Here is a 58806-nt window from a genome sequence, read left to right on the forward strand (position 1 = left end):
AATATCTTCAAAATTTATTTGATTTTTGTGAAGATTTAAAAATATTTGAGAATATATTTGCTACATTAAAAAGGATTTGACAAATATTATCTTTTGATATTTATATTGATATAGTTAAATAATGTAATTATTTAACAATATCAAATAAAATATCTTAAGATATATTTTTACCAAATTATCTTTAATCATAAAGATTTATCAATTATCAATGTCCTTTTAATAGAAAAAATAGAGAAAACCGTAAGATCCAATTTTTTTGCATCTTTCCTCTTCTTGGTTTAGCCTAATTCTTCACTTTTTCATGCTATGCTTGGATTAACTTCTTGTGATCTTGATTATTGGCTATGACACTTTAACCAATTTATTTTCACACCTCAATGAGCTCAACTTAGCTACAACTCCACTAACACACATCAAAATATTCAAAGAACATTTACGCAACTAAAAAGTTACTTTTAACATGTTTTTGTATCTCATGTTGAATACCCCCAATTATAACAAATTCTAATTGAGATATTCTATTCAAGTACAAAACCCAATTAAGAATCCCATATTACAAGCTAAATGAGGGTATAAATATACACTCATTAGAAGTACTGAAGGAATTAAAAAGAGAATATTAGTACAAAGCATGTATCATGGTAGTGGAAAGACATGAGCATAGCTTGTAGGGGAAGGACAACATGAAAATTGGTTTATAACACAATAGAATGTAAAGTGGGAAAAGAAAGTAAGACAAAATTTTGAAAAGACAAATGGATACAACAAATTCTAAGGTTCTTTAGGTTATTTTCCATATCAAATTGCAAAATTAAAATCACCAGTCAGTTGAGGGAATGGAGAGATTAAAGATGGGTGTAAAAATAAAGTGTGGAAGGTAGTATGGGTGGCAATAATTTGGGCATTATGGAACCATAGAAAGTCGTTAGCTTTTAGACAAGGTAAACTCGATACATAACAAAATTTTAGTTTGGCTTAGCTAAATGGATGGTGATACGTTGTCATTGAAGCTAACAAATTAATACTACGTTTCAAGGCAACTTCAGTATTGCCAAGTCATGAGTAGTCAAGAGAGTAGATAGGGTTAAAGTAACCCTGAGTCGTCTCCCAACGAATACAAAATTGCTTTTCAATATTTGAATCTTATGAATGCAATGCAATGCTCAAGAATAAAAGTGAGAAGTTATGCTAATGGAATTAATGTCTGAAGAACAAAGAGGAAACTTATAAACAATTATGCTAATTCCATTGTTTTTCCAAGATAGATTCATCATCGGTTATCCATAAATCATGGTTCAATTGATTATTGTTCAAGTTTCAAATTAATTAAATTACATTCTTAATTAATTTGAGGGCGATCATGCAATTAACCAAAGTAGATTCTCAAATGCAAGACCTTTCTAGATTATTCACAATGAATTCAACCAAAGTAAATTCTCAATCAAATCCTATTGTGTTTAATCATGTCTGTTCTTAAATCTCCTAACCAAATTAAAAGCTAATTAATCAAATTAAATTCTCAATTAATTATAGTTGAAATTATTACCACCAGTCAAAGTACATTCTCAATTGATAGTAAAAAACGTTTAATCGTTCCTAAATTTAATCAAAGTAGATTCTCAATCAAACCTAGAAACTCTTGAACTAATATCATTAATATGCATGTAGATTCAAACACCTTATGATGAAATAATCATTACTTTTAATATAATTGAGAGATGAAAGACATAGAAGAAGAATAACTCAAATTAATAATCAAAAGAAACAATTGCGTTAATTCAACTTAACCTGAGAATCCATAATGAAATTATAGTGGAATAGCCCTCCATGAATGGAGTAGAATACATGATGAAATAAAAGTGAGAGGAGTAATGGATGATGACTTCCAGTGAAGGAGTCTGAGAATGAATGAGTTGTGATTTCTGCCTCCCTTGGGTCTCTTTACATAGGGCTTGATTGAGCTTGGACTTTGAATATTCTGTTGATAAGATTTTTTATTTTATATCTAATATCTTCCAAATATTCAACAGATTTAATCAGTTTTTGAAAATATTTGATAATATCTTTCCTAAATTCAAAAAGATTTGGCAAATATTATCTTTTGATAGTTATTGATAAAGTTAAATAAGGTAATTATTTAAAATTATCTTTTAAAATATCAAACACATTTAAAATATCTAACACATTTAAACTTGCCCAAAATTACATTTCAACCTTTTTTATTTTATTCAAAATTACACAGAAGTCTAGAACTTTCATCTAATTGCACTTTACTCATCTTTTTTTTTTCAAAATTGCATAGGAAGTCTGCGTTGACCCGATTGGATCAGCTTTGATAATTTAATTTCATGCTTTAAATGAATAAAATTCTAATTTCAACTGAACATCCAAAATAATTTATACAACTAAGAATCACATTTTAAGTATCTTTAATTCTCAAACCCAATAAATTCAATTGTCACAAATTCACTTTAAATCAATATTTAAGCACAAGAATCATATAAAAAATTTGAGTTTTAAAACATAAATGTGAACATAAATATACACTCATCACCTAACTATGGACCAAACACTATCAACTGTAATATTCTCGATCTCATATTGGAATCGGTATCCCATTGAATGTTTAAAATTTGTGTGAACTACAAACCAGGGAAGGTAAATGAAGTTATGAAGAAATCCATTGCTGGTGCTGGGATATAAGAAGAAACTTTGGTAAAAGTTTTAAGGAGCTGTCAATTTGTTAGAAAGATCTGTAGCTTAGCTTACGAGGTAGATATAGCAGCAGGTATAAATACGTAACAACAAAGAAACGAGGGGCTTTTACAAAAGGATATTTGCAAAAACACGAACTAACTAAAGCAATTCATAAACTTAACTATCTGTTGCACCTGAATCAAAAAAAGGAAACATTGCAAGTTGTTTTGGATTTGGCAATTGTTAAAACCATGTGCAAGATGTGTTTGTTTAAAAGTTGTATCGTAGAACCCTGGAAATTTTCGGTCTTATCCTCTCGGGTCTTGTATGTTTGATATCTTTTTTGTTGGTTAGATGGTTTGGTAGGGTATATAGTGTTTCTTTTTAATTTTAATTGTCTATATTTATAGTGTTGAGTTTGTTGTATCTAAATATTGTTTAAAAAGAGTTAAGATACCCAATACTCTACTAAATATATTTTTCTCTGATGATAAAAAAAAATCCACCTTATTCTTTTATGTTATGATATGATAGAGCAATAAAACTTAATATTTTATACAGAGGAGTTTAGAGTAAAGAATTGCATAAAATTATACTTTTTGATAAAACACAGAATAAAATTCTAAGTTATGTTTATAAAATTTTAAATATTTATTTACTTGAATGTTATCTTAAAATAAATCAGGTTTTATAATACTAATAATTTTTATTATCATCTTGTAATTATTTTATAATATAGAAATTTGCCAGCTTTTAAACAAATATAATATATATTATGTCCTATAATAAATCATAAAAATAATTTTTAATATTAATTTTTAATTATTTGCAGTATAATAGTTTGGTAGTTCTTGTAATAAATATTATGTATCTCAGTTAATTTTACAAAAGGTAATTTCAAATATATTTTTTATAATTAGTTATACCATTCAAATTTTATTGGTTTTCAAAAATATTATATACATTTTTGTGTTTCATAATAAATTAAACTTAATTACTAATTCTAGCTACAATTAATAAATTTATTATATTAATTAAAAAGTATATACACTTATTGATATAATTTTTTTCATAATATATTATATTATATAATTTATTATTCAATGTTAGAGAAAACAATTACTTAAAAATTTAATTCTAAATCAATTAAAAAAATAGCCGTCTAATTTATATTTATATACTTACGAATTTTATTTATTTAAAATTATCTTAAAATAAATTAGGTTTTAGAATATTAATTACTCTTATCATCTTGTTATTTTCAAATATTCAAATTGGGAAATTCTTTAAGAAAATAATTATATATGCTTTTATATCCATTCATAAATTATAGAAAATAATTGCTAATATTAGTTGTGTAATTATTTATAATATACCTGTTCGGTAGTTTTTTAGAAAATATGTTTTATATCCAGTAATAAATTATAAAAAAATAATTGTTGATATGAATTTTTTAATTATTTATGGTATTTAGTTGTTTTCTAAATATATTAAATAAATTATAGAAAATAGTCACTAATATTAATAAATATATTATATACTTAATGAATAAACACATATTATAAATAGAGGTAGATTATGCAAAAACTTTAAACTCCGCACCGGACAAGATCCAGAGTTTTTCACAAATAGAAGAATGGCTCGTTCACTTCTCTCATTGATTTTTCTGACACTTATCGTTGCAGTCATGTTTATTATCCCATTTTCATCTGGTATGAATAAAAATAGCTTTGAAAACTTGAATTTATTTGTATAATAGTTTGAATTTGATTTTAAATTATTCTTTATAATTATAAGTATTGATAATAATGCAGGTGTCAGCAGCACAACTGTTTGTCTAGAACGATGCCTTGAATCTCAATACTGTGCTCTCCGTTGCAAGAGTTTAGGTTATAAAACATCGGTCTGCGATGGTATATGTTGTTGTTTCAAGTAACCAATGCATTCTTTCTATGGATTCAATACCAAATAATATTTCCTTCAGTGTTAATAAATTGTGAGAAGAAATTAAGTTTTCTGGATTTTACATTTTACTATGTTCTCTTTACCGGTAAATTAAAGTAGATTCTAAAATATAAGTGGATAGTTCTTAAATCATCTCCTACATTTTACTCCATTATGTTCTGTAAGGACTTAAATCTATAAAAAAAGTTAAGGGTATTTTCCTGGTGCACTTAAATATATATATATATATATATATATATATATATATAAAAGTTTGAATTCCTTTACAATTTAAAAAATGTTCTTATCTTTAAATTTATTAATGTCTTTTTCTAATAATTTCAATTCTTGAATAATTAAAAAATATATATTTATTTATACTATAAAAAATGCATGCCTAAATAAAGATAACTCTTAGTCTTTAATCAATGAAAAATAATAGAATGAGATTGATGACCTTTGTCATTTAACAACTTTAATTTGAGTCAGTTATCTCAGCTATTCCATTATTTCACTCATCCTTTTTCACCAAAATTTGTTTGTAAAGCGATTAAGAAATTGCAAACAAATTTCCTTTGGGGTTGGGAGTTAGAGGATGGAAAGATACCTTAGATTAAATGGGAAAATTTACATAGATCAAAAGAAGGTGGTTTGGGAATTAAAGGCATTGAAAATTTAATATAGCTTTACTTGCCAAATAAAAATCGAGATTAGGAGTGAAAAATAAGAGGTTACAGAAGAGATTTTAAATGTGAAGTTGATAACGTGGTTGTTGACGCGATTAAATTAATATTACTAAACTATAACAACTTCTGTATTGCTAAGGTAGTGGTCAACAAAATAAAAAGGATAAATTTAACCTTAAGTCATTTCCCAACGAATATAGAATTGATTCTTAACAAATTAGTTCTTATAAAAACTATACAAAAGGGTTAGTAAAATAATAAAGTGCGCACGGAGGGAGGAACACTGTAGTGGCTGGCGGTGTCTGTGGCAACGATCGGTGTTGCCGATGAAATTTTGGTCGTCCAGAGGAAGGCACGACGACATTGGTCATGCGGAGGGCAGAGTTTCCGCTAATGAAGGGGGAGAAGAGACCTTTGTTTCTGAAAAAGAAAAAAAAAGAAACCCTAGAGGGCTTGGGCCTAGCCTAGAAAATATCAAGTGCACCTCTAAATTTCATCTCGGCACCCATTCACTAACACGTCAGCATAAATATATCTATAAAATAACATGTCTTCTGCCAAATCATCAAACCCTTAACACCGTTTGTTTCTATTTAATGGAAGGGACTAATTTGACTGAAAATTTTAAAAGTGACGATCCATTTCAAAAACTTTTAAAACGAGAGACTAAATTGAGATTTGTCAATGAAACTAGGAACAAAATTGGCTATTAAACCATTCTTTTACCTCTTATATCAAGTAAAAAGCTAATTAACCAAAGTACATTCTTGATTACGGACAGTCAGAGTCTTTTTCGGTAAGTCCTTCGGTAAGAACCAAGTAAAATTAAGTTATATTTGTATTTGTTATCCAACTACAAAGACCTGCATAACATGTTCACAACACAAACAGACCTGCATAAGATTTTCAAACCATAGACAGACGTCCATAATATGCATCCCAAAATGATCCAATCATTGATGAAGTAAACAACAATATAATAACATCATTTGTATTGTTCAAATTTAAGAATATTTGTATTTATAAATGAAACATGAAAACATAAAACATAAAACAATATGTTCATCTAGACCAACAATGTATATGTTTGAAAAAATGAGCAATGTAATGTAGTAGAATCATAATGTTCTAACATCTAAATGTTCTAACAATTATGTTCAATAACAAAATAAAACTAATAATCTACATAGTCATCATCAGAATTATCTTCATCATCCTCCTGCTTTGTAGATGGCTGGACTTGTGTGGGCTGGACTGATGTGGGTTGGGCTGATGTGGGCTGGACTGATGTGGACTACTGAGGGATGGCGGGTGACGAGGAGGGTCGTGGCTGGGTCGGAGGGATGGTGGAATGAATGTGAGAAGCTTCAGGCAGCGCTCTCATGACCAAGGACTTAAAGTTTGTAAACTCGTTTCTCAATTCATTGTATTCTTCTCTCAAATCCCGATTTTCCTGGTCATGTTGTTGTAGTAGCTGTTTCAAGCGCTCAAAGGCCTCATCAGTAGTGGTGGTGGTTGAAGAAGAAGGTTAGTGCTTCAGAGTACCTTCTCTTACTGTTGTGTAGTTTGCAGCAAGCTATCATGCACCATACACTCGCCCCTTTTTCTTCCCACCAACGACATCAACCCAACACTATATCCTACGAAATTCGTTGTCTTCATTACTCACTTCATCCGATGTAGGAGCTGACCCATGTTTGGATCTAACCTATGAAAGTCTCATAGAAAATTTTTCATGTTCAAACATTAAAAATGAAGGAATGATACAATAACATAAATAAAAATTACTAGCTAGTAGTAGTTGTGTTATTTTCTTCCATGAGTCTTTCGAGACCTTTCATCAACGAATTCAGTAGTTCCCTTCTGAACATGAGTTTGTGCAAAGACTTCATCAACATGGACTGCCCGTCCTAAAGCTTGTGCTTGTAACATAATTTAGAGTCTTTTAAAAAAAATTCACAAAAGGATGATTTTTTAAGTGCAGCGGAAATAGTTGACTACGTGAAAAGTAAAGTCGACTTAGAAAATTAAAAGTGCAGGGATAGAGAATTCAAACGCAGGTTTTTATACTGGTTCGGCCAAACTGCCTACATCCAGTGTCCTTCCAATCCTAGGAAGCAAATGCACTATAATGATCAAGGTTTTTACAACAAGGCTTTTATAGCGACCTCCACGTCAAAATATAAAACACCTCTCTAACCCTCTAATCAAAATATAAGCATGTACAAACAAAGAACAACAACTAGATGTCCCCTCTCCTGTAGTCTTTAATCACTTTGAACAATCCTCAAAGTCTAGAACGCCACATGTTCTCTTCCTGTAGTCACAACAAGGCAGCCACAATCTTCACAAGATTGAGAGAAGAAATTGATCATGTATCAGACACCTCAAGTGCAGGTTGATCAATCAGTCAATGCAAACAAATTCTTGCTCGTCAAGCAATCACCAAAGAATGAACACCTCAGTCTTTCTTGATGGATTGTTGGAGCTTTAGCACGTTCTACCAGAGATCAATAATCTGAAACAATTCAATCAAAACGTTAGATTCACAAAAATCTCTGTAGAAATCAAATTTGCGTCTATATATAGTTTTCCATAAAACTGACGCTCCTAAGTCGACTATGCTACTAATAGAGTCGATTATACTCAGACAGTTATAACAGTTAGTAGCAGTCAAACCAACTTAATTGATTTCTCATTTAATACAGTTGACTCACAATCAATGCTTTGTCAAAGATATAAAATATAGCCGTTAGACATCACAAGCATTAACAGAATTTCAAAACATAACTAACTAAGTCGAGTAGCTTGCGCATACAGTCGACTTTGTAATACTTCAATGTAGTTTTGAAAAACTTTCTTTCCAAAAATACTCACAACACACTTTGAAAAAGTTTGTGCAAAGCCACGAGTTTTAATCGACTTACTTCATAATGAAGTCGACTTAAAACTGTTGTTTTGCCACATATTATAAGTTCGACAAAAGTGCATGTGGTTTTCCTTTTCTAAAACATATGTCATGCATTCACAGATAAGATCTCATGTAAAACACAGTGAATTGCAGTAATGATAGAATCAACACAAACATGTTCTCAAATAATTATAAACATGAAAGCTATAAACATGTAACTCATTTAACAACACAAAACAACACATGTTGTTAGGTTTAATGTCTCAATAGGTCCCTATTTTCGTCCCAAATTTGAAATAGGTTCCTGTTATTTTTTAAGTCTTAATTAGATCCTTATTTTTGTTAATTTGATGCAAATAAATCCTTTCCGTCAATTTCAGAAAACGGCATTAAGGAGTGTGTGACATGGCCTGTGTGAATGCAATTTTTTAATACTCAGAAATAATGAATGAAGTAAATATAGTATAATCCATGCTGAAATTAATTAAACAGAGGGAAAATATGGCAAAAATTAATGTTTTTTTTGCTGAAACATGCATCATCTGTGCAAGTGGGAAATCAAAATCAAATTGGGGGATTTTTCTATTCTAGGGCTCGTGTGAAGTCAGAGTTGGGAAAGAGTGGATGTTGTTCGAGTGGATGCGCGAGTGTTGGTGGGTGAATTACCGGTGCATGTGCGTGTGGAAAAGGTTGAAGCACGAGGTGAGGTGTGGGACCTTGTGTCCTTCGAAGTGCGACGCTGAAGTAGGTGTTGACTGGAGTGGAGTTCTACTATTAAGTTTGCTTGTCTGAGTTCTGCTATTAAGTTTGCTGCTGTGGATTCATGTGCTAAATTTTGAATAACAGTTTTATAAGTTTGCTAAAAGACTAATACAATACAAAAACAGATATGATGTGAGTTCAGATATTAAGTTCTGCTAATTAAGTTCTGTTAATAAGTTCTTTATACCAAAAATTTTAAAAGGAAAATGTTATGTTGACAACCAATATTTGCCAACAATTTGACAACGCCAGGTGGCGTCTTTGCATTGGCCAAATTTAATAAAAAGAAAATAGAGAGAGGTTATCAGACTAAGGTTATCAGAAAGGAATATAAGTTGTGGAATTTGTTGACCAAAAAACCATACAAGTGAATTTAAGGGTCATTACTGGTTGGGAGGTTATGTTTGGTGACCCCAAGAAGTGGGGAAGAAGCCATTCTTACTGAGGGGACCAAGTTGGACAAGTGCAGAGCTAATCTGTAGAAAAAACATTGTGGTAATCGTTTACAGTGGCCTCGTAAACGATTACACGAGAGAAATCACTATTTTGTACATAAAGTTGAACTAAAGTAGTCAGTTGTGGTGTCTTGGGTGATCATTGGCAAAAACTGTTAATTTAAAACACAAGTCCACTTGTATTTACTTGGTGTTGGTGTTTGACTGATGGTAGAGGGTGGTAGGTGATGGGAGGTGACCCCAAGAAGTGGGGAAGAAGCCATTCTTACTGAAGGAACCAAGTTGGAGAAGTGCATGACTAATCTACAGAAAAAACATTGTGATAATCGTTTACAGTGGCCTGGTAAACGATTACACGAAAGAAATCACTGTTTTGTACAGAAAGTTGAACTAAAGTAGTCAGTTGTGGTGTCATGGGTGATCATTGGCAAAAATTGTTACTTTCAGGCACAAGTCCACTTGTATTTACTTGGTGTTGGTGTTTCAGTGGTGGTAGAGAGTGGTAAGTGATAGGAGGTGACCCCAAGAAATGGAGAAGAAGCCATTCTTACTGAAGGGACCAAGTTGGACAAGTGCAGAGCTAATCTGCAGAAAAAACACTGTGATAATCGTTTACAGTGTCCTTGTAATCGATTACAGTGTCAAAAAAGGTGTAAACTTGATTTCCAAGGCATAATTTGAAAGGTCTTTGAGTCTAGATTCCAACAAAACAAGAATCAACTAATTTGGAGTTCGGTGAAGAAAGTTATGAGCAAAAGAACAAGCAAAGGTCAGAGTTGGCAAGAATATATGAAACGCCAACTTGAAAGAATAAATTGTACCAACTATTGGCAAATTGCAAGTTGAAACTCAGCCCTAAACCATCATTAGTACACTTATTAAATATTTACATTGCTTCCAGCTTGCAAAATGTGATGATGGACAATAACAGATGAAGTGTAAAATTACAATAAGAAGAAAAAGGAAAATAGATCATCATTTCATTCATTTTTGCTAGTACAATACATTGTTAATCCCCTTTTCATCACAAACTAAGTTTAACATCACCTACTGCATCCTATCACAAAGAAAATGCACAATAGATTATGGATTTGTCATCCATATTGAAATTACAATAATATTAACCACACAAATACAACAAACACCCTCTGTCAACAACTTCATCCATTTTTCCACAACCTTAACAGAATTTTTCAAATCAATCACCATATTCGCTACCCCACCCATTTCTTTTGTCTTTGACAAACACTCATGATTTCCTTCCCACTTCAGATTCGTATAGCATCTTTCATTACCATCATCACAGCACCATTTGAAGAAATTGCAACCACTGCTTTCATACCCGTTCTGTAAAAAAAAAATAAAACCCAATGAATACGTTTTTGAAGTAAAACAAACAACAACTCATCCACGTTTCAGTTACCTTATACTTAGGGCACCCCCAAAATTGTTTCCCTCTGTTCTTAGCCGTTACAGCTGTTCTGACCACTGTTTTCTCTCCACACAGACAAAGGGGTGACGCACCACAAAAAACGACCTTGGGCTCTCCATTCCGCCAGCCATTGGAAGTCGAAGAACAAGTTGAATGTGAATTCTGCATTTGATTCTTCATTGCGCATCCACTCGAACAACATCCACTCTTTCCCAACTCTGACTTCACACGAGCCCTAGAATAGAAAAATCCCCCAATTTGATTTTGATTTCCCACTTGCACAGATGATGCATGTTTCAGCAAAATAACATTAAGTTTTTCCATATTTGCCCTCTGTTTAATTAATTTCACCATGGATTATACTATATTTACTTCATTCTTTATTTCTGAGTATTAAAAAATTGCATTCACACAGGCCACGTCACACACTCCTTAACGTCGTTTTCTGAAATTGACGGAAAGGATTTATTTGCATCAAATTAACAAAAATAAGGATCTAATTAAGACTTCAAAAATAACAGGGACCTATTTCAAATTTGGGACGAAAATAGGGACTATTGAGACATTAAACCCATGTTGTTATTAATTATGTTGTCATCATAAAAAACCAGAAGTTCTTTGAGATTGTAAGGTTTGGCTACACTAGTGCTCCCCTTATCAACAATCTCAACACATACGTTAATATGAAAGAAACATAAAAGTAATGAAGGTTTACCGTACGAATGACATGCTCATGAATCGTGATCGACCCACCGGTATGTAGGGTGCCACCCTTTTCAGAAGCTCTGTTCTTTTGGGCTATAGCACACTTATTGCGAAACTTGTTGAATTCCAATGAGTGAGTAAAGAGTTCCAAGCGTGTTCGCCCACCCACTAAGGTCGCTCCCCTACCAAGCGGGCATCCCTAAACATCTCTGACAGTTGATGACATGCTTTATTGTGAAAATTTCTTTATATAACAGTTTCCTGTTCAGGTTTCCACTGCACCTTCATCTGTTACAATAAACATAAAAAAAACAATGAACAAACTAAAATAAGAATGATAATTAGTTTAATGGGTTGCTCACCTTAAAACGCTGCCATAATGACTCTTTGCCGTCTACAATATTGCTTCCCAAGTAGGCTATGGACTCAAATATTGTTGCTTAATTGATCGTGTGATAGCCTGTGAAGCAACCCTAGATGGAACAAACCTACATATAAAGAAATAAAAAGTTAATCGCATTAAGGCAAACTTAAAACATCAAAATAATTAAAAAAGGGATTAAAGTCTTACCCTCGACCATAAGGCTCAATCCATGGTCGATCATGGAGAGGCAGGTCAACAATATCACCAGCTGAATCTGGATCAGTAGATGTTGTGGCAGTCTCAGAAGCTGGTATAAAAGATGAAGAAGGTCTAGAAGTAGGGTCAAGGGGAGGAGTAGAGGTAATAACCAAAAGGGGAGGAAAAGTGTCTACTGTAGGGGGAGGATGAGGGTCTACTGTAGTAGGAGTAGGAAGGTGTACTGGAGGGGTAGAAGGAATGTCTCCTACAACTACAAAGAGGGGGGAGGGGGTCTGCTACATGTGATGGTCCCACAAACGATGGACTAAGGGCAACAGTGGTAGGTAGTGTAGCAAACACCCTAAGTACATATTGTGGTGTTTATCGTTGCCTCTTTTTAGGCCTTGCTACCCCCTTTCCTTTTTTAGGATGTGATGAACCTTCTCTTGTCATTACTGCATTGAAATTGTTACAAATAAAATAAAACAATAAAAAGGACTAAGGAAGGATAAGTACAAATTACAGTGAATGTAAAATAATTGCATACAACTTTTAATATGGTATTTTGCATAACTCAATTGGAATGTTTTTTAAATGGTAGTTAAATTTGCTACAATAGATGTTCAAGATTCAATCATTGTCATCATCATCTTCATCTTCTTGTTCTTCATCATCTTCATCTTTTTGTTCTTCATCATCATCAATTTCTTCTTCATCATCATCATTTTCTTCTTCTTCTTCTTCTTTTTCTTCTTGTCCTCCTTGTATTGGTGTTTCTAATTCATCTCCATAACCATCAGAGTCGTGCAATGTAGTTATACGTTCAACTTCAATAATTTCTTGTGCTTGTGACATCCTAAGGGACTGTGTATTGAATTTGGGGAAGACAACTTATTATTACTGAAGTTCTCTTTTATAGAGTACTTCAACATATTTTGTACATTATAAGTGTTTATAGTACTTTTACCCTTCTCATTCCATTGAGAATGTGTATAATGCCATAGGATTTTACATTACTACTTAACTTAATCAACATACAATATACATGAACATACAATATATACATGAACATATAACATATACATGAACATACAGTAAACATTTATTGTGATCAATAAGTCACACACTTGCACAACAAAAACATGGATATATATAATACATACACCAACAATGTGGAATTCACAACATAATAACAAACATTATAAAATCACCAATTTCTCACCCTTTAAGCAAACATTTTTAGGTTCTTTGGTGTGGGTGGAGTGGTTGTTGCATTTGGTGTGGCTTGAAATTGGTGGTTTGAAACTTAATTTTTCTCAACGCTGGGTCTAACTCTAAATTGATCATTCCAGCAACTTTGTTTAGTGATTTGAAATGTGTTCAAACTCTAAAATGACTTAAAACTAGGCTGTTACAGAAAATCACCTTGTAACTTCCAATTTTGGCTCAAAAATCAAGGTTTACTATACTATCCTGCACTTAGACCAATATGTCACGAATTGAACCTTGTTAGCAGTTTTAAAACAATTTTATACTTGTTTAAACTGTCACACAGACTAGAAATGCTACCATTCAAAATCTGAACTTAATTTTCAACTCTTGCACCAAAAAAATGGATTAGAATTGGTGGTTTGAAACTGAATTTTTCTCAACACTAGCTCTAACTCAAAATTGATCACTCCAGCTACTTTATTTAGTGATTTTAAATATGTTCAAACTCTAAGATGACTTAAAACCATACTGTTACAGAAAATCACCTTGCAACTTTCAATTTTGGCTAAAAAATGGTTTACTATACTATTCTGCACTTAAACCAATATGTCACTAATTGAACCTTGCTAGCAGTTTTAAAACCTGATTTTAGACTTGTTTAAATTGTCACACAGAATAGAAATGCTACATCATTGAAAATCTGCACTTAATTTTCAACTTTTACACTAGAAAAATGGCTTGAAATTGGTGGTTCAAAACTCAATTTTGCTCAACACTGGCTCTAACTCAAAATTGATCACTCCAGCAACTTTTTTTAGTGATTTTAAATGTGTTCAAAATCTAAAATGACTCACAACCAGACTGTTACAAAAAATCACCTTGCAACTTACAATTTTGGCTAAAAAATCATGGTTTACTATATTATTTTGCACTTAGACCAATTTTTCGTGCTACAGTGATTTTGTGATATTTGACAATTTGAACAAGTTCAATTTTATGTCTTAAAACTGTTACAACAATTCAATTGAATTCAGATTGACTTGTGTGCAATTTAGTATATTGAAACCCCCATTTTGAGTGATTTTGGGAACTTGCAAAGTGAATTTGAGGTGCAGTTCCTTTTTTAGCAGAAATTGAGTTTAAACAAGTGTATTTTGATGATTTGAAACTGTTCAAATGGTTAGTAAAGTGTTAGAATCATTTATGCCCAAAATCACTTCTAAAATCATCCATTTTGTGGATATTTTGGGAAGTAGCAATGTCATTTTTGGTGCTGCAATGATTTTGTGATGTTCGACAATTTTAACAAGTCCAATTTAAAGTCTTAAAACTGTTATAACAATTCAATTGAAGTCAGATTGACTTGTGTGTAAATTAATATTGTGAAACCCCCATTTTGAGTGATTTTGGGAACTTCCAAAATGAATTTGAGGTGAAGTTCTTTTTTTAGCAGAAATTGAGTTTAAACAAGTGTATTTTGATGATTCAAAAAGTATATAGACTTCTTTATATAATTTTTTTCATAATATATTATATTATATAATTTATTATTCAATGAAAAATCAATTACTGAAAAATATAATTCTAAAGTCTAATTTATATTTATATACTTACAAATTTTAATTTATTTAAAATTATCTTAAAATAAATTAGGTTTTAGAATATTAATTACTCTTATCATGTTATTTTCAAATATTCAAATTGGGAAGTTCTTTAAAAAAATAATTATATATGCTTTTATATCCATTAATAAATTATAGAAAATAATTGCTAATATTAATTTTGTATTTATTTATAATATGTTGGTAGATTTTTTCGAAAATATTTTATAATACTTATATATTCATTAATAAATAAAAAAAAATTGTTGATATGAATTTTTTAGTTATTTATGGTACGCATGTAGTTGTTTTCTAAATTTATTAAATAAATTATAGAAAATAGTTATTACATTTAATACATATATTATAGAAAATAGTTAATACGTATTTAATACATATATTATATAAATAGAGGTAGATTATGCAGAAACTTTAAACTCCGGACCAGACACAACATCCAGAGTTTTTCACAAATAGAATAATGGCTCGTTCACTTCTATCATTGATTTTTCTGACACTTATCGTTGCAGTCATGTTTATTATCCCATTTTCATCTGGTATGAATAAAAATAGCTTTGAAAACTTGAATTTATTTGTATAATAGTTTGAATTTGATTTTAAATTATTCTTTATAATTATAAGTATTGATAATAATGCAGGTGTCAGCAGCACAACTGATTGTCTAGAACGATGCCTTGAATCTCAATACTGTGCTCTCCGTTGCAAGAGTTTAGGTTATAAAACATCGGTCTGCGATGGTATATGTTGTTGTTTCAAGTAACCAATGCATTCTTTCTATGGATGCAAATAGTGAAAATATTGCTAAATAATGTTTCCTTCGGTGTTAAAGAATTGAGAGAAGAAATTAAGTTTTCTGCATTTTACATTTACTATATATGTTCTCTTTACCGGTAAATTAAAGTAGATTCTAAGGACTTATATCTATAAAAAAAAGTTAAGTTAAATATATACAAGTTAGAATTCCTTTACAATTTAAAAAATATTCTTATCTTTAAATCTATTAATGTTTTTTTCTAATAATTTCGATTCTTTAATAATTAAAAATAAATATTTATTTATACTATAAAAAATGCCTAAATAAAGATAACTCTTAGTCTTTAATCAATGAAAAATAATAGAATTATTTGTATTAGAATTTGTATTTAGTACTGTTGGATAACTATCCTACATTTTAATAACAAATAAATAATAAAGAGTTGGTAATTGAGTAAACCAATTTAATGCAACCCTTTTAAGGAGTATTAGAAAACAAGAAAGGAAATTGCATCAATTGTATAAAGACTAATTTGGGTAACATAAAACGTTTATGTAAGCTTCCATCACAAAGATCTATCCATAGAAATTTTCTAATTTGGTGGTAGTGTTCTTTCCAATATTTCGTCAGTAATAAGATGTCGTATGACCCTCCTAAGATAAAAAGGTGTAGGCTGAAGTCTGGATTTGTGATTTGAGTTTTTAGGTTCTTATAACTTATGTTATATGGGGTGAAAGAAGTGTGTAGAATATATAAACATTGTAGAAAAACATTTTTCAAAGTTAGTTTTAACTTTTACCTTCTTTATAGTTAGTTAAACAAGTATATAACATAAAAATTACATAGATCCGAATAGTAGCTCATTAAAAATATACAATAAAACCATAAAGAAAGGCACTCAAAGTCTCCCTAAAATTTTATTTATATAAATTGTCCAAAGCAATATCACTTGTAGCTCACTAGTAGAAGTTTCCTTTCCAAGTGGGTTTGCTTTATGGCTAAACCTTATGTTCATGTTACTCAGCTCCTATAAGTAACTTTTCAGAAAAGAGTCACGTCCATTAGTTCAATCTAGTTTTTTCAATATTTTCTATCAATTCTTCTTATTTTCCTTTGATTCTCTCTTCCAGTGCTTTAATATGCAAAACAAAACTTTATTAGGGTGAATTAATAAGAAATTATCAATAATAAAAAACAATATAAATGGCCAAAATCATCTTAAATTTCACTTAAACAATAAAATGATATAAATTAGTAGTTATAAATAAATACATATTATCATATTCTTAATATCATCATATACAATCATTTTTTTCCAACTATTACAAAAATGGATGACATTACCGACGGATTAGCGATGACTAAATGGTCGTCGATAAATCGTTTGTCGCTAACCATTACCAACGGTTTCTGGCAAAAGTCTTCGGTAATTACCGAAGGACACAGACAAACTAAGTCGTCCAGGTAAATCAAAACACACACTCCTGGAACATTATATCTTTTAAAAGATAAGCAAAAATATATCAGAAAAGGAAAAGGCATGAATTTAAACACTTCTCTAGAAAATAAAAATTAAAGAATGAGATTCAAGGCCAAAACAGAAGTACAACTGACCATGGTCTAAAACAAAAAGTGTCTTATGTGGCAGCAATCTCAATACTAAACGTCTACATAAAACTTTAAGAAAAAAATGCCCTACAGTTCTTCAAGCCCCAGAAAAAAAGAAGGGGAGAAATGAAGATAATTGAACAAAAAAAAAAGAATACATAAAATTAGACATGACTTTGCTTCCCTAATCAAGTCAACTACACTGCACTCATGCCAGCCAACTAGTTGCCTCATGCAGCTGCTTGGATTGGTTCATTTGATCTAAAGCCACGACCCCTTCCACGGTATCCGCCCCTGCCGCAGCCACGACCTACAACAAAATTTAATTACAATTGTTAGTTAAAAATTAAAAAGTACTGGGTGAAAAATATCAAAAAGTTGAATTGGACAAGATGATAGAATATTTGCCCTTCCCAATCAGCTCTATAATCCTAAATCAAAACAGAACATATCTCATAGTCTTGAAGAGCTAGAAGAATCAAGTTCGATGACTTCCAAAATATCAAGTTAAACTGTAAAAACCAATAGCCTAATACTGTCAGACAGCTCATACATCCATCAACACTTACACAACCAATTCAAACACTTCCAGAATATCAACAGCAAAATTTTTCTACACTTTTTAAGGTTTTAAGATCGAAACACCAAATGAAAAACATGAGTCATAAATTGATTAGGGATGTAAGGTCTATTTTCTTATTAATGAAATTCTCACTACCAAAAAAGAAGAGAGATGGAATGTCATCTATGGCCTATTTTCATGGAACACACTGATAATACTTCTCAACCGTCACTGTAGTAAACATACACAAAACGAGGTAATAGCCATACTTACAAAGGACTCATTTTACAAAGGAATCATCAAAAAATTAAATGACACATGAAATTATTAATTACAAAGGAATCATTTTTGTTGTTATAATTATGAATTTCATTCCATCTAATTAATATGCAAATACTAAATTCATACTTACAATTAACTCCTTTAATAAAATAATCTTAACACACAAAATAGTGCATCACAACTAATGCAATTAATTATTTATAGAGAAATATAATTCATCATACAATATACAAATTAAAATAGAAAAATATCTTAGGAAGTTAAGCAAAGTTTAAGTTAGTGTGAATTATGTATGTTATTGATTCTAGGGTAAATGATTTGATTTTTGGTTTGATACAAATATTGTTGGAGATGCATATGTGTGAGGAGAAGTGCTAAGAAACTTTGAGAGATTTTTAAAGTAATTGGAAAGCATTTAGAAAAGTGATTTTCCACCCAATAGCTCTCACGAATATTTTAATAATCAAAAACTGTTTTTATCACGACACCCCACGTTTTTGTCTCTCTTTTTCGCTATATAGAATTTCTATCTTAACCTAATTTAATATGGTGGTGCATCTAACCCTCACATTAAAAGCGTCATATTACATGTAAAATATAGTAGTTCTCTATCTATCGTATTATATTGTAAAAAACGATGATTTTAAATAATTACCATATTAAAACCGTCACAATTTACATTATTTTTTTATTTCTTCTAATTCACAACATTATATCTCTTACAAATATAGTTAATGATTATGGGCTATGAGGTTCCACTTCTAAAAGCCAAAAAAAAAAAGTAATTTAAAAAATTTATTTCATTTAAAAAATGTTTCAAGAATGTTTTGCTAATTATTTTATTTAAAAGGATTTTTTAAGAGATAAAGTTTAGTAAATAATTATTCAATTAATAAGATATTAAACCAATGTTGAATAATTTTTAATTCATTTTAAATTAAAATATTTTCTTCTCATAAAGATAGATTTATTACGTCAATTCCGCTTTTATATCCTAGTATTCTAACTATAATCTTATTTAAATTTGACAAAATTTACAAACCGAAATCTGATATTGTTTTCAAATTTTTTTGACATGCACACCAATATATAATTGACATTAGTATTTTGAAACTATCTGCGTATATTTTAGAGTCTACTTTAATATATCAGTAAAGACTAGTAAAATGAAAAAAAAAAACTCAATTTCTTCTCACAACTTTTTTAAAAATGAATTTCTTAAATTTCAATTTTCTTTTAATTTCTTTTTTCAAACAATTTACTTTGCTTGATAAAATTTCAAATTCACCAAGTAAATGAAGTATTCTTTTTAAATTCTGGAAAAAAAATAAGTATCTTAGAAATACACTCATTGATTATGCTAATGACGTTCTACTTCTAAGAACTTTAAAAATTAAAAGTAGTAATTTAAAAAAAATTATTTAAGAGATATTGCAAAATTTCTTAAATGATTCTTTAATTATTTAATTTAAAATATACATTTCATTTAAAAATATTATTTAAATTATAAAATTTAGTGAATAATTATTCAATTAAAAATATATAAAATAATGTTGAATGATTGTAATATATTTTAAGTTAAAATTGTCACCAATATTTATCATCATAGGACATGCTGAACTAGAATGTTATTCAAATTTGACAAAGTTTAAAAACCAAAATCTAGTTTTTTAATTTTTTGAAATGTACACCAATATATAATTGGTATATTAGTAATTTAAAACTACCCGTTTTTATTTTAGAATCTACTTTAATATATTAGTAAAGACAACATAGTAAAATGGAAAAACTCAATTTCTTCTCAGAATTCTTTAATAACGAAGGTATTATTCAATAATATTTTGCCTATTTGCAATACATAGAATGCGTTTATTACTTGGAACAACAACATATATCTAAAGTGCATAACCCTGTTGTATAACCTAAACTTTGGCAATGGCCATCACAGTCTGGAAATTTAACGCATCCTCCTACACAAACGGGTTTGCTGCTAACACCTGCTTGATTATCAATAATTATAAATATATAGAATAAGAAATGCAAATCAAATTCAAACTAATTATACAAATAAATTAAGTTTTGAAAGCTATTTTTATTCATACCAGATGAAAATAGAGCAATGAACATGACAACAAGGATAAGTTTCAGAAAAATCAATGAGAAAAGTAAACGAGCCATTCTTTTATGTGCCAAAAACTGTGGATCTTGTGTGTGGTGTTGGATTTCAATTTTGCATAATCTATCTCTATTTATAATATGTGATTTTTTATTAAGTATGTAATATATTTATTAAATGTAATATATTTATTAAATGTAATATTAGTAATTATTTTATATAAATTATATTTATATATAATATTTAGAAGAAGAAAAAACTACATTCATTCCATAATAATTACAAAATTAATATTAACAGTAATTTTTTATAATTTATTAATGAACATATAAGTATTATATAATATTTTCTAGAAAAACTACCAAATTAGTATATTATTAATAATTATAAGATTAATATTAGCAATTATTTTCTATAATTTTTATATTATAAAATAATTACAAGATGATAATAAAGAATGATTATTATTATGATAAAACTTGATTCATTTTAAGATAAAATTTAAGTAAATAAATAGTTGAAATTTTATAAAATTAATTTAGATGTTTATTCTTTGTTTTATTGAATATATAATGTATTTATTAAATGTAACATTAATTGTGGTTTACTAAGTATATAATGTATTTAATAAATGTAACATAACGTTATAATTTATGAATAATCATAAAAGTGCATGTAATATATATTTTTATAAAAATTACCAAACTTGTACACTATAAAAAATTACAAAATCAATATTATAAACTATTTTCTATAATATTTTAATTTACATATAATTATTATATAATATATTTTTTATACAAAAACTATCATATTATTAAGCTACAAATACCTACAAAACCCACTAAGCTTTGATACATTTATCACTGTCATCAGTCGCTCATATTTCAACAAAGTCTTTCTATCTTTTTTACATCTATTGAAATTCCCTGAAACGAAATCATATATCACAATAACTGAAACTCCTCCAACCTGAACTCGTAGTTGGAACTCTTACCATACAATTTATATCCTCTCAAGATCTCCAAGGCAATTCTCTAATGCTCACTATGCTCCTCAACCTAACATTCCCAAATCTCACACTTTTAAATTTCATAATTTATATATTGTAACATTACATTTATAGTAATATTCCGTAATCTCACACTTAAAAATTCATAATTGATATATGAATTTTACATGTTTTAAGCTTAGATTTCAAAAATCATAATTATAACTTGAGTTCTTCTATCTCTCCCTTCCTTGGCACTGAGTCAGACGACATTCCTTCATCTGCTCCCGTATAAGGAATTATACGATTATCGCACATACCCAAACACAAACACAAACAAGTAGGGTGAGCTAACATGCAACCAATCATTTATGAAACATGCATATTTACTTTAATGTACTCAACACACCTCATATAATAATTATGTCGAACACACTCATACCCTCCTACAACAATCGCATCCTAGATACCCATCCATTACTTTAATACACTTGACAGACACTCCTTCTACAATAACCAATAATAACTCCTTCCACAATACTCAATAGGCACTTATCCCAACGATATGTTGATGAGCGATCAACGGGAGGTTCCGCACTTGTGATGTCATTCTTAGTCCCCTCACTATGTCCTAAACCGGCACATAGACCAGGACATCCTGCCCTCACAAGGTTAGTCCCCTCACTATGTCCAAAACCGACACATAGACTAGGACCTCCTGCTCCTCTCACCACATAATTCATCCTTCTCTACTTGAGACTGAATGATTATTAGAGTATCAAGGATAACCTCCAACTTCATGACCCTCAACATCAACATATACGCACATACCATGTCATTACAAAATCTCTCCACAAGACTCATACCATGCTCACCTTCCTCAACTCGTATTATACCATCACAAAATCTCTTCATAATTCTCATACACATTCCATGACATTACAGAATCTCTCCGCGAGACTCATACCATGCTCACATTCCTCAACTCATATTATACCCTTACAAATCTCCCCGTAATTCTCATATCATGTTCAGATGCATAAATTTAAATCCAATCATCACAGAAATCATATAAAATGAATATATCACAAAATAAATTAACAATACTAAAATATCACCATAAATGGTCACCGAAGAAGAATCAAATGTTTGACGAATCAAACTCACCATAAACGCCAGTACATATGTCTAGTCACAACTTACTGGATTGGACCAGGGCTGCTCTATGATCAGGGATGTACCAACTCCGGTTTTTAAGATTCCTCTATCCTACTATCACAATTATAATTCATAATTTCGTATCTACCACAATAACATGAATTCATTCCAACGAGACATATTGCACAATAGTTTAACAGTACTTAATCTGTACAACAAGATTTAAGTTAAAAACCTGTCGAGTAGACTTGCAGGAAAGAAAGGTGTGTCACAATGGACAACTTAAGTACCAAGTCTTTCCTTAGCCAAAGTGTTCCTCAACTAGTTTTTAACAAATTTCTTATTTACAGATTCAAAACAAGAGCATATAATATTAACATCGAAATTCAATACAGATAGACATACAGTAAGCATTAACAGTATTCACACATAATTTCAAGACATGCATACTAATAAACAATACTAAATCATAATATAAAAGCATAGAAAGGTTAGCTCCCCTACCTTTATTCCAGACTCTTCTTGCTCCGAATTCGTTTTCCCCGTCCAGAGCCTCTACTCTTCTTGCAACTAAAAATTTCTTCCTAACTCTTTCTTCTCCATTTCTCAAGGTTTCTCACTTGATTCTTCCTCTCTTTGTGCAAAATAACCTCCCCCTCATGGCTATTTATAGTCCAAAAATTTTACTATTCATCAAATTTTTTTAATATTATTTATTTATTTTTATTTTTATTATTTTATTATATTAATTTCTTAATCATCACTTACATGATGGATTCATAATGAATTCCCCAATATTGACTTCAAATATGAATGCTTTCTCCATTATCAATATTTTAAATTTTATTTAACTTTTTCGTTCTTTTTTTTTTAGAAAAAGGTAGAAAAGAGTTTGAACTCATCACCAAAATTCTCTACCAATTAAGCTACCAAAATTTCTTATTTAACTTTCCACATTTTATATTATAAACTTATTATATTTTCCATTCACAAAGGAATTTATTACTACTAGTAATAAAATTGTTACTATTAAGGTAACTATTTTTCATGGGTCTTACATTCTCCCCAACAACACAAATTTTCGTCCTCAAAAATTCGAAAATTTGACATAAAATATGGTTATGATTATTTCACCTTATCTTCTAGTTTCCTTTTAAATTCACTTACTCTACTTTCCCGAACTAGTTTGAGTAAGTTGATGATCTTTCGTCTAAGTCGTTTTGTTCGATGATTTTCTATACTTATGGGTTGCCCTTTTAATAAGACATCTTCTTTGTTTGTAGTCGCATCTACTTTTAAAATGTGAGAAAGATTTAACACACACTTTCTTAGTTAAGTAACATTAAAAACTAAATGAATGTTGACTAATGTGCTTAAGAGAAAATTTCCTCGTGCGAAGAGCTTTTCCCACACTCGTGGTTGAACTCACTATCAAGAAAATATTACTCTAACGGTTTTCTCCTAAGATCAACATACGACTTCTACCTACTGAGATTCCTAAGTCATAATTGACTTAATAATAGACCCAAAATCTCCTCCTTTTACACAAACTTTCTAATTCAAAATCTCATCACCTAAAAAACAATACAAAACAAAAATAATCAACCATTAACTTCCACACTAGATTTATGTAACATAACCAATCATAGTAATAACTTATGCCAAATCATCACTTATAGCTCAAAACTTTCAATATACCAATTTCCAACTTTGTACTCTAACCTATAATGCACTACTCTTGGTTTTAGATCAGATTTTCCCCAAATTAAACTTCAACACCAAAACAACCTTAGGAAACTAGATTATTCAAATAACCTCCATCTCACATATTTGTCCCTTGAAATCTCTATTTTCAACCACAACACGCATGTCTTAGACCATTTATACCTCTTAAAGATAACATCCAATTTTAATTATCAAATATCATATACTATCAACCATCACAACAACAACCATCTCAAATTGAAATGTTCTCACGAAAAAAATTAAAATCATAAACCTTCTGAACACTCTTACTTGTCACTTTTAGCCCCATCAAAACCACCATTAAACATACCTCACTAGTCTCAAAATAATCCATTAATGTTTTAAAAGAACTCATCACTCATAAACTATTAATTACAAGATTCCAGAAAACTTTTCATACCTACTATAACCAATGATTCTCCTTATAGATCCTTAATTAAGACTTCCATGACCTTGTAAAACTCTAAGAATCGTTCTTTTTCCGTAACAACTTTCCATTATATTTTCTCAACACAGTTTCTACTCCTAGAAATCGTACGCCTCCAAAAGCCACTTATGTCTACCAAAAATTATACTAGATTGCTCCACCTTACCCTATATTTATATTCTCTGTAAAATTTATAATTACTTTGATGATTACACGGAGTCCAAAACACTATTATTAAACAATTCATACTTATGTTTTCTTTTCTATACCCAGAACTTGTCCAAAAATAATACTTATATTGAGTATGCTTTATAACATCCATAGAAACCCTTCCACACTTAAGATCATGCATCATTTCCTTCACTCGTCCTTGATGAACTTATCTGATTCTCGGTAATATTGCAGATACTTTAGTGTTTCTCCGTATGGATTCAACGAAAACAGTAGTAAAAAATTTGCTTGAGATGATAACCAGTATATATGCAGTTCAACGGAAACTAGAGTGAAAGAAATAAGTGGAATACGAAAATGAGTATAACAAAAGTATTTTGTTTTTTAATAATAAAAAAAAGTGAAAAAGAGAGAAGCTACCTCCGTCCATATGTTTCATTATCCACACAAATACTAGTAGAAAAAGAATGGAAGGTATAATGTAAAGGCAACCACTTAATTTTAAATTATGTATTTATCATTTTAAAAATGATAACTTTTTAATTTTCTTTATTTTTTCTTCCAACTAACAAATATATTTTCAATCTATGTCACTTATTTTTATTTTTCATTTCTTTTCTCTAACTTTCTTTAATTCTTTTTTTTACAACCATGATCTTCTTCAACACAATAATATTATATAGGTTAAAATCTTATTTTGGTCCTTTAATTCTTGTAAAAGAATTCGATTAAATCTCTAATTTTTATTGGACTCAATTTAGTTTTTTAATTCATAAAAATATTCAATTAGATCTTTCAGTTAGATTAATATTAAATTTTTATTAGAATTTATATATCAAATAACTTCACTTAAAAAGTCTAAATTTTAAAATTTATATTATTTTTTAGGTAGAATAATATTATGTATAAATTCTAACGAAGAATACCTAATTAGGTTAGAAGACTAAAATTGAATCAAATAAAAATTAAAGATCTAATTGAATTTTTTTTATAAGAATTAGAAGACCATTTTAGTCTAATACTTAAGTGTTTTTCTTATTTTTTAAATTAGAACACTTTTAACCATTTTTCTAAACTTTTTATTTATTTTCATTTATATATTTTTCTTAAATTAATTTTAAAAAATAACTAATAATTGAAAAATATATTTTATCACATTATAAAACATTTATTATAAATTTAAAGTATATTTTATACACTAAAAATATTATTTATAATGAATTTTGAATATAATATAATCTATATTAAAAATATTTATTTATAATTAATTTTAGTCCTTAAAGTTTTAAAAAATGGTTTTCCCTAAAAGTAAAATTGTAGAAAGTATGTTTTTTATAAAGTTTAAAGTTTAATTATTTAGGATTTTTTAAATTTAGTGTTATGATTTTTTTTTAGTTTTAAGAGAAAAAACCTTTTTTAAAATTTAAGAAACCAAAAGTAAAATTATTCTAAATTTCCGTAAATAAAAAAAAATTAAAAACATTTCAAAAATATAATTCTATTCTCCATGAAACTAACAAATAAATTAATACACGTAATAAGAAAGAAAAAAATATAAATTAAATAAAATGGGACAGAAATAAAGGCTTCAACTTGGTAAATTGTTATGGGCCGGGCACAGATGTAATCTTACAGTGGTCCATGTCCAATTTGAGCCTCTTGTATAAAGCCCTAAGGAGATCCACGAAGTAGAACCCTAGTTTCCTCTTTCACCGCAGTTTCTGAAGCCTCCAACCAGGAAGATAGGTAATTCTCGTGCTTTTCAAATTCGTTTCAGTCATCTCTCAGCACAAGTCTCTTACTTCTTTATTAGCATATTATTGTGTAAACTAGGAACAATTTTGAATCGTGTTTCTTTTAGGACAGGAAGATGGCTCCCAAACCACCCAGTACGGGTTTGTTTGTTGGGTTGAACAAGGGTCACATCCTTACCAAGAAGGAGTTGCCCCCACGGCCCTCCGATCGCAAAGGGGTAAGATTAATTTAATTTGAGTTCATTTAAATTTGTATGCTTTTTAGACATTTTAGAGTCATGTTTTGTATATTTTGGATTGTGTGTGGTGTTGTTGGAATCAGAGTATTAATTAATCAAGGATGATGAATGGAGGAAGTTTGTAAGTGCCCTTTTTTGTTAGAGTAATAAAGAAGCTACTTGTGTTTGACAATCTTTAGTTCCTTCTATTATATAAAGATGGAGATTTGTCGACTCAAGGGATTGTATTTATTTACAAAAGTTGAGGTATCATAATGATATTTAAGATCTGTTGATGAGTATAGTAGGGGTTATGTAATGGGTGTAAATGATATGCATGCTTTGTTGGATTTCCCGAGCTTGGATGGATTGTTGTGTGTAAAGAGTGCGAGTGACTTTACAGAATTTTTCGTTGTTTTCATGCCTTGAAACATTCAGGGTTTGTTAAATTTTTTAAAACCTGGTAAAATAGGTAAAATGTCTTTATGTAGTATTTATTCAATTTTTTAAAAAAAAAAAATTAACTCAACTCTTTATATATATATTGGTATTGACTTTTTTTTTTCTTTCAGTTGTTATCTTCATTGTTTTGTTTGTTTGTGGGCGGCACTCAAATTTTAAACTCAAATTTGTTATCATGGTTGTAGAAGTAATACATTTTGTGCTGCAATTTATGTATGGTTGTAAAAGTTATACTTTCTATGCTGCAATTTATAGACATAATAATGTAAGCTAAAGGTTCAACTGTCGTAAGTATTTTCTGGTTAATCGTCTCTGTTGAAATGTCTTGAATTTTCATGTTCGTTAAATGAAATAAAAGAGAATAAAAGCTGGGTGAGTAATCCTTTGTTCATCATTGCATTGTTCTTAACATACTTATTTTATGTTTTCCTAACAATATTCTACATAACAGAAAACCAGCAAAAGGGTGCACTTTGTGAGGAACCTCATCAGAGAGGTTGCTGGTTTTGCACCTTATGAAAAGCGTATAACTGAGTTACTCAAAGTGGGAAAAGATAAGAGGGCACTCAAGGTTGCTAAGAGAAAGCTTGGAACCCATAAACGTGCTAAGAAGAAGAGAGAAGAGATGTCGAATGTTCTCAGGAAGATGAGGTTGTTCTATGTTCTTTTTTCAACATTGTATATAATACCCTAATACCCTATATATTTTATTAATGTGATTTATATTCTTGTATGTTGATTATTTTCTGGTGGTTTCTATAACTAATGTTCTTATCATTTGGTGTAGGGCTGGTGGAGCTGGAGACAAGAAGAAATAGGTCTTATTTGTTCTTTACAAGTTTGGCTAGATGCATTTATGTTTTTGGTGAACGAGATGTCTTATTTTTGTTGAGATTCAGTTGAATTAGTTCAAGATTTTGCTTTGAGAAATATGTTTTATTTAATCGAGACAGGATTTATTGAAAAGAGTACAATTGGCTTCTTTTATTGTTTTACTACAAATGCAAGAGATAATATCCTTTTACTTTCTAGTGAACTTAGTATTTACTTGGTGGTATTACTATACTCAAAATGTGGCTGGTGCAACTTGCAGTGACGTCATTATTTTTTTAGTTTTAAAAGAGAAATTTTGGAGTTATTACTGGTTTGTCTCGAGAAAATGATAGTAGAGAAGAAGAATGAGAAGTGAAATTGGAGTAATATGTTTTCTCTGTGTATCAAGATAGTTTCAATATTTAGCATATTTTTGTTTGAAGCAACACTGCAACGTTGCAGTGTTCTGATGTGACATTTGGAGTTATTTATAAGTTTGGGGTTCTTTAAAGTGTTTCTATTGAATATAGAAGTTAGAGTTATTAAATGTGACTTTGTGGTGTTGTGGCTCCGTATGGAGTATACAAGGTTTTTAATTGTGTAATTTCATTAGAAATGTTTTGTACTTTAGACGATGAAATATGGAAGATAAGACAAGGGTTAATAGTTGTCTCTAATTGAAACTGAGGAATACGATTATTGTTTTTTATCGGTTGGGCAAGATAAGACAGAAAATAAACTTGGCGAGGGTTCAAGAATATTCTAAATAGCAAATCCGAGTAAATTAATATAATACACATGAAAGGAAAGTATCAAGTTTTATCTAATAGAACAGAATTAAAGGTTTTTTAAAATGTGGTTTTAAAGTCATTCAAAATTATTGTAATTCAAAAGGTGGTATGATCCTAACAAAGTTAAGTTCTTGGCTTCTTTGAAATATTTATCAATTTTTAGTTTATATGTATTATTAAATTTTGTTCAAGTTAGTTTTTATCACATAAGAGTATTATTGAGCAATAAATTAGTACTTTCAACATTTTGCCTAAAATAATTAGTACTGGAAATTCGAGCAACTTATTAGACAAAGTCCTATAAAACATAACTATGATTTGTTTGAAAAACAATTATTTAATGCATAATAAATCATGAAAGGTGAGAGTGTAGTTGTAGTTTACCTTTGATTAAGCAAAAAGCCTCTAACGTAATAAAGTACATAAAGTGAATTAATATAGTAAAAAAAAAACTCAAAAGGTCATTTTATATTGTAGGAATGTCTATTTCTTCCATTTTGTTTGTTAGCAAAGGATAAATGACATAAAACACTCCCTTGAACAAAGAGCTAAAGATGTTATTCTTTTTCAAAATCCCTTAAATCTTTTAATTTTGGAAAAACTATTTATTTCATATAGCATTGTAGTTTAAGATAAATAAAAGAAATGAACATTATATAAATATTTTCAATTATTGGTGCATGAAATGCTTTAAACAGATTCAGAAGCTTTCCAACACAAAACAAAAAAAAAACATTCAAAGCTACTTAACGATAAAAAATGGTTCTACAACAATTACTTTTTATCTTTTTATGAGTCTCTTAACCTCTACTAAAAGAGAGAGGAATTTAAGGAGAATAAATCTTTCTTCTATAAATTTGTTTAGTCGTCTTAAATATAACTCATGTCTCTTTCTTGTGTTTTGTAGGGTTGAGTGTCACCTTCCCTTTTGAGGTTGCGACCTTCTAAAATAATGACAGGCTTATGAGAAGCCTAGCTAAAGGGAGTGTTCTCACGACACATAGTTTTTTTGAAAAGACCTTTTAGAAGTGAAAAATGAGAACATCTTAAATGTGGATAAGAGAGCATCTTGGAGTGGGGAACACCATGCACATTTGGAGAAGAGAAAATGCATATTTTTCATGATTTTGTAATGAATGGAGTGTTGAAATAGATGAGCACCAAGGTTTTTAATTATGATAACAAAACAATAACTCTATTATGATAATTTCTCAAATAAATTGAATCCAATTAATCTTTACAACTCAAATATTCAAATTTAATTGTCTACAAATATATAAATATGTATAACTTCCTTAAAGTAAATAACAACATAGAGTTTATAAAATCCATACTTAAATTTTACCCTATCTCCCTCACGCCTACCCAACATCGGGTATATGTGCATCTGCTCCCGTATAACATAAATGTTATACGATCATTGCCACACCCACTCAAACAAGTATGAGTGATTTTAAGATCCGAGAAAATATATATGCATCAGCTCCAATATAACACAAACGTTATACAATCAACGCCACACCCACACAAACAAGTATGAGTAATGTAAGATCCGAGAAAATATGGGTATTAGAAATAAGTTAGTCTTGAGATTTTGGTGTTTTTGTTTGGTAATTAATATCCTTGTGTGTATAAATTTATTAAGACATAATTTATTTTCTTTGATTATATTTATATGTCTACTGAGTGGTAAAAATGTTTTTTACATTTTATTAAATTAGGTGTAGAAATTAAAATATGAGAGTGTAGAAAGGAAAACATGTAAATTAAATAATATGAAAATTTAGTAAAAGCATATTATATACTTTTTTTAGAAGATTTTGTTGTTATTTTAAAAAAAAAGTTGAAAGAAAATATGGGGTATAATCTTGATAGGTTTTGAGATTAAAACATATATTATTAGAAAAATCATTATTAGATATTTTAAAAGATATATTGAGATATTGTTAATTAAAAGATATCTTGATATATTGTTAATTAAAAGACATCTTAAGATATTGTTAATTAAAAGATATATTGAGATATTGTTAATTAAAATATATTTTGAGATATTATTATATATTATCAGTATATAATAATAATAAAATATAATGCATTACTTATGGACTTATCATAATTAATTAGAATAAAATTATTAAGATAAAATATATTATTTAAGAATTTATCAGAATTAGTTAAGATAAAGATAAATTTATTTTATCTAATTTATATATTTTATATTAATTGGTTGTTATTTCTTCTTATGGGCTTTTATTATAAATAGAACCCTAGGTATATTTTACATATAACTGTAACTATATTAGATACCTTCTATAGAAACTCTATCCATTAGGAAAATAAGACAGAAACTTTGAAAGTGAGAGGAAAGGAGAAAGAGTAAACGGGAGAGTGGAACTACATTGGAGAATATCTTTATGCATAGAGAAAACCTTAGGATTGGCCAAGGCATGAGAAAACTTACTTTGTTTGTTTTTTTTTTGTATGATGAATATATGGTTTGCTTTTGATTATCTGGAAAGGTAATGTTGTTTTGACGCATGTGGATGTATGAGAATATGTTCTTCATGGTAATAAGGTTATATCATGTTTGTGTTGAGTTTTCCCTATGAATGTATGTATGGTTTTGTTGGGTTACCCCATAATAGGGTTTGATGCTAAAGGGGAACAAAGTTATGATAATTGAGGGTTTTATCATGCAAATATATGTTATAAATATGGTATGATAATCATATGCAGAATATTGGGTTTGTTTGGGTTATAATATGCATAATGATGGGTTTTGAATGATTCAAGTGATGTAATGTATGTATTAGAGTCTGTTCATATAGGTATGTGAGGTTTGAATGCGTGCATGATGTTTTGGGGAAGTTTCCATTACGATTTAAGGTTATTGCATGTGTGTTTGTAGACTTGAATTCATTGCATGATGTGTTTTGATTCGGTAATAGTCGATTATCTTTAGTTATAATCGATTATTTGCACATTGGTTGTGAGTTGTGTTTCGGAAATAATTGATTATCTATGATTATAATCGATTATCCCTTTATGCGTGAAGAATTCTGGTGATTTGTTGTGTAGAACTAATGAGATAATCGATTATCTTAAGTTATAATCGATTATCACAGGGTAGTTTGTGTACATGTGTATGTTTTTGGAATACTCAATTATCATTTATGATAATCGATCATCCCAGAGTATTTTTACTAGAAACAATATGTTTTGATGAAGAATGAACGTTGACCAAGCTTAAAGAGCTGTGGAATGGGATAATTATATGAGAACGAGATTAATGGTTGTGTTTAGGATCAATTTTGATGTGTCATTGAGGTTGGAGCATGATTGAGTATTAGGGTGTACCTGAGTGTGTGGTTGATGAGCATAAGAGTAGAGGATAAATCTACTTGCTGTACCTAGTAAATCCTGGATCTATCTACAGATAGGTGCTCCCTTTAGCATTGGTTGTTGAAAAGGGAGAGATATTCTCTTTGGTAATTAGTTTTAGAAAAGAGAATGATGTTTGAGTATTAAACCTTCCTTGTGTGGGGTGATAATGTCTTCTTTGTCCTTGTGTGGCAGGATTACATGTTTCATAGCTAGATTGCGGGACTACTCGAGCATATATGTAAGGGAGGCTATAAATGATCTGTAGGGGAGATTACAGATGTCTTGAGGCTACAAGTGAGTTGTAGGAGCTGCTACAGTCTGTGAGGTAGGGTACAAGATGCCCACTATAGCGTTTATGATACGATGATGCTCATTGTGTTGTTCATGACTGGATAATCATGATGGTAGTGTATCTATGATGATGATCATGATATTGAAGATGCTTCAGGTTATGCTATGTTGATAGTGGTGTTACTATAATGATTATAGTAAGTAGTTAGGATAGATGCTATTGAGTGGATAGACCAATAGTCTGTGTGAGATGTTAGGGATGACATCAACGGTTAGAGATCAAGGATCGAGGATCGAAGTTCAGGGATCGATGATCAAGTAATTCACTATGATTGAATTATTTATTTTAGAGGATTATGAACCCCATTGTTATTACTACTATATATGGAGTGTTTGATTATTATTGATATAATCAGTATGCTACTATCTTATTATTATGACTATTTTACCGGTAGCTTACCCCATACTTGTTTGTGTTTGTGAATGATATTATCGGCGATGATCGTATAATTTGTTATAGAGAGCAAATGATATTACAAATGTTCTAGAGGAATGATAAGTTCGTGAGATGATGGAGGAAGGACTTGAGTTTCTTTAAAAAAGTGCTTTTGGTATAAACTTTTGAAATAATGTAATTGTAGTCGTTATATTGCCTTATAGACTTCTGATAACCCGTACATCCCCTTTATAAGGAGCCATGATCACCCTATTAGCTCTACACAATCTATCCACTAAGGCAACTCGTGCCAGTACCAACCATCTATATAAACGTATGTCTTCTTCCAAACCTTACCGCATCGTTCTTATTTAAAACAAAAAGGACAATTTGAGTGATTCTCCACCGCAGCTTCGGACTTATCTCCTCTAGTCCTCAAGCTTCTCACATCAACTCTAAACTAAGCATGAGTTGTAACCCTACGGGCGAGACATCCATCCCTTTCTACCCCCTCGCAAGAGGAAAGGGCGACACTCGAATTCCTGTCCCTTTTACCTCCCATTATGAAAAAAGAAACTCATATCTTCCATTGCCTCTTAAAGACGAAAAGATCCACCTTTCTAAAAATCACAAGAGGAAATATGACGACTACCTTTCTATCCTTTCGAAAGAGGGGTACAACCCCAAATTAACGAATTATAACCAGAAGACATACTAAAAACATAACTACCATCGCACATGGTTCCTTCAACACCATAACTCTCTCACTAAGCTAAATAATGATAATAGAAAACCATTACCACTTTTCTTGTAACCCATCCTCTTCCCCTATCTCACACAAGAGTAGAGGATCTCTTTCCACATCCCCGCACAAGCGAAAGAGAAACCATAACTTTAAGGGTATCACCGTCAATCATACTAGATCACTTCCTACTCTTGAAAAAGTCAAGAGTAGCCCTCTAAGTATCTCATAACTCATAGTTGGCTTACACAAATATGTCTATTCCCTGTCTAGACCCAAACTCATCCTAACTGAGTATACCCATTAATACTCGAAGAAAATACAAACACAACCAATCTAGACAACCTTCATTCCTTCCAATAGACCAAACAAAGAGTTCAAGAAGGAACTTACATCCAATACCACACGTGAACCATTACACCATAGCATAAAACGTTCACCACAACATAAAACAAATACTCTGAACATATTATTCACAAAAACGAGTTTCAGTTTCTCCCCTTACTTGATTTTCCAAAGAGCTGCTAAGGTTCCTTTAGCTCCTAGCAAAAACGGGATGGTCTCTCCCCTCTCCAGTGGCAGCAACAACAACCTCTTCCTTCTCCTTGGGTCTTATGGTCCACTTTTCTCACTCCCTCCGATCAAGTTATGGTGCAAGAAGCAATAACTCTCTCTCGCGAACACTCCCTCTGTTAGAAGTAAAAAACTAGGGATATGGTTGTCGCACAATCTCTTACGGCTACTCTCTATTTATCCTTTCCCTAGACTTAACCTAAATACAACCCAAACACACTCACCTTACCCTCTGTATTGGTTTGAAAATATTTTCTCATTTACTCAAGATATTCAGTGTTAAAACCCCACCCAGTATTTCCTTTCTTAACCTAACCTAACTTCCTAAAATAACCAGACATTCATTAGGTTTAATACATGTTTTTAATTGCCATAATAGTGTTCTGGGATCTTAGTAATAATGACCTAAACAAGGAAAAAGGGACACTCTTCCAATGGTAAGAACCCTGGCCAAGACCAACTGAGTTCTCAGTTTATTTCTTTGAACCTAAAACTCTACGTGCTGTAGGTAGCAAAAGCAAAGGAAATATATATGGTAACCCTCGTCTCTTTCTCGTGCTTAACGAATGAGAACTAAATTTCTCTTCCCTCATCCTTTTTAACTTTTCAACACTCAAAGTTAGCTCTCTCTTTCTCGAAACCAAACTAGACACAAGAAAAGAGAAGAGAATGAAAGTTTATTCTCTTTCCTGACCCAATACAATATTGTGTGTAGCAAAATACCGAACCTATGGTTCTCGGTTTTTGCACCAAATTAGGCAAATATGCCCTCTTTATTACCAAAATAGGCAAAATTTGACCGAAAGTGAAGTCGTGGGGGGCAAAACGACTTCAAAGGAAGAAGTCGTGCCCTCCCTGCACGACTTCACACTGTGCATAGCTACAGTGTTGAAGTCGTGCACCCCAAAAACGACTTCTGGGTCCTGTAATCGATTACATTGATTTGGTAATCGATTATAGAGTGTTGAAATCGTGACCCCTGTAGGACTGGAAATGTGTAGGCAGAAAACGTACTGGTAATCGATTACGACATTTCGGTAATCGATTACCAGGTTGGTTGTTTAACAAGAAGCACTCTGGTAATCGATTACAGGGTTTGTGTAATCGATTACCAGTGTGTTTTTGATTGGTTTATGAAAATTATTTTGCATTTTACATATGTTATGTATTTATTGTGTTATAGGAAAAGAGAAAATAAATATTAATAAGAAATATTAATAGTAATATATCAGTCATCGATTTGATTACAATTGGGTAAGATTAAGAAATAACTAATGACGAAAAGGACAATTTCCCCTATGATGACCTTCGTTGCGGCAGTAAGAGCATTTTTTTGGCTTATCTGGATTGGATTGATCCATTTCATTATGAAGCCTATTTGTAGATGGTCTTCCGGATGTCTTGCGTCGCATTTTAGGATCTGGTATGAAGTTTGGACCTGTATACACAGACCAATAATCTTGATTTTGGATTGGGTGAAATTGTACTTCGTATGCCTTGAAAATGTTATTAAGACTGTACACTGGATCGATTACTTGGGTTAGTGGGATATGCGAAAATGAACAAACAACAATGACATGATGACATGGGAGACGAGTAGCCTGGAAGTGTCCACAATCACACCACCATTCATTTAGGCTGACCTTGTAGGAAAGTGGAACAGGGCGGTAGTGGTGAGGTGTTGAAATTTCCTGAACATCAAATTAGAATTTTCACGGTTGTAGCGATGAACATGACAAAATGCGGATTGTTATTGATTTTTCCTAATGATTTCGGCGATTTGTTCAGGATATTGGTGTCTTGCTTGTAGCATACAGTTTGCCTTTAATCCGCGTTCAACAAACTATGATTGTGTCCTCTCAAATGTTGTTCTGATGAGAGCACATATTGGTAATGAACGTGCTCCCTTTAAAATGGAGTTGGTGCACTCAGCAAGATTAGTCGTCATATGTCCATATCTTCTCCCTCCATCAAAAGCCTGAGACCATTTTTATAATGGGATTTTATCTATCCATTCAACTTGTTGTGGGTATTGGTTTCTCAATGCAGCAAGTTTTGCCGTGACAGTTGGTTGCTTGACCTCGTAAGCTGTAATGATGTAATAAATAAATAAATAAATTAAAGAATAATCTTAACAAAATTATAAAAGTATAAGTGTTTGAAGAATGTTTGTAGTAGTACCTAAATTGATGAATTGTTTTTTGAGGTCGTGATTTTTGAATTTGTTGTTGAAGTTGGATGCCAGATGACGTATGCAATACACAGAGTTCAAACCATCTTGTTCCCAACCAACTTCTTCTGATCTTAAGGCGGATAGTATACCCTTTCCTCTGTCAGTGATGATGCAAATATTTTGTTGATGGCAAACATGCTCTCGAAGTAGTTGAAAGAACCATATCAAAGCCTCCTTTGTCTCACCTTCTACAATGGCAAAGGCCAATGGGAAAAGATTTCTATTGCCATCTTGACCTATGGCGGTGAGCAAAGTTCCATGATATTTACCCGTTAGAAATGTACCATCAACTTGGACAATGAGTTTACAGTATTTGAATCCTTCTATGCAAGGACTGAAAGACCAGAAAACTCTTTCCATAATATAGCAATTATTGTCGGTTTGTCCATCAATATGCACCGGAGAACCAGTGCATTGTAAAATTGCACCTGGGTTTGCTTCCTTGACGGCATGCAACCACCTCGGCATGTGGTTATAAGAGTCCTCCTAGTCTCCAAACTCCATAGCAAGAGCCTTCTGTTTAGCGATCTAAGCTTTTCTGTATGACACAAAATATCCGAATCGACCCTTAATATCTGCAATCAAACTCTTGATTGGAATGGATGGGTTTGTCCGGATTGAATTTGATATGATCGCGGCAATGTGAGTACTATCAAGATTTGTATGATCTTGAGATAGTATTGTTGAGAAACACGAATGTTGTCCGTCTATATTTTTGATTTCCCAATATTTACGGACTTTGCTATAAGCTGCCCTTAGACGCCATTGACAACCGTTGTGATATTCCAGACAACGAATAACATAAATGTTGGGTTTGGACTCAACGACAGTGTATTTGTAACCGTTGGTTATGTGATAATGTTTGATTGCAAGAATAGTTTCCTCCTTTTACTGGAACTGCATACCTTGATTCAACTCTGGAACGAGATGTGCAGATGATTGTGTGATGTGGTCGTCGTCGTTGTTGTCATCTACGAGTATGTTGTCTAATTCATCATCGCTGCTGAAGTCATCAACGTTATCCAATATTAAAGGTTGTTCATCGATCAACTGCGATGATGAAGATCCTGGTAAGTTCCCTGATGCCATATTTGAATAAATGTTGGGAAGAGTTTGTAAGATTGGAGAAGTAGGAGAGCTCTTGGACGTGCAGTTCGGATGTGAAGATGGAGTTCTTATAGAGCGTATAAGCGTTCATGAATATAGTGGGTGTTACGGTCTAAAATAGGAAGTACTAAACAATAATATAGCACTGTGACTATTTTGCAGTGTCCTCTCATATAAGCTTTTCTCCACTCGTTTTTTAAGTACTTATTGAGAAAATAATTTGTTTAATTGTTGTTAACAAATAAATAACGTAGAATTTATATTTATAATAATAATATAGTTTATAAATAATTAAAATTTAAAATACATAAATTATACAAATAGAATTTAAAAAAAAAAATCAAAAAAGGGAAGTTGTGGGGGAGGGGGCACGACTTCAATAGGTGAAGTCGTGTACCCCCTACACGACTTCACCTATTGAAGTCGTGCCCTCCCCCCCCCCCCAACTTCCCTTTTTTGATTTTTTTTTAAAAAAAAATCCTATTTATATAATTTTTACAATTTGAAATTCTTTTTCTAAATTCTAATAAAATGCTTAAATATTGGATAATATTTTTACAATTCATAAAAATTGATTACATACATTTAATAATATTCATTAGAAATTTTTAAATGGTATTTATGGATGCATCAATATTATGTGCTACGTGACAAGAGATTGTACACATGCATTGTCCACATTTGCCTCTGACCACCAATAATGCTATTCAACTTTGGTCTTCAACTTTGCTATTCAACTTTCCTATTGATGTTCCTATTCATTTGCATGCCTACATTTAGTGCATATTTTAGCTTCAATGCTACTACTATTCAATCACATGCCTCTCTTTTTTTTTGCAGGTTTGAAGATTCTTTGAAGAGCACTCATTACAACTTATATGAATTGTCATTTCCATGTCTTCATTCACGTGAGTTGAAGATTCTTAGGCATCAATGCTTCAACTTAAATTGGTGGAGGGTGCATTTCATTTCTCCCACCGTGTTTTGAGTTCCAATAGCCAAACCCCTTAACCATTGTCTTTGCTTTCATATCCCACTTGTCTACCCATTTCAATTGTGAGTTCCAATACCCAATGTACTTCTCCTTTCTCATTGCTTTAATAACCCACTTTCACCCACAAAATTTAATATGGCTTCTACCCGTCAACTTCCCGTTGATATGTCCCTTCTACATCTACAAGATAAACACATCGTGAATTCTATTTGGGAAGGCAATGAACGACTCATTTGCCCTCGAAGACATGCAATTTGGATTGCAAAGCATGTCCACGAAATTGATGAAAGAATAAAGAATATTCTATAGGCAGCAGGGTTTATCCATATTTTGCAAGCATCAAGTATGGAGATAAATCACCAGTTAGTCACTGCTTTGGTTGAGAGGTGGAGAGTCGAGACTCATACTTTCCACTTGCCTCTTGGTGAAAGTACGATTACATTGGAAGACGTTGCATTACAATTGGGGCTTCCTATTGAAGGACATGTGGTGACTGGCATCAGTAGTGGTCCACTAACAGTTTTTTGTCATCAACTACTAGGAGATGTTCCTCCTGAGAATTGTGTAAGGGGCAACAGAATCAAGTTGTCATGGTTGAATAACACTTTTCGCCAATTGCCTCATGATGCAACCGAACAGGTTATTGAACAATACGCTAGAGCGTATATGTTGATCATAATTGGCAGTGTCATGATGCCAGATACATCTGCAAGCATGGTGCATTTGATGTATCTTCCCCTATTGGCGGACCTGCAGAACGTTTCACAGTATAACTGGGGATCTGCCACGCTTTCCTGCTTGTATCGTGCCCTTGATCATGGGACTAGGGCTGACCAAGAGAATATCGGAGGGTGCATGATCTTGTTACAATGTTGGGCATGAGAAAGAATAACATGTCTTTCACCAGAATTACTTGATGTCACAGAACACGACATATCTTCTGGTGCAGTTTTTTCACTTGCAAAAAGATGGTGTCGCACAAAACAGTCAATATTCCAGGACACTACAACTGTCAAACAATTTCGTCAGAAAATAGACGACCTATCATCTAGACAGGTATTTTTCAACTGTGAACTTAATATTGTGTTATAAATTTTGTTAACATTTGATGGCTTAATTAGTAATACTTAAACCAAAAACTTCAATACTGTAGTTGGTATGGACACCGTATAGACATGGTGAAATTTCTCAACTCATTCAAGTAGAAGTGCCCCCGACATGTCGGGCAGTTGTGCCTCTTATATGTTTCTCTGTTGTAGAATACCAACAATCAAACCGTGTCATGCGACAATTTGGATTTCGACAAAATGTACCCCATCCACCGATGAATCTAGATGAGGAACATAAACAAGATATGAGAGGACGCGCTGATTGGAATTGGTATGAACACCATCACCAGTGGATTGCATTGTGGAATGACCGGCATAATCGTGTGTTCAACGGGATTCCTTTCCAGAAAAATGGTCACTTGTGAGATGAATCGGAGTATATGTAGTGGTATATAACTCATACCATCCGCTATATTGGTATAATAGAAGATTCAACCGACGAAGAGGTACTACAATATTCCCTCCATATAAATTATGAAAGTGTTAATATCTTGTGTTCTTCACATCACACATTGTGTTTGGTAGTATGACATGGATCACGACGAATAGTTCCACCCGGCATCTCAATACCATGCATCTTCTTCATATCATGATCCACAAAGGTCTGCCTCTGACCATGTCAGCTATCAACATCCACCTCCAAATTCAAGGTTTCAACAAAACATCCCACCGACATCAACATATCCTGGGGTTCAGACCTCTTTTTCCGCCTTTCCACCATCAACACCGTTCAGTGGAGGTCCTTCCAATTATTTTGGAACCTCGACAATGACTCCACCATCTTCATACCCACACGCTTCATCCTCACATAACGTGTATCGACCGACATCTGATTTTCAAAACCTTCAACAGTGCAATGAAAGTCATCCCACGGATGAAGACCAACACACGCAGAGTCCCACACTTCAACAACAATCACAAAGGCGAGGCCAACGACAACGACGAATACCACCGTGTGAGACTAGAGGACATAGATAGACTGCTTGCCTTCTTTATTTATAAATATGTAATTTGTTTATAATTTTTAATTAATGAATAACATTTATATCATCATAAACTGTTATCCTCTGATGTTATTATTGCATTCAACTTTATATAGAAATAAATTTTAATAGATAATGCATTCAATCAATTCTAAAGCAAACAATAAATCAAAATTTGTTCCTCCAAACACTGATAATTGATTACGAAAACCCTGTAATCGATTACCAGTAATTTAATGTAAGGGGTCAAAAATTGGTGTAATCCATTACCTTGGAGGCTGGTAATCGATTACAGGCTTTCTGTAATCGATTACCAGATAACCACTGTAAGGACTTACAGGATAATTTGTACTGTGCATGACCAGACTTACTAGTAATCGATTGCAGCGTTTTGGTAATCGATTACCAGAAACTTACTGTAAGGGGTGTACAAGAGTTGTTGTAATACATAACCAAATAGGCTGGTAATCGATTACAGGGTTTCTGTAATCGATTACCAGTGGGCTATGGTAATCGATTATAGAAAACCCGTAATCGATTACCAGCCCAACCCTAGTCTATAAATTCAATTTTTTCTCTCTCCTCACGAACCCACACCACTCCCACTCCAGCAGCAGCGGCTCCCAGCGTCTTCCATCCTCTCCAAGGTCCAAAATCATCTTCTCTTCCACCATTTTCACTTCAAAACACCATATTTTCACTCCCCTTTCAATTTTGTTCAATTTGCACCGATTGGATTTTGAAATGGCGGAATCTTCAAAAAGGCAAAGAGTAAGGGGGTCATCTTCTACAGGTGGGGGACGTCGCCGCCGTCAACCTTCACCAGTAGAAAACTCACCGTCACCCTCACCACCACCCTCACCTACTGCTGAACACCAAAATCTTTAATTTTTAACTCCTGCACTAGCCCAAAGGTATTTCTCCTTATATAAAGACCGTCAAATCATTGAGCCAAAATATCTAGATGACGATTATTTTGAGAGCCGTAGTTTTGAATTTTTGGCATGCTCAAAAATTTGGGATTGGATGAATTTTGCTGCGATTTTGCTCCATATTATTCTGATTTGGTACGTGTGTTTTATAGTAACCTCAAATTTGCTGAAAATGGAACAATGAAAACTAAGGTGAACAATGTCAAAATTATTATGAAACCCAGCATTTTTGCTTATATAGCCGATCTTCCCTCTGTTGGGTTGCCCTTTGAGGGGAAATTATTTGAGGATTGGGCCAATGAATACAATATAGACGTAGCCAGACAATTAATTTGTTTGCCACACAATCCCCCTACCAGTAGAATTCTAGCAGGGAATATGACAGTTGAGGCTAGAGTATACATTATACTATATGTTGTGTTTTGTTTCCACGTGTTTCTAACTTTGCACAGGAAACCAAGAAAGATCTTCTGATAATGTGGATTATAATGATGGAAAAGCAGATAAACTGGACCCATCTCATCCGACATAGGATGAAGAAGGCTTTGAGGCTAGGTGCTCCTTTACCATATCCAACTTTGGTCACCCGCATCCTGGAACATTTTCAAGTTCCACTAGAGGATGAAATATCTCTCCCATCTACTAGGCATTGGACAATATCAGGAGGAGTCATACAATCCTTTGGATTGACCCAAAATGCTGACAACAGATGAGTGAACAGAAATTCTCCTCCTCCACCTCAACCTCAAAATCAACCACCTCCTCAACTACAACTACCACAAGTTCGTCAACAACAAACTAGTAGATTTGATGATGTCATGAAGGGGATAAACGATCTCCGAACATTTGTTGGGTACAACTTCAATACACTCAATGAAAGATTTGAACAATTGGAGTTGAACATGGGTGACCGCTTCGATACTATTGATGCTCGAGTTGAGCATGTGAAGCACGACATTGAGTATCTGCGTCGTCATTTTGGTCCACATGGTGGATCATCTTCCTAGATGCCTTTCAATTTGTACTGTCCTTTTCTTTTAATTTTAGCTTGTTCCTTATGTAATGCACTTTTAATTCAATAAAATACTACAAATTTCATTTCTCATTTCATCTGATGATTTTCTCTTATTTCTATTACATAAAATCATATACTCTTCCTATACAAAACAATACATCAAAATGTAATCAACAACAATCCGTGCTTACACAAATTCATATCAATACACTTAATAAACTTCAAAATATGCACCACAATTACAATACAAAATTTCAAAAACCAACCAAAAACACACTGGTAATCGATTACAACAACCTTGTAATCGCTTACCAGAATGAATCTTGAACCAAATACAATCTGGTAATCGATTACAGAAGTGTTGTAATCGATTACCAGTGCTTTTTTGGCATACTTATTTGAAGTCGTGCAGGGTGGTCACGATTTCAACACTCTGTAATCGATTACCATTACAGAGTGAATCGATTACGGTCATCAGAAGTCGTTTTTGGGGTGCACGACTTCAACACTGTACATATGAACAGTGTGAAGTCGTGCAGGGGGGCACGACTTCTTCAATTGAAGTCGTTTGGGCCCCCCACGACTTCCCCATTTTCGTAATTTTGGTTGAATTTGCCCATTTTGGTAATATTATAGGCAAATATGCCTAGTTTGGTGCAAAAACCTATGGTTCTCTCTCTTCAAACATGTAAAAAAGTACAAGTGCACATGAAAAAAAGAAAAACGAACGACAATTACTTCTTTTGCCAGAGAGGTAACATGTGGCCAAAAGAAGACATAAAGCACATCTCTCTCTCACGTCATTGTGGGCCAACGCGAGCCCACATCAACCAATCAGAAAAAGATAAAAAGGGAGTAAATGAAGAGCCTATGCAAGATCTGAACCTAGAGTCTAAAGCAAACTTGCACATGCAAACACACAACTACACCACTTCTTTTTCACTAATATAATAACACAAACACTTGTATTTAAACACTACTTCCAACCTTTTTCGAAATTTAAATAAAAATTAATGTTAATTAATTTTTTATCCACTTCCTTAATACTTTCTTCACACCAACATACACCTTAATTAATTATTTAATACCATAAGATATAATAATAAAATAAAAAGATATTTTTTATTTTATACGGGTCTTACATGTATTTTTGGCTGTGTTTTGATGCACAACTTATCAACTTATGAGTGTTTTTCCTATTGTTTTCTTTATGTTAAAACCATATTATTTTGGACTTGAAATTAAAGTGTTTGAGATGTTTGTGTGGTGTCCTATGGTTACCAAATTTTATGCATATAATATGATTTGTTGTCATGTTGGCCACGTGTTTAATATGCGTAACGATCTATTGTTTGGTTATGAATTATATGCGTGGCTATATGAGTTATAGACGTCATTTTGCATGGATTGGATCTTGGATGTGACTTGGTTGGTTCAATGTGACTCTGAAGGATATGTTGGTTGCTATGGCTTCTAGTTGTATTGTATGAGGCTGGGGATTGTCTAGCTTATACGAAGTAGTGGAAAGAGATTGTCTTCGCCTGTGTGAGGCAAGGAAAAAGAAGAGGTTCGGGTGTTGCACCTTTTTACCTGTGTGAGGTAGTGGAAAAGGAAGGTAATGGTTTTATTCCTTTTGCTTGTGTGAGGTAGTGGAAAAAGGTCCCTTTCACCTCTATGACACTGTAGAAAGAAAGAGGTTATGTTGTGATTCCTTTCACCTGTGTGAGACATGGGAAAGGGTCCTTGGTATGACGTAGGTGATTGAAGAATGACATATTGGTGATATTACTTGTTAGTAATGTGTGTTCGTGTAATGCGAATGTGATTTAAATTCATTGATGGAAACTATTGGGTTGAGTTGTGTGTGAGAGTATGGTTATTACTTTACTTTTTTATCTTGTGTTGTACTTTGCTTAGCTCACCCTTGCTTGTTTGTGTTTGTGTGATAATTATATAACTCGTATTGTTATACGAGAGCAAATGTTGTCACAGATCATGTATTTGATGCCTATAGTGAGGAGACACATGAGGAAAACCTTATGGGAGTTTCGAAATGTTTTATGAGACAATTGTAACACCCCTTATAGAGTGCCACTAGAAAATAACAAAATCCAAAATTTTAGGTCAGTTTTTTTTTAAAAATTAACATCGCGAAACTAAACCATCAAAAGTCTAAACGTCTTACAACATAAGGTTAAAACCTTACAAATATCAAATTCATTATTCAAAGACATAAAATTTCTTTAAAACATGATAAGTCCCCCATAGTTATTCCCATAACTCTCGTCGTGCTACTCCATCTCTGCCTCATCTGCAACGCCATCTACTCCCGTACAAGTACGATCATCGTAGGTGGAACCACAACCACAAAAGGAAAGGGTAAGTAACTAAGAACCTAACATAGCATATAATTTCAATATCAAAATATCATAACTTAGATTATCCTAGTCACAACCTTACAATACAACACAATATTCAATTCATAACTTAGATCATCACCATCCAGACTATCAAAGTCACAACATTACAATACGACACAATATTCAATTCATAACTTAGATCATCACCACCCAAACTATCAAAGTCACAATATTACAACACGACACAATATTCAATTCATAGCTTAGATCATCACCACCCAGACTATCAAAGTCACAACATTACAATACATCATAATATTAAACTCACAACTCAAATCATTTATACAAGCTTCTGTTGTTTCCTTGAATTTTGTCGTACCAAACCTGTTTCGCAAAACAGGGCGATTCGAGCCGTCTTCCGTCGCAACTTTAGACCTATCTCCCTGACTCCTCAAGGAATTACGAGTAAAAACTTCGGTTAGGCGCACCCACCGAGCACTATACTCGCACGAGCCGAAGTCATTGGGCGAGACATCTAACCCTCTCTAGTCCCTACACACGAGGAAAGGGTGACACTCGAACCTCAGTCTCCGCACAGACTCTACACACTATCGTATCACAATACGAACACCATAGATTCGACAAAAATTCTAAGGAAATGACAGAACGCTTGCTCTCACGATTTTACCATCACAACCATATGTAGATCACCATCATGCACAAACTCAACCAAATTCATTCACCAATAGTTAGTTAAAATCACAAATAATTAAATAAATTAATTTAATTATTTTTCCTAGAACAACATTTCTAGTGCACCCCCATTTTTAATTAATACCCAACATCAAAGAAAACACCTAATTCTAATACACCCCCTTTTTACTCTAAACACACTCCCTTCTATATCTACACTTTCAAGTGGGCCCCAAAACCATTAAATTACATTTTCTCTCACTTCCAAGTAGGTCCCACATGAAACCACTCACTTCTTATGAAACTCTCTTTCTCTCTCCCCTTTTTCGACTTTTTACGTAACCAAACTCTCTTTCTTCCCTCTTTCTCTTTTATTTTCCATGCATTTTTTCCCACTATTACCGTGGCCTCCACTCCCAATATCTACCACTTCCACTCTCTTTTCAAATGCTAAAAACTACACACTTCATTCCATGCACCAACACCATTTACGTAACCACCTCTCCTCACACTTCCACTTTCTTCTCTTTTGACTTTTCAACCACACCTTACTTCTACCTTTTTAAATTTCATTTCATTCTTCTCTCTCTTTCCTTCCATATTCACGGCCCCATCACTCTTTGCATGCTACACTTTATTTATTTATTTCTTCTTATATCCAGACCCCTGCAATTACCCATTCTCCCTTTTTTTTTATAACTCCTTCCCACCATTCCTTCATTTTTTTCTTTGCTTTCAAAGGTCATCCCAAGCTTCTTCCTTCACGGTTTTTGGTCCTCTTCCAACACCTTTCTTTTTCTTTGCCACTTTTACATCAACCAAGCCATGCCCATCTCCATCTTCCACTTCTATTCTTCTTCCATCATGTTCTTCTTCCACCCAAGACATCAAAACTCCATCCTTCTTCACTGTTTTTCATCAATCACATATACCCCAACTCACCAAACATCACTTTCACTCCTCTCATTCTCATAATTCATTCCTTCCTCTTCCAACAATGGAAGAGAATTTTCAATACCCACTTACCCACACTCTTGGTTAAAGAGTGTAGATAAGTGCTCCCAACAATATATAATTCTTGCAAGGTAATAAGAACCAAAATATACATGATTTTAAAGTGTACCCATGACACTTTTTCATACACAAACAACACCCCAATACATCCAACATGTATACCCATTACAACAACACCGCTTTTTCATAAAATATAAACATTTATAATCCATTAACTACCCCATATAGTAGAAAAACGAAAATGAACATGTGAATACCCATTCTCCATGCAACAACACATGAAACTTAAACCCAAAAGAAAAGTACATACCTCAACATGTTAACTTTAATCCCAACACACAAGAAAGAAAGCATGCAACAACATTATAATGTTACCTTCTACCCATCATTCACTATGTTATATCCCAAGTTAAACCCCTTACCTCAATTCCAAGCTAGCTTCCAAATGCTCTTAGGTTTCTTTTCTCACTAGACAACAAGCTTTCACTCCTCTTGGTCTCCTACAAGTGATTTCCAAAAACTCCAAGGCTAGGGTGGTTCTTCCTTTCTCTCCCAACTTGGTTGCTCTCCAAAATCTCTTTTCCACTCTCCAAGCTTTAACCTCCCCCAAGGTCACTTTCAAGCCTCCTAAGTCTAGAAAGCATGTACCCACCCAAGCAAGTGGAAAACAATATGTGCCCACCCAAGCAAAGTGGAAAAAAAAGAAATGGCCCAATGAGAGATTAAATGAGAATAAAAGCTCCCTCTTGGAATCAATTAATTGAAGCACTTCCACGCTCATCATAACACTTAAATTTCTATCTTTCTTAACTCATAGTGGGACCCATATGTCAAGATGGAAATTAAAAAGAGTTAGGAGCCTTTTTGGTCTTAGGAGGGTTTGAACTTGAGATCAAGCACACACACCCTCCCATGCACACTCACATCGACCACTAGACCAAGCTCCATCTGCTGATATAATAGTGCAACAATTATACTTAAATACTCTTTCAACCTTTTTCAAAATTTACTATGAAACCAATCTTAATTTAATTTTCTTCCCTTCCTTAAATATTTCTCAACATTGTTTTTCATCACAATTTATTATATAATACCACAAAATTGTCAGAATCGGCTGCAGCGGAATGGTTAGCGTGGAATAACAAACCAAGAGGGGGGGTGAATTGGTTCTTACTAAAAACGTGTGCCTTAAAAATTTCTACTCAATTAAACTTACTTAGCAATTAATAATGACAATAAAATAGAGTAAGGTCGAGAGAAATTTGCACAGATGATTTTATCCTGGTTCGGATCTTACCAATCTTACGTCCAGTCGCTTATCTCAAAACAAGATAAACAATTCACTAATCACAAAACAATTACAAACTACAATCACACAGATACAATTTGTAAAAGTTTATAAAACACCTCTCTTGATGCCATAAGAGATGAACTAACACTTCCTTTGAATCTTCACAAAGGATGAAACACTTCCTCCGAAAACTTCACAAAGGATGACTTCCTCTTCCGAACACTTCCTTAGATACACCAAGGATGAACCAGCTATTCCTCTATCACCGTAGCAGTATTTCACCAACTCTACAGACAGAGTTTCCTTAGCTGAGCAAGAGCACACAATTCTCAAGAGTTTCTGAGTATTTGAGCACAAGGGAAGAGTTGTTGTTATCCTTGAGAGGAAATGAGAGTCTATTTATAGACTCATCCAAAGGCTCTTCCATTTTTCGTTTTCAGCCTTTCTCACTGTGTTAATCGATTAACTTAAGTGGTTAATCGATTAATGCACCAACGGATAGTCCAACGGCTCTAAAAACGGCTAGTTTTTCAAACGGTCACTTTGCTAATCGATTATCAGCCCATGCTAATCGATTAGCGCTAATCGATTAACAGCCCTTGTTAATCGATTAGCATGCAGTGCTGTGCTTCTCCATTCGTCTCTGGAATAATCGATTACTGACCTCTGTTAATCGATTAGCACTGCACAATTTTTGCTTCTTGGTACATTTTTACATCACTTTTGAATGCAAACATAAAACCACTAATTTCCTATGTTCATACAGTTATTACAAAAGTTAAAAGTCTTCAAAAATCATTCTTCATGAGTCTTGGTTGTTCTTGACTTGATTTAGATATCATCAAAACTTCATCTTCATCATTTTGCTAACAATCTTCCCCTTTTTGATGATGATCAAAACCTTCTTGATGTTTAAAGCTTTTGGTAATAATCTGTATTTAAAAACACAACTTAAGGAAGAAACAATTGTTAGTGTACTTAGAAATAAGTTTAAGGATTTAAATATTTCTCCCCCTTTTTGATCATTATTAAAAAGTGATGTATAATTGCTCCCCCTAAATTTATTAGAAATTATACTCCCCCTTAATAAAAGGACATATGCATAGAAATATTAAGGAAAAAACAACATACATTTTATTGAATTTAAAGAGGTAAGCATACAAAGAAGTTAAATATATAGCACACACACTACAAAAAGCATAGAAGCATAAAGTGCCTAAGACTCATCATCACTATCGGGAACATATAGTTTGGCTAGTTTATCATCAATTTCCTTGAGGTGAGTATTAATTTCATCATAGCGAAGAGTGTGATAAGCCATCATGTAATCCATCCTAGTTTGTTGCATAAAGGCCATTGCTTCAATTTGTCTAGATATACTCTCTAGAGTATATTCTTGTGGAGGATGGGATGGTCCAGCAACATTTGTTGGATCTGGCATAGGAATAGCTTCATCTTCTTCAGCTGATTCGTCAGCATCTTGTGCATTATCACCTTCAGCACGGACAAACATATTGCCTTGTCGAATAAAACCCATTTGATGCAGTGCTGATTCCTCAATTTGATGAGATGGTAAGACGTGGACAAATTTTTCGCCCGTAACATCAACTCCTTTATAGACACAGATTAAGGAAATAAGGAGAGGATACGGAAGATGAGCTCGGTCATACCTCTTTGCACGTACCATAGTATCAGAGATTAGACTTGCCCAATTGATTTTTAAATTTTGAGTGATAGCAGACATGAGCATCAAATCTGTTTCAAGGCATTGTGCCAAGTTTGACCCTCTTGGACAAAGCAACCACACAATAAGATAATGAAGCACCCTTTCCTCCATTCTAAGATGTCCTACTAGAAGATATCTCCTATTAGGTAGAGGTTGTTGAGGATTACGCATGAAAGAGCGATAGGCCAAAATTTTGTTGAAATCACCAAAGTCATTTGGCACATGCAGATTATTTTCTAGGATTGGAATATGAGCGACATTTGTCCAAATGTCATGATCAAGAACAATATCTACACCCTTAACACAAGTGTAAACAATACCATTGTGGGCCTTCAGATTATAGTAAAAGACTCATACCAAATCTGGATAGTAAAGCCCTTGAAGTTGCAAGAGATGCTGGACGCCTTGCTCAACCAATTGCCGAGAAAACTGAAATTGATTTGCAGTAAACCAATTTAGATCAACAAATTTTTGACGAAGAACCTTCTGTTCTTTCCACATTTGCAGATATTCCTCATGCCTTCCATCATCTGAAATCCACCCATGAATATTTGGACCACATGCGGGAGGAGTGCTTTCCGATGCATAGCTTCTTCTTCTTCTCCTTCTTGAGGGTTCAGCCATGAGAAGTAGAAAAGAAATTTGGACAGCAAGATAATGGTATTTTTGAGTGAAGAAATGAAGAGAATTTGAGTTGTAGAGTGATGGGTAATGTGAGTGGGTAAAATGAGGGATGGTAGGGGTTTAAATAGGCTGAAGAATCACTCCCCAACGTTCAAAATTAAAAAAATGGCCGTTTATAGCTGTTACAACGGCTAGATTTTGCAGTATTTACTACCTGTAACGTTTGCTAATCGATTAACAAGACGTGCTAATCGATTAGTGCTAATCGATTAGCGCTAATCGATTAATGGTACTGACTAATCGATTAACTGACGCTGATTTCCGAAAACCATCAAATTTTACCTATTTCCAATTTTAAGATGTTTTCAATATTCCTAAATCTCTTCTAAGCTCATAGAATCTATCCTTAGGCAATGCTTTGGTGAAAATATCAGTTAATTGATGTTGTGTATCAATATATTCTATTTCACAATCGCCCTTTTGCACATGATCTCTAAGAAAGTGATGCCTAATCTCAATGTGCTTGGTTCTAGAATGCATTATGGGATTCTTTGTAAGATTTATTGCACTTGTATTATCACACTTAAGTGGAATATGATCTAAATGAATGTCATAATCTTCTAATTGCTGTTTCATCCATAAAATTTGCGCACAACAATTTCCAGCAGCAATATATTCAGCCTCAGTGGTTGATAAGGCTACACAGGCTTGTTTCTTAGAGTTCCAAGAAACTAAGGAACTACCTAGAAGATGACATGTTCCACTAGTGCTTTTTCTATCTATCTTACAACCTCCATAATCTGCATCGGAAAAACCTACAAGACTAGGTTCCGTTCCTGATGGATACCATAAACCAAAGGATGCAGTTCCCTTAAGATATTTCAATATTCTTTTAACTGCTGTAAGGTGAGATTCTCTAGGACTAGATTGATACCTAGCACACACACAAACACTTTGCATAATATCCGGTCTACTAGCAGTAAGGTATAACAAAGAACCTATCATGCATCTATATTTAGTTTGATTTACCTCTTTACCTGACTCATCTTTGTCAAGATAGCAAGAGGTTCCCATAGGTGTAGATGCTTCCTTTGCTTTGTCCATTTCAAACTTCTTAAGAATTTCTCTACAATACTTAGTTTGAGAAATGAACGTACCTTCTTTCATTTGCTTAATTTGAAGACCGAGGAAGAATGTTAATTCTCCCATCATAGACATTTCAAATTCACCCTGCATAGTCTTAGCAAATTCCTCACAAAGAGATTTATTAGTTGATCCAAAAATAATATCATCAACATATACTTGAATAATCGAAATATGTTTTCCGACTCTTTTAATAAACAAAGTGGAATCAACTTTTCCTCTATTAAAATCATTTTCTAAAAGAAAATTGCTAAGTCTTTCATACCAAGATCTAGGTGCTTGTTTTAAACCATAAAGTGCTTTCTTTAACTTATAGATGTGATTTGGAAATTTAAAATCTTCAAAACCGGGTGGTTGTTCAACATACACATCTTCTTTTATAAAACCATTTAGAAATGCACTTTTAACATCCATTTGAAATAATTTAAATTTCATTATAGATGCATAAGCAAGAAGTAGGCGTATTGCCTCTAACCTGGCAACTGGAGCATATGTCTCATCATAATCTATACCTTCTTCTTGACTATATCCTTGAGCCACAAGCCTAGCTTTATTCTTGGTGATGTTTCCATCTTCATCCAGTTTGTTTATGAATACCCATTTTGTTCCAATTACTTGATGAGTATCTTCTCTAGGAATCAATTCCCAAACTTGATTTCTTTCAAACTGGTTGAGTTCTTCTTGCATTGCAATACACCATTGTTCATCTTGAAGAGCTTCCTTAATGTTCTTAGGTTCTATCTGCGACATAAAAGCTACATTCATACAAAAACTAACTAAATTTCTTCTAGTGTTTACCCCTTTTGATATGTCGCCAATGATGTTGTCCAATGATAATCCTCTAGGTTGTTGCCATATTTTGTTTAGATCTTCATCGTCTTGAGGATTATTCATTTTCTCTTCATTGGTTGTCTTTTGCAAGTCTTCATTTTCACCTGCATCTGATTCATCTGACTCAAGAGGTTTTGCCTCAAGGTCCACAATTTCATCAAAGACAACATGCACAAATTCTTCTATTTCAAATGTTTTCCGATTAAAAACTCTATAAGCTTTGCTAGTTAGAGAATATCCTAGAAAAATAGCTTCATCGGCTTTGGAATCAAATTTTCCTAAATTCTGTTTTCCATTATTTAAGACAAAACATTTGCATCCAAAAATTCTTAAATGTGAAACATTTGGTTTTCTACCTTTAAAAAGTTCATAAGGAGTACATTTCAAAATTGGCCTAATAAGCATTCTATTCAATACATAACATGCAGTACTCACAGCATCAGCCCAAAATTGTTTAGGAACACTATATTCATTTAACATAGTTCTAGCAAGTTCCTCTAAGGATCTATTCTTTCTTTCTACAACTCCATTTTGTTGAGGAGTTCTCGGTGCAGAAAAATTATGAGAAATGCCATATTCTTCACAAAAAGTTTCAAAAGATTCATTTTGAAATTCACCTCCATGATCACTTCTAATAGCCTTTATTTTCAAATCCTTTTCATTTTGAACTAAATTTGCAAACTTTTTAAATTCTTTGAAAGCTTCACTTTTAAGAGTAAGAAAGAAAGTCCAAGTATATCTTGAATAATCATCTATAATAACTAAAGCATAATAATTTCCTCCAAAACTTTTTATCCTAGAGGGACCAACTAAATCCATGTGCAAAAGTTCTAAGGGTTTTAAACTAGAAACAACATTTTTCGAATGAAAAGATGATTTCACTTGTTTTCCCTTTTGACATGCATCACACAATTTATCTTTCACATATTTTAGTTTTGGTAGACCAATTACTAAGTCTTTAGAAATGAGTTTATTCAATTGTTGCATATGAATATGTGCAGCTCTTTTATGCCATAACCATGGATTTTCTTCTTTTACTACTAAACATGAAATATTCCTATTTGATGCATTTTCTAAATCAATCAAATAAATATTGTTATGCCTAATTCCTTTCAAAGCAATTTCAGAAGAATCATTTTTTATAAATAGTGCAAGAATTTTGTTCGAAGGTTACCTTGAATCCTTTATCGCATAATTGACTAATGCTAATTAAGTTGTGCTTTAATCCTTCCACATATAGCCCGTCTTTGATCATCAAGGTATCTTCACTTCCAATATCTCCTATTCCAAGGATTTTTCCTTTGTTATTGTCACCATAGGTGACAAAGCCTCGTTCCTTTTTCCGGAAGCTTGTAAATTTCTTTTTATCTCCGGTCATGTGTTTTGAACATCCACTGTCAAGACACCACATATACTTCCTTGGTTTTGATAATTCCTACAACATAAAAAGAACAAGCTATTTAGGTACCCAACTACTTTGTATGGGTCCTTTGGGTTAGATTAAAAAGATTGAAATCATTTTACAACCCAAGCATATCTACCACTTGGAACACCATAATGCTTAATTTTACATTTGTTAGATGTATGACCCTTTTTCATACAATAAAAGAATGATGCAACATTTGTGTTCCTGTTAATAGTTCCTTTTTCTACCCATGCTCTACGAGTTCTATATTTATTTTTAGGAACAAATTTCTTAGCAGTTCTATTTTCAGAGATTTTACTACATTCTCCAGTGGTTGTATTTTCAGAAAAATATTTGAATTTTATGCAAGATTCACATTCATTATTAGCAATATATTTTTCTTTTTCATAATATAAAACTTTACTTTTTAAATCTCTAATTTCTTTTGCTTGATATAAAAATTTATTTTTCAAACTTCTGTTTTCTTCAAATAAATTTGTAAATTCAGTTTTCAAATTATCATTTATTTTAGAGAAATTTTCAGAAGTAAACTTCAAATTTTCATTTTCTTCAAGAATATTTTCAAAATTTAATTTTAACTCTTTGAAACCCTTTTTCAATTTCTTATGAGTTATATCTAATTTTTCGGATTCTACTAATAAAGCAGCATAAGTATCATGCAATTCATCTTCACTATCATATTGATTAGAATTATCTGAATCGTAAATGTACTTACTTGGCTTCCAGCAGTGTCGTCATCCGCCATTAGACATATGTTTGCTTCTTCATCAGAATTGCTCGAGTCAGAAATTGATTCGTTGTCATCGTCCCATGCGATGTATGCTCTCTTTTTCTTGAAGAATTTCTTTTCTTTCTTTTCTTCACCCTTCTTTTGATTTGGGCAGTCTACTTTTAAATGTCCCTTTTCTCCGCAACCATAGCATCTATAGTTTGAGGAAGATCCTTGATTTTCTCTCTTTTCGTTTCTGAATCTCCCTTTGCCTTTTGATTTCATGAACCTGTTGAACCTCTTGATTAGTAGACTCAAATTTTCGTCTTCTTCTGAGTCTTCATCTTCCATTTTGCTTTTGCTCTTTTCTACCTCAGATTTGAAAGCTAGAGTCTTTTTCTTAGTTTTTGCTTCTTCTTCATCTAGTCTTCCGAGGTCAAGTTTATGCTCTCTCAACTTTCCAAATAATGCAGCCATGGTCATTGTGTTGAGATTTTGTGACTCAGAAATTGCAGTCACTTTTGGTTGCCAAGACCTGTCTAAAGATTTCAAAATTTTTATATTAAGCTGATCAATATCGAAAGACTTACCTAGTCCTATAAGATGGTTTACGATGTTGGTGAAGTGTTTCTGAACATCTATTATTGTTTCCCCTTGCTTCATCCTGAACATCTCGTATTCCTGGATTAAGGTATTCTTTCTAGCTCTCTTAACATCATCTGTACCTTCATGGGTTACTCTGAGTACTTCCCACATTTCTTGTGCAGTTTTACAAACAGAAATCCTGTAAAAATCGTCAACAGTTAAAGCAGATGAAATAATATTACGAGCTTTTACATCATTACCAAATTTTTTCTTATCTTCAGCAGTCCATTGGTCACGGGGCTTTGGTTCCTGCATATTGTTAGTTGGAACAAAAGGACCAAATGCAACAGTATCCCAAATATCTATATCAATAGATTCCATAAAAATTTGCATTATGACTTTCCAAAATGCGTAATTTTTACCTGTGAATAGTGGTGGTCTATTGATAGAAGCACCCTCTGCAAAGGTTTGATGTGATCCTGCCATTTGAATGACTATCAAAGCAAGCTCTGATACCAATTGTCAGAATCGGCTGCAGCGGAATGGTTAGCGTGGAATAACAAACCAAGAGGGGGGGTGAATTGGTTCTTACTAAAAACGTGTGCCTTAAAAATTTCTACTCAATTAAACTTACTTAGCAATTAATAATGACAATAAAATAGAGTAAGGTCGAGAGAAATTTGCACCGATGATTTTATCCTGGTTCGGATCTTACGAATCCTACGTCCAGTCGCTTATCTCAAAACAAGATAAACAATTCACTAATCACAAAACAATTACAAACTACAATCACACAGATATAATTTGTAAAAGTTTAGAAAACACCTCTCTTGATGCCACAAGAGATGAACTAACACTTCCTTTGAATCTTCACAAAGGATGAAACACTTCCTCCGAATACTTCACGAAGGATGACTTCCTCTTCCGAACACTTCCTTAGATACACCAAGGATGAACCAGCTATTCCTCTATCACCGTAGCAGTATTTCACCAACTCTACAGACAGAGTTTCCTTAGCTGAGCAAGAGCACACAATTCTCAAGAGTTTCTGAGTATTCGAGCACAAGGGAAGAGTTGTTGTTATCCTTGAGAGGAAATGAGAGTCTATTTATAGACTGATCCAAAGGCTCTTCCATTTTTCGTTTTCAGCCTTTCTCACTGTGTTAATCGATTAACTTAAGTGGTTAATCGATTAACGCACCAACGGATAGTCCAACGGCTCTAAAAACGGCTAGTTTTTCAAACGGTCACTTTGCTAATCGATTATCAGCCCATGCTAATCGATTAGCGCTAATCGATTAACAGCCCTTGTTAATCGATTAGCATGCAGTGCTGTGCTTCTCCATTCGTCTCTGGAATAATCGATTACTGACCTCTGTTAATCTATTAACACTGCACAGTTTTTGCTTCTTGGTACATTTTTACATCACTTTTGAATGCAAACATAAAACCACTAATTTCCTATGTTCATACAGTTATTACAAAAGTTACAAGTCTTCAAAAATCATTCTTCATGAGTCTTGGTTGTTCTTGACTTGATTTAGATATCATCATTCTTCATGTGACACCCAGGCACTGACGAGGGCGGAGAGTGATCGCCGGTGCAAGTGGAACGAAGTGCAAGGGGCATTGACAAGGAGCGGCTCCTGGCAGGCTTCCAGTGGAAGGGGCACATGGACGAATCGAACATACACCAGAATGAGAGGGATCTAGAGACTGTATAGGTATGGGACTATACAGTTGAAGGATAGCTTAAAGGGATAGATTTGGCTACTCATATCACCAAATGCATTTGCTTTTCGGTAGCCTAACTCATAAGAACTCCATGGTTAAGCGTGCTTAGTTGGGGCGTTACAAGTGGTATCGAAGCTAGGTGGTGATGTGTGGGGGCAGTCAATATTCCCTGTAAGTTGCCACCACAATGTTATATTTTAAATTTGTAAATTTTATGGGTTCTTTTTAGATATGAAAATTAAATAAAGTTTTTTTTATTACTCATAATTTCATGATGATATTTAAAGTGTTTTTATCTTTAAAGATGTTTTATAAACCATACGTGGCATCCTGAACAAAGGCAAAACTAAGGAAAAACTAAGAACAAAACATAAAGGAAGAGAATCCTAAAGGATCAGTTTATAAATATTTGATTTTTTGTAAACCTGTGGCATCCTAGAAATCGGGGTGTTACACAAGTCAAACATTATTGAAGGTTGAGACAAGTCAGTCTATAAAAAGGTCAACCCGAGCCAACACACATTAAAGATGGCAACAAGTACGGTGTGGTATTAGAGCCTAGCCTCTCCCAGTACGGTGTGGTTCGAAGCTTGGTGGTGATGTGTGGGGGCAGTCAATATTCCCTATAAGTTGTCGGGGCGTTACAACAATGTTATATTTTAAATTTGTAAATTTTGAATTATTTAGCACTAAAGTAATGATTGTTTTCACGTGGGTTCTTTTTAGATATGAAAATTAAATAAAGTTTTTTTTACTCATAATTTCGTGATGATATTTAAAGTGTTTTTATCTTTAAAGATGTTTTATAAACCATACGTTGCATCCTGAACAAAGGCAAAACTAAGGAAAAACTAAGAACAAAACATAAAGGAAGACAATCCTAAAGAATCAGTTTATAAATATTCGATTTTTTGTAAACCTGTGGCATCCCAGAAATCGGAGTGTTACACAAGTCAAACATTATTAAAGGTTGGGACAAGTCAGTCTATAAAAAGGTCAACCCGAGTCAACACACATTAAAGATGGAAACAAGTAGACTTGAATGACAGGCTAAGTTGAGTCGATCTAGGAAAAAACCGAGCCAAGTCAACCCATACAAAGGCCAAGCTAATTTTACTCTAACCAAAGGCCAAACCAGTTTGATTTGGACCAAATTTGCCAAGTTGGTCCAGGCCAAAATTTGAGCAGATTCAACTAGGGCTAAAGGTCGGTTAGATTTGGCCCAAGACTAAGGTCCCACCAATTTGGCTCAAGCCAAAGATCTCATTGATTTGGCCCAAGATAAAGGTCTAGCTTATTCCGCCTATGATTAATGTGGATTCAATTAGGCCTATAATAATGATCGAGATGAGTAAGCCAATACTAAGGTCAAGTTGATTCAAGCCCTTATGAATGTGAAGTTGCTTTGGCTTAAGATGAATGATGAGATTAGTCGTCCTATGATGAAGGTTGAGATGTGTTCTTTGGCTTGGAGGTTGTGACTTGTCAACTTGGAATAAAGTTTGTGATAAGTCAGTCTAAGTTGAGCGATTAATTGTTGTTGGTTAATTCTATTGGATTAGGGGTGAGAAGAGTTATTAATTATTGTTAATCTGAGATTTGAAACATTGCAATTAATCTACTGGCCAACCTGTTTTAATTTGTTTCTTTAATTTGTTCCTTGTATTTGTAATTTTGTTCACACAATCTGTCAATAACCCCTGCTCACTGTGTGTTTGATCTAATGACTAAACCACGTTTTGTCCTAGGAGTCACTTCCTAGTATACTGCACTTTAATTGCATATTAATTTGATTCGGGTACGACCTCGATTAGTCACGCTCCTCAAGGTGCATAAAACCCCTCCCTAACTTTGTCGGAGAAAACATGATGGCGGCGGCGACGAATGTCGGACAGATGTTGCATGTGGCGACACTTGGATGAGAACTAGCCCTCGACACAAGCGAGGTTGGCCGTCGCTAAAGGAGGCGATCCAGATCCACTAGTTGCCAAACTAAATTGTGGCGATGGCTGGTAGCGAACAGTGGTGGA

General features: G+C 32.8%; 2 protein-coding genes and 1 pseudogene across 3 annotated transcripts; 2 read left to right on the forward strand and 1 right to left on the reverse strand.

Annotated features, from left to right (window-relative positions):
• Positions 1 to 26409: 26409 nt before the first annotated feature.
• LOC108344755 (60S ribosomal protein L36-3) lies at positions 26410 to 28268 on the forward strand. 2 transcript variants are annotated; one of them, XM_017583241.2, is made up of 4 exons: positions 26410 to 26549; positions 26665 to 26775; positions 27689 to 27888; positions 28025 to 28268. In XM_017583241.2, the coding sequence occupies exons 2-4, from the start codon at positions 26674 to 26676 to the stop codon at positions 28053 to 28055; spliced, it is 333 nt and encodes a 110-aa protein (XP_017438730.1). In that variant the 5' UTR covers positions 26410 to 26549; positions 26665 to 26673; the 3' UTR covers positions 28056 to 28268. The 2 variants fall into 2 exon arrangements, with proteins under 2 accessions (XP_017438730.1, XP_017438731.1); XM_017583242.2 differs by having other exon boundaries at positions 26670 to 26775.
• Positions 28269 to 36257: 7989 nt separating this feature from the next.
• Positions 36258 to 37589, reverse strand: LOC108344429 (uncharacterized; annotated as a pseudogene).
• Positions 37590 to 38946: 1357 nt separating this feature from the next.
• LOC108344428 (protein MAIN-LIKE 1-like) lies at positions 38947 to 39483 on the forward strand. Its single transcript, XM_017582873.2, has one exon. The coding sequence runs from the start codon at positions 38947 to 38949 to the stop codon at positions 39481 to 39483; it is 537 nt and encodes a 178-aa protein (XP_017438362.2).
• The last annotated feature ends 19323 nt before the right edge of the window (positions 39484 to 58806 follow it).

Source organism: Vigna angularis, chromosome 8 (genome assembly GCF_016808095.1).
Source record: "Vigna angularis cultivar LongXiaoDou No.4 chromosome 8, ASM1680809v1, whole genome shotgun sequence".
NCBI lineage: Eukaryota > Viridiplantae > Streptophyta > Magnoliopsida > Fabales > Fabaceae > Vigna > Vigna angularis.

What these genes read in the sequence shown, in the direction of transcription:
- LOC108344755 (XM_017583241.2), top strand. Translation starts at nt 26,674, where the DNA reads ATGGCTCCCAAACCACCCAGTACGGGTTTGTTTGTTGGGTTGAACAAG. An exon ending in GGCCCTCCGATCGCAAAGGG is followed by an intron (nt 26,776 to 27,688) that starts GTAAGATTAATT and finishes TCTACATAACAG; the next exon opens with AAAACCAGCAAAAGGGTGCA. An exon ending in AATGTTCTCAGGAAGATGAG is followed by an intron (nt 27,889 to 28,024) that starts GTTGTTCTATGT and finishes CATTTGGTGTAG; the next exon opens with GGCTGGTGGAGCTGGAGACA.
- LOC108344428 (XM_017582873.2), top strand. Translation starts at nt 38,947, where the DNA reads ATGGAGATAAATCACCAGTTAGTCACTGCTTTGGTTGAGAGGTGGAGA.